Below are 72,089 nucleotides of genomic sequence, written 5' to 3'. Positions count from 1 at the left end.
AAATATGAAATTGGGGTGGGACTCACTTCTAAAGATCTTGAAATTATTTTTAATTACCCAGTCTATAGAAGTCACTTATAATACTCATATTTGGGATATGACAATCACATATGCTAACAGGGTTTATAATTAAAATATGAAAATAAAACATCATTTCTATGATGATATGTTTGTAAAAGTACACATATTTAACATAAGGCTGACTCAACTACTCAACAAGAATCTTTACATTTAAAAAAGAACCACAGGCTTAAAAATTAATGCAATATAATCAGAAGATTCTAAATTACAGAAACAAGTATCCTACAATGCAAACCCCTTGTTGTCTGTGTGGCGCACAGTCCCTGTGCTGAGAGGCTGTCAGAGCTCAGCATCCCCTCTGCAGAGGCTGAAAACCTCCCTGAGCCCCACTGCTCCTCCTCCCATGGTCTGCCTGAGACCCAGCCACCTTCTGATTCTGCACTTGGATGCAGAGCACTTACCCAGATGGATGTGGCAGGGGAGGACTCTGCCTGAGGAGATCTGCACAGGCTTGTGCTACTGGTGTCTTTAATGCCTCTGCAGCCTGCAATTCTGTCTGTATGTGATTAAGATCCCACTGGGACTCCAAGAAACGTGATCTCCCTGGTGGGAATTTTGTCTGCCTCTTGGTTTTATGATATTGCATCCTAGAAAATGCAAAACTAGGGTGGGGGTGAGGGCTGAACTCAAAGTTTTCTCATAAACCCCCATGACACATCTGCCAAAGGAATGAAAGTGTCACATCACACAGGCAATCCAAACTTTGGCTTCATATGTAGCTGGTCTCCACCTGTTTCAGACTTTTTAATTTCTCTGCATTAGGATGAGGGCCTTTGGATGCTCCCATGAGTTACTTGTGGCTCTGAGAGTGTTTTCCAGTGTTATGGATAAGAAATGCCCATACTTTCCCCTAAGCTCCTAGTGTTTGCCATTCCCTCTGACACTAAGTGTTGATGCTGTTTTGATGTGTAATTGTTGAGTCTCATTGTAGCTTTTATGCTATTCACCCAGTGACAAGAAGTAACACTAAACCTTTTCCTTGCATATTTCCTTATGTTTATTTGGGATTTTTAAAGTATTTTTGGTTTTGAAGCTGTTGTGTGCTGGCCTGGACTCCCTCCTGTAGCTCATGCTGACCTTGATCTCACTACCCTCCTGTTACAACCTCAGGGTTACAGACTTGCGCCACAGGCCCCCTCTGCTCCTGTGTTTTATACATATTACTGTTGTGTGGTTTCTTTATAGTCATCCACATTCTCGAAATTTTAAATGTTCTCTCATATCACCTTGTTAAACACCATTCAGTTTGTTAATGTGCTGCCTGTTTCAGGCTCTGTGACAGGACATGTAACAGATCTTGTCCAATCTTTCTCTTCCACCAACAAGTTTTCAGTTATTTCTTTAGACTATATTAAGTGTCAACAGTGAGATTACCTGACTCTGGGTGTTAATGGAGTTCCTGTTTGTGACATTACCTCACTTTGAGTGACAGAAAATGTATGAAGTGTGCCTCCGAGTGTGTGCTTGGCTGTGTGAATGTTTTACTGAGTGTGTGTTCACCTATGTGAAATGTGTACCTCTGAGTGTGTTTAGCTGTGTGAAATGTTTGGCTGAGTGTTCAGCTATGTGAAATGTGCCTTTTTGTGTGTTCAGCGGTATGAAGTGCATGGCTGTGTATGTGTTTCCCTGCATGAAGGTGTCTCTGAAGAAGTACTGGTTTCCTTCCAAATATGTAGGCATGCTAGAATCCAACAATTCCCATGATATTTATCTATGTGGTAGAATATTATTTTAAGGGGTGTGACTTTTGTTTATGCTGCATTTGTTTAACTCTATGAAGCTGTGATTCTTTGTCTAAAACACCTGGTGGTCTAATAAGAGCTGAACAGCCAATAGTGAGGCAGGAGCAAGGACAGGTGGGGCTAGCAGGCAGAGAGAATAAAGAGAAGGAGAACCAAGCAAGAGGATGAGCAGCAAGAGAACAAGGAGAGGATGACGTCAGGGCCTAGCTACCTAGCCACCCAGCCAGCCATGGAGTGAGAGTGAAAGTAAGATTTACAGAAGAAAAAGATAAAAGCCCAAAGGCAAAAGGTACATGGGATAATTTAAGCTAAGAGAAATTGGCAAGAAACAAGTCGAGCTAAGGCCAGGCATTCATAAGTAATAAGAAGACTCAGTGTGTGCAGGGGAGGGCCTAGGTCCTGCTCCAAATGATATGACAGACTTTGAAGATCCCCCATGGAAGGCCTCACCCTCCTTGGGGAGCAGAAGGGGGATGGGATAGGGGGTCGGTGGGGGGCATGGAAGGAGGGGAGGGAGAGGGAACTGGGATTGGCATGTAAAACAAGCTTGTTTCTAATTTAAATTTAAAAAAAGAATTAGTGTGTGATTTATTTGGGTGTTGGGTCCCCCAAAAGAGTCAAAAGAATAAGACATCGAAAAACATATCTATGTCTAGTTTACTGCTTAAATTTGCATGATTTCACCCCCATAAAAATCCCTTTGTCTTTGTCTCTATCAGTTGGACTCTTTGAAGCTCTGTCTTTGCTGTGTTTGTACTATGGACTCAGGTCTTTCACTACCATGGCAAGATGTTCAAGATGCTCGTCATGTGCCAAGACTGACTAGCATTCTTCAGCATGAGGAGGTCACACTCTGACCCCACACCCTGACACCTCTAGGCAGTGACTCTTCCTACCTTTGACTGTTTAAAATCCATCTATATGAGCATCATTGTGCAAATAACAGTCTGGTCCTCTGCATGTAGTTTTTTTTCTGCATCTGGATATATGTTTTCTGGATCATGTGACAATGTAGTCTCAAAACAATGTTTCCTTATATAGTTTTCCAAAATATAATCAACTGTAGCAATTGAATTATTGAAAATGTCATAAGCTCTCACACATTTAAAATAATGGACTGTGACAGAGAGATGGTCAGCAGTTAAGAATACTGCTCCCTAGAAGACTCAAGTTTGATTACCGTCACCCACACTTGGTGGCCCACAAGTGCCCATAACTCTATCTCCAGAGTATTTAATACATCTGACCTCCTTGGGCATCTGCACCCATGTAGATACATACACACACATACACACACACACACACACACACACATACACACACACACAGTTATATTAAAAAGAAATCCTTGTTAAAAACTCTAAAGCAAGCCAGGCATTGGGGGTGCACGCCTTTAATCCCAGCATTTGAGTGGCAGAGGCAGGCAGATCTCTGTGAGTTCAAGGCCAGCCTGGTCTAAAGATCGAGTTCAAGGACAGGCTCCAAAACAATACAGACAAACCCTGTCTCGAAAAAACAAAAACAAAAACTGATGGGGAAGTCCTGTGTATATGTCAATAAAGCACTGTTGGCCAATAGGGAAGCAAGATAGGTGGAACTAGGAGTCCAGGAGGACTCTGGGTAGGAGAAACACAAGGAGTCAAGATGTAACCGCCATAGGGGTAAGAAGCCCAGAAACTTTTCTCCGGTAAGAGAAATACTTAGATTAACAATTATGGGATAAATACTTAAGTCAGAGCTAGCCAGTAAGAAACAAGCAAGGCCAACAGCTTCATAATTAATACAGTGTCTTGTGTGTTATTTGGGGACTACAACTCGGCAGAGCCCAGGTGACTGGTGGGGGAAAAACCAAGCGGCTGGCAAAGAAAAGGCTTCACTCTACAAAAAACAAAATCAAAAACAAGACAAAGCAAAGCAAAACAAAACAAAACAAAAAACCTCTAAAGCAATGAGCTAACCCAGGTCAATTAAGAGTCATCCCACAGGTTTCCTTAGAAAACCTACTGAGAAATATAAACTTCATGTGATATCTGAGGGGCTTGCAGCTTAATTTTCTTTATATAACCTGTCATCCACACATATTAAACAGACTCAACAGAAAAGGGATGATTCCCTATTTCAGTTTAAGCCACAGAATGTTCCCACCATGGCATGATTCACAGTTCTTATGATAGCACATTGCCTATACTAAAGGATCATACCCATTGCTGAATAATCAAATATTTACTATCCTCCCACACATTGATCTCAAAAACTTAATTATATGTTTTTCAGCACGAATAAACACAAAAGAACTGACAGTGGCATAACTATGGGACACAAGAATCTGGATACAGTAGAATATTGCACCACCCTGAGTGGAAGATAACAAAATGTAGAAATCCATAAAAAAGCTCATGAGCATTGGGATGGTCTGGGTGGCCCTTTGCTCTGGAGATGCTTTCAGAGAAAGGCTGGTGCTGTGAAGATGCTGAGACTTCTTGTGCCTGCACAGGACAGTCAGCATGGACCCGCAGGAGAGGACCATGAGACTGATCAGGAAGGCTTCCCTGATAAACAGGAGCTACTGGGGCTGAGGGTGATGGCCCAAAGGACACTGAACAGGCAAGCAGCACAAAGAGAAAGACCCCTCAAAAATCTGTGCAATTAGATAAGAGATTGGCATGTGGTGGGATCCCATCTCCCCTGAGACTTAAACATGTCCACAGCTAGGAGGACCATAGTTTTAAGCATCATTACTTGTGTTAGGGACAAGAAATCAATGGGCTTAGGCTTGTGCCCACCAAAGAGCATGCAGAGTTGGGAGAGGAAAAGGATGCTGTTAGCTGAGATTCCAACACTCACTTTGGGGAACAAGATGAATTTTAGGATTGTGTTAGTGTGGCGTGTGTTAGCTTTATTCATTGTATGTGGATAGAAGGCAAACAGCAAAAATCTGAGGGGAAAAATGCTCAAATACTGCCTTGTTCATGAATGCAAAACAACATTGATCTGGCAACAAGATGTCAATTCATCCCAATTCTATGTCATCCAATTAGAACTCAACTCCAGTTCATACCCCCCCAAAGCATCCCCACTGCCCCCACTGTCCTAATGCATCCCAATCAAGGCTGGATTTATGTACCATTGTAGGTCTACCTCACAATACAAGCTTTCTTATCCATGAGTCATTTCTATAAATGATAAGAAACATTTCCTTTCGATGCTCTTTCAGCCTGGACTCTTAGGGGAGTGCCTGGACCCTACCCTGAGTGAAATGACAGACTCTAGATATCCCCTATGTGGAAGAAATTGGCAATAGGGTGGGAGGATAGGAGGGATAGGGGTGCAGGAGGAGGGGAGGGAGAGGGAACTGGGATTGACATGTAAAACAAGCTATTTAAAATTAAATTAATAAAAAAGTAGAAAAAAAAGAAACATTTCCTCTCCCAATTCATGTCTTTGGTTGTTTGTTCTGGGGACAAGGGCTACATATTGCTTGGTTTTCATCTGTATCATTGTGGTTATCAGACACACAATAACTCTCCCTGTTTGCTGAATTTGAATGGAGAAGATTGCACAAAACCTGGAAGATTACTTTACCATGGAATGTGTGCCCACGGGTTACACATGCACAGGGTTATTTTATTTCAATGTCCTCATTTTTTCCAGTACAAATCTTCTTAATAAATCTCAAGAACAAATGATTACCAGTTTAGGCTCTGAATCATGTCCACACACTATCTGCCATTTCCTTGGAGTGTGACTCTGAGCACTCTAAGACTGAGCTCTAGTCACTTCCTCTGGAACATATGAACAGTCATGTGCCTGTCTCAAGAAGACTCGGGTGTGAAAGAGGGTCTTAATTACACAACAAGCATGGGAGTGTTTCTGGTACATATTGACCTCTATAGACATGTCAGCTGCTGGATTTCTCATACAGTGCCTGAACATGTGGCCTGGGAGAGTAAATGCAGCTCTGTCAATAACTGATCAGCTCTGTCCCAGCCTGAAATAGAAAAAGACAAAAATAACCAAGACAGTAGAATGATGGAGTACAGTTCCCTTTCCAGAGAGTTTTGAGATCCAGGTCTTTCTCTGAATTCTAGGTGACTCTTCATCCAACCTATGACTTTAATCTGCTACCACAATGAGTGGCCTCTGTGAAAAGACGCCAAGAATCCAATATCAGTGTGAACATACTCTTACTTTTTTATCTTCTGGGATGTTAAATTGAGGTGGTAAATAAAACTACAATTATAATAGATTTGGGGCCATCATAGTCTAAGGTCATAGTTAAATGAGAAGTATCTACCCAGTCTCAAAGTTTTGGATCCACGAGAGTCTTATATTTCCACCTCTTTCAGGGAGCAGGGGACTTCTCCAGACTTCAGAGAAGCCAGCCCAAAATAAGTGAAAACACTCAGTAAGCACTTGATGTAGACTCATCAGTTCCTTTAGTGGACTATCATATATATATGAGACATGTGATATTGTAAAAAAATATCCCCAGATGTATAGTAAAATACTATCAACTGAAAATCAAGGGTATAGGATGAAACAATTTTATAGTTATTCATACCATATGGTACTGCCATGTAATATATTAACAAGAAGCAAAGATGTTTAAAATGTTATAAATATTTGTTCTTATGTCCACTGATAAGTGTAGTCCTCACCTCTCAGCAAGAAAACTTCTCTTTGCAACATACAGTCACTGTTACAGGAAACCTTGACTAATCAACATGTAGCTGTGGATCCCAGTCTCAGTGAATCCATCTACCAGAGAGCTCCTGTAGCCAAGGTTCAGAGGACATTGCAGAAGATTGGTGGAAAGATGAAGGACCCAGGGCCAGGGAGTGAAGGAGGTGGGAAGACTGAAGAGACAGGAGATCAGGGGGTGTGCTGTGATAGTGTGCCTCCTGGTAGTGTTAAGAAGCCACACCAATATAATCTTACCAACATGGCTGCCAAAGCCTGAGCTTAATAAGGACATAAACAATTAGACATGCCAAAAATACATGAAAGCCCACTCCACACTTCTACACAGAGAACTAAGGAAAGCTAAGAGCAGGAGAAATAGTCTTCTCCAGGGAAGAGTACACCAATTGGTTGTCCAAAACCAAATGACTATCCCTGAAAATATACATACAGTAACATTATACAGACTGATCAGGCTGCATCTATGCATTTAAGAATATGTATGAAAAAAGAAGCCATGAAAATAAAAGTCAGCAAGGAGGGCTATTTGGAAGGGTTTGGAGGGGGGAAAGAGAAGGGATAAAACCACATAATTATAACCTCAAAAAAATCAAAGAAATATTTTTAAAAGGGAAAATATTAAAATTCATAAACACTGGATATGATTTGAGAATTAATGGTAGAGATGGATAGCTGGTGAAAATATTTAATGATTTTAGTTTATTAAAATAAAATTATATAGTATCCATGGGTACAAAAAGCTAGTCCTTCAAAAGAGCAATGGTCATGAGTCCCAAAGAGTAAGAGTCTTTATTAAACTCTACTTAATTTTACTCCTGTGAATTGTGAATTTCCTTATAATACAAGGGCTGGTCCCTGACCTCAGTCTCAACAAAGAGAAGTCAGGGGTTGGGGAGAAGAAAGGACAAGGGAAAAAAAGAAGAGGGTGGTAGAAGTTTAGTTCCAGGAATAAGTTAGAATAACAGCTTACACCACACATCCAGCAAGTTTGAGTTTGTGCCATGATAGCTGCAGGATAATAAACAGTAATCATTGTAGCAGCATCTTGCCGGTGAACCTGTAACGGTGGTCACACCCCGTTAGGTGTAGCTTCAGGCCGACAGAAGCAAAAAGAGGGAAGCATGAAGCATGGTCTTGCTTTCACCGGCTCTTTCTCTTGGATCAGCCAATTCGATAGGAAGGGCAGAAAAGCGCTCCCGTGGTTCTTTATTAGTATCTGTGTAAGTGTTCCCCAGTAAACACCCATTTATCACTTATATTGAGTCTAATGAAATCATTACACCCTCGCCTTCAATTGGAACCCAATGTGCTTGGGTGGCTTCCCACAACTGGCCCACATGGCTGGCCATAAGGCCTCTGAGTTTGCTGCACTTCCCTGCGCACTCTGCTCGCCTCAGATTTACTGGCATCCACGTGGGAAGCAATCAAAGCTTCCTGGGATGCAACTTTTTTTGTTGTTGTTTTTTGGTGGTTTTTTTTTTCTTCTTCTTCTTTCTGCTCATATTTGCTCGACAGGCCACGTGTTTCCCTGAGCCAGTCACAACATCTGTGAGGACCTTCTAACCGCTAAACAGCTGCTCATCTCAACTAGAGGAACCACCAGTGGCTCACACAAGCTGAGTACCCTTTCTTCTCTCTAAAAAAAATTTCATTCGGTTTGGGTTTTTTGAGTAGTGTTTAGAAATTACATATTGTAATATATTAGCGGCAAGGAAGGCAGGAGCCTTTTGCCGCTGGAATCGTTTTCGTGGTATACCTGCAAGCCAACAGTCATCCAGAACTCAAATTCCTGGGAATCTCCTTAAGGTACAATTAACTACTCTACAGCAATGGCAAATAATATTACTATACAGGAAGTAAAAAACCTTTTCATTTTTTTATATGGATGGGATATTAGAAGGGGTTTATGACCTACCTGGAACATATTTATTATCCATGGTTGCTATTAACTTGATAATCCATGTAATATCCTTAAAGAAATGGTTTGATAATAGAACAAAGAATGAGGAACTCATAGAAATCATACAGACTTTACAGACTGGTAAAAAGAGCTTAGTAAAAAGGATTCAGACCATTGAAAATAGCAATGATGATTTGACAAACAATGCAAAAATGGCACATAATACTGAACTGCTAACACAAAAAAATTCCTTCATGTCTGAGATCAACGACAAGCTAGCAGATAGAACATTGTTTTTTGAAGGAAATCTACATGCTATCCAAATAATCTCTAAGGACAAGAGTATTAAATCTCTAGGATCATATATAAATGAAGAGAACAAAAAGCTGACTGATTTAATGAAATCCTTGGAAGTTTATACTATCCAGGACATTCAAACACTCCAAGAAACAATGGAGAATAGATTACAGACTATAGAAAACCTTAAAGCTGATGCACCAGGAGCTGAGGTACAAATGAAAGAGAATGGAATGGATTTAACATTACCAGTACCTTTCAGAGTCAGAGATAACTTACCATAGGTCATAACATCATCTCCTATAGTCTCTCCCATTACTGTTACTGAAAAGTCAGCAACTAAAAGTCATCCAGAGGGATTTATGGAATGTCATTGGGAGTCAACACATATGAAAGATTTGAAAAGTATTAAGGAAGCAGTAGCTTCTTATACCATGCATTAATCATATGTGAGGCAATTAGTAGAGTCATGGGCTACAAGACTTGGAATAACCCCAAATGACTGGAGCCAATTAGTCTCAGCTTTCCTTGAAATTGTTCCTCAAATTCAGTGGTGTGCTTTGTGGAGGGAAGAAGCTAAAGCCCTTAAACATCAATTGTCCCGCGCTACCGTCTCGCCAGCAAGAACGACGCGGCACACTTAGGATCCTTCTGCAGAACAGCTTTAATGCGTCTTGAGAGGGAGAGCATAAGCTTACAGAGCGGAGACCCCGGGGAGCGAAAAACCCAACCCTTATATAGCCCAGCAGTCCCCTCCTCGGACGTGTCATCTCCTGACTGGCTCCTGCTCATCAGCCCATATGATGCCACGGGAGAGGCAGAAAGTAAGGGATGGAAAAGTACCAGGCACGTGCGCACTCTACTTGTTTGCAGGGCATAACGGCCGGGTGTCGGCGCCATCTTGTAACAGAGAATGTGGGGGCGGCTCCCCAAAATCAATGACAAAAGAAAGGTTCTAAGACCTCCCAAGATAAAATTCTTAGTGAAGGTTTTTATGCTGATGCAGAGACTCAAGCTACATAAGATGAATACATCTTGTAGCTATGTTGTACAGCAGCCTTGAATGCTTAGAACAAGATTCAAGAACCAGGAAAACGAATTGAATCATATACTAAGGTATTACAAGGCCCCAAAGAATGTTTTAGTGAATTTTTGCAATTTTGACTAAAGAGGAACAAATAGGGGTTGCAGATCCAAGTGCTAGATGAATACGTATTGAATCTCTAGTTTTTGAGAATGCTAATTTAGAATGCAAGAAGGTGCTTGGGCCCTTAAGGTCAGATCAGCACCAATGCACCAATGGATGAACACATCCTGCACACAGTCAATATTGAGTCTTTTGATTATGATCTGAGGCTTGGGTAGGAGAAGCAATATCCATAGGTATGAAAAGACATCAGAATACCGAATGTTTTAATTGTGGTAGAATAGGACATCTGTAGGCAAACTATACCTAGAAATAACGCTTCTTCTAGGAATAACTCAAACAGAAGACCCCAATATTCTGGATTATGTAGAGGATGCAGCAAAGGCCAATACTGGACCAATGAATGTAGATCAACCAGAGACAAGCAAGGAAATCCTCTACCATTGGGAAACTCCTTGGGGGTCCTCTCAAAGGCCCACATGTCAAACGTGGTTCAATCATTCCCACACACTGTAGAGGACAATTCTCCCCAGAACAATTAGAAAATCCAGTGCCTATTGCAAAAAAACATACCACTCTGAATGGTAGACTAGCTTTGGAGGATGAAGCAAACATTCACAGAGGAAACAAAACATGTATATTTTGGAAGAATTTTATAAATGACCAAAGACCAAAATTAAGAGTACACATAAATAACATTATGCTTGAGGGCCTCCTTGACATGGGGGTGGGTGTTACATTATAATTCAAGAATCTTGGCATCCATGTTGCACTGTTCAGGAGGTAAATGTTCAGTTCTTAGGGATTGGAACCCTATCTCAGGCAAAGCAAAGCACAAGATGGGTTGAATGTATACAGCCAGAAGGACAAAGAGGAAGGCTGAGGCCATATGTGGCTAATATAGCAATAAACCTATGGGGTCATTATCTATTGCAGCAATGGAATACACAGATTGGCATCCCTCCAGTATCAGACATAAACCCTAAATAAACTCATGTTTGTGGAAAAAATATTGTAAGGCACTATATAAAACAGATACCAACTATTCAGGCTATACAAAAACAGAATATAAGTCCCAAACTAACACAGGAACCAAAAGTTCTATGCTTAAAGTGGCTAACTGTTTAACCTGTCTTGGGCGGGGGGGGGAGGTCAAAGGCCTATGACTTCGGAGAAGCTAGAGGTGCTAGAATATATTGAAGAATCTACCAGCTCTTGATATTCTCCTGTATTTGTTATTAAAAAGAAATCTGGAAAATGGAGAATGCTTATAGACCTGAGAGCCATCAATAAAGTAATTCATCCAGTGGGCTCTCTTCAGCCTGGAATGCCCTTTCCTTCTCTGATACCTAAAAAATGGCCTATTATAGCTATTGATTCAAAAGATTGTTTCTTCACTATACATTTACAAAAAAGAGATAAAGAAAAATTTGCCTTCACGGTGCCTACTTACAATAATTCTTAGCTGATCAAGAGATATCAATGGAAGGTCCTATCAGAGGAACTGTTTAATAGCCACATCCTGTGCCAATATTTTGTACCAAAACCATTGAAAATGATTCATAAATGGTTTCCACAATCTATAATTTACCATTATATTGATGATATATTGGTGGCTGATTCTAAGGCAGAGACATTAGAAAACAGATTTTGAGGAAGTAAACGCTAACCAGGCATTGGTGGCGCACGCCTTTAATCCCAGCACATGGGAGACAGAGGCAGGTGGATCTCTGTGAGTTTGAGGCCAGCCTGGTCTACAGAGAGAGTTCCACGACAGCCTCCAAAACAATACACAGAAACCCTGTCTCAAAAAAGAAAAAAAAGTAAGATAGAAAGTTTTACCTCGCTAGGGATTACAAATTGCCCCTGAAAAATACAAAGAGGAGATTCTATCAGTTATTTAGGATATAAAATAGGTCTACAGAAAACTATACCACAAAAGTACAGATCAGGAGGGATAGATATCAGACTCTTAATGATTTTCAAATATTACTAGAAGAGATTTCCCAGCTACAGACTATTATTGGAGTAGAAGAACATGATCTAAAATTTTTGAAAAAGACCCTAAAAGGGGGAAAGTACTTAAATAAACCAAGAATATTATCAGCTGAAGCTGAAAAATAATTAGAATGGGTAGAAAAATTAATACTAGAGGCAAATATGGACCATGTGGATCCAAATCACGACTGCATTCTGGGTATATTACCATCTAGTGAATACCCTTCAGGGATTTTGATGCAGAGGGAAGATACCATAATAGGATGGATATTTCTAACACATTAACAGAATAAAAATTTAAAAACATATATAGAAATGATCTTTGATTTGATTTTAAAAGGAAAATAAAGGCTTCATCAACTGACAGGAATGTACCCACAGAAATCATAGTACCTTTAACTACTGAGGAAATTTCCTCCTTATGGAAAGATAATGAATATTGGCAAAGAGCTTGCAGTAACTTTTTGGGAACAATTAGCAACAATTATCCCAAAAGTGAGAGAATAAAATTCATAACGAAAACTATTTGGATCCTTCCATGCATTGAAGGAAAAACATCAATCTCTAGAGTCCCTACATTCTACACTGATGCAAATAAATCAGGTAAGGCAGGATATAAATCAGGGAGTAAAAGTGGTTCAAAGCCCTATAACTGTACAAAGGGCAGAATTGTATGTCATTCTCGTGGTACTTATGGATTTTAAAGAACCTCTCAATATAGTTACTGACTCTCTATATGTAGAGAGAGTACACATAAAATGAAATTTGGCAAATGGATGTGTTTTACTTTGCAGAATTTGGAAAATTAAAATATGTGCACCATACAATAGACACATTTTCAGGATTTCAATGGGCAACTGCTCTGAGCTCTAAAAGGGCTTATTCTGTTATTATACACCTATTGGAGGTAATTGCTATTATGGGTATACCTGCATAAATAAAAACTGACAATGCTCCAGCATATGTCTCCAGTAAATTGAAACAATGATAACAGAATCAGCCTTTTTCAGAGATAAGAGCAGTAGCCCATTGGAACCCTGAAAATGTATCTATGGTATTGTACACATAATTTAAACTTGCAAATTCTGGAAAGTGAAGCACAAGCATTTGCCAAATTTTACTTCTGTGAATACCTTTGGGATTGCTGCCTGCTGGTAATGGAGTTTGATTATAGAATTAACAGGTGGGCAGTTTCTTATTATTTCTTTGGTTTGTTGCCAAGTGATAAAAAAACCTTCTTTAAGCCTTTGCTCTTAACATGGTGTTTTTTATGAAATTCTGACGTTCTAGCACACTTCCTATTAATAAACAATCAATCTCATCATTACCTTATGCTAGAGGACCTGGCAGACCCTTATGGGATCTGATGTGTGTAATATATATATATATATATATATATATATATATATATATATATGTATATATATATAATGAATTCTATTTCTGATGATTTCCTGTAATTGTATAAACATTGAGGTTAATTCCGTATCATCAGGAACCCCAAGAGAGAAAGTGACCCCTCCTTCCTTAACCTTTATCTCTGCCTTCTCCCCACCATGTACCTGTGACCACTCCCAAACAGGCATAATCAGTGCTGTGAGATCTCTACCATCAAACGAAGAAGAATCTGACTTATGGTACCAATATCTATTCTTAGTACAATCTTTCTATGCAAAAAACGGTATCTCCTTACTTTCCAGTACAGTCATAGTCTCAATTCACTTAAAAATCAATGCTGGCTTTGGAGTTGGATTTGACTTTTCTTCTCTAAATTCAAGCATGCTGTTAAAATAAAATCCCTATTTTCTGTCTCATATTAAAAAAAGCCAATTGGTGTAAGAAGAAAACAAAATATAGGGACTATTATTTGTCAAAACTCTGTTATCTCTCTAAAATCCTAATTTCCCTCATACTTATTTTCATCCTTATTGTTACCTTTCCCAGTATGCATACTGATAAAAGTTAAACTTTCTGTGTTGATATTAATGTTTAAGTCTTCCATAGTGAGAAAAAATGTTTTTCTAACAGCAACCATTGAAATCTCCGGAAAGAAGATGGGGCCCGTCTTCTTTCATCGATTCCACTTGATTCAACTTGATGTCTTTGAACAAGTAAACACCACTCTAGGACCAGTTTGGGATGAATACTGCTCTAGACAATTCCAGATTAGCTAGTTGAGATGGTGCACCTTCTTATAACACTCTGGCCAAAGCTTCAGATAAGAACTTCAGACAAGCATCACCTGCTACTTAGAGACTAGCTACAAATGTTACAGCTAGTCCTCTGGAGACTTTACCATTGCTTTATTTTTTTCCTGCAGGATCCCATAGATTCACCATTGCCCCATTTCAGCAGGAAGTAACTCTAAGAAAACAATGCCCCCTTTCCTTACTGTTGGTATTAAGGGTATTTTGGGGTTCTTTCCTCATTGATGAAAAAGGGATTATTATTACCTGCTTAGGATTGCTTTTAAGTTGTGTAGGCTGGGTATGGAAGGTAATGGTCAGACTTATCTCTTTTAGAAAAGTTTAAAGGTATGGATGGGAAGGGTATGGTTAGGATGGCATATAGGTAGAGTAACATTTTCTTATGAACTAAGTTTAGCAACTATTAGCTATAGATAACTTACATTGCTAGATTCTTGTATGTTGACTGAGTAGGGTCTTCTTTCTGTTTAGGATATTTTGTACACAAATATAAAACTATCTTTATGTATATATTTTGTATATTGATACAATTTAGGATATTTTCTCATGTTGCACTTTACAGTTCTACCTCTAGTCAAGACATTTCAGTTCTACCTCTGAGGTTGGTATATATATATATATATATATATATATATATATATATATATATATGTGTGTGTGTGTGTGTGTGTGTGTGTGTGTGTGTGTGTGTGTGTGTGTATGGTTACATTTTTGAAGTCATTGTCCTTGCTAAATTCTGTTTCTGAGAATTACAGATTATAGTTACCCATGCTTCTTATACCAATGAGGTTAGTCAGACATAGATATTTGATCTTTGAACACTTCTAAGTAACATAAGACCTGCAGAATACGGCATTTAAATGTTTTAATAGTTAGTACCCCATTGACATGAGACACAATTGCTCCTGACAGCACCAAGCTATTCCTGAGAGTATGCTGGGCACCGATGACACTCCATCTGGAGTTCGTTCTCTCCATGGCTACTGGCCTCTTGGCGAAAGAACTGCCCTCACCTCAACCACTGACCTTGGACATGTTGTCTTAACTGGGCTTGCAGGAGATAAACTTAAAGAAGACTGCTGAACCTTGTCAAGTCAGGGTAAAACAGTTTTTCAATTTCCCTACTTCTGAGACAGACCGTCTGATACATTAGAACCTAGCCAGAGTTGGTTGCCCCGACATTACTATGAGACCTTGGGTGAGTGTCCAGGTAGCCTGTTGTTTCTGTATTCACTTGCACCTTTAGGAAGTCACACGCTTGCACTTCCTGCCTACCCTAGCACTGTTATTTTCCTTCTAAAGTATTTAATGAGGCTGAATACTAGACAGTCATAGCAGTGTCCTCTCTTATATTAGATAGACAAGACTTAGACTTTCCAGATTAGGACTGACATGTAGTATGTATCTATTGCTCAATGTTGCTCTCGATAGTAGTGGGTTTCAATTTGTGTATGTTTACCTTTCCTTTCCTGGAATATACTTGGCATTTATTATCATTGTATATAGTCTTTTCATCAGGCTTAAAACCTTCTTCATTAGACTATAAGGGGAATTGTAGCGGTGTCTTGCCAGTGAACCTGTAACAGTGGACACACCCCTTTGGGTGTGGCTTCAGGTGGACAGCAGCAGAAAGAGGGAAGTGTGAGGTATGGTCTTGCTTGTGTGGGCTCTTTCTCTTGGGTCAGCTGATCTGATAGGAAGGGCAGAGAAGCACTCCCATGGTTCTTCATTATGATCTGTGTAAATGTTCCCCAATGAACACACATTTATCATTTATCTTGTGAAATCATTACATCCTTACCTTCAAATCAAGCTTCCTTCAAGATGTAAGGATAATGATGTTCACTGGCACTCACCCTGAATGTCAGTACACGAAATTCCCACTGTGGGTTATTCAAATGTGACATTTTAGAAACTCATGCTCTGTCTCCATGATCTGCTTCCCTGAATTCCGAGCAGCAGTGAAGGCAGAAGAGAAGGATTTCTCAGGGCATGGTGACTATGCAGGATCAGTTCAGCAATTCATCAAGCAAATGCCACATACACACAAAATAAAAATGAAAAAAAATTTAAGTCATTTTTAAAGTGAATTGGCTCAGAAGTCATTAAGTGCCTTTCTTTTAATGATCCATGTTATTTGCATAAGTGAGCCATTTTTGCCCATCCAGTTGTTTGTGTTGAATGACTAGTGGGATGTTTTCCTGCAGCCTCTCCTGGTGCTGTATTGAGGAAGGTGAATTGTTGCCTACAATGCCAATAGAGTGTGTCTGAACTTTACTCTGGAAAAAAGAGCTAGTATTTTCCATTGTTATCTCCATAAATTTAGCTTGAAGGAAAAGCTTTGTAGTAGTTTTGAAGCAATTATAAAATAAGTCAACAAATCATGATCATTGTGGTAAGTTCACAGCACCCATGCAGCCCTTTCCCTCAGTGTGTGTAAGGACAGTTAGCCACATCACACTGATAGCACCCAACACTTTGATTCACAGAAATTAAAGCTTGGTATTGTGTGAGGTTTATATTGCTTGGTCTGTAAATCTCATGTGTTTAAAATAAGGTAAAATGCAGAGAGCCCATTTTTCTCAGAAGTGATGTGAGTAGAGGCAATATTAGAATTGCTTTTAAACATTGGTTATATTATACAAACCCAAAGTTACTCTTAAGATATTATAAGTGGGTCAGGCAGTGGTGGTGCCCAAATATACTTAAAAAAAGATACACCACACACACACACACACACACACACACACACACACATATATATATATATATATATATATATCACAGAAACAGATGGGGCAGTGTCCTAGTTATCAACCATGACCCACTGAAGACTGGACACAGATGAGCCTCTGCGATTGACGTCTTTGCTGTGCTTTCCCATGGGAGCAAACCCACGTGCACTGAACCAGAGGCTGGAGAAGGCAATGTCCGAATGCCGGGGCTATCACTGTGGAAAGATAAACTTTTCTTTTTGGAGTTGCAAATTTTCACTTTCAGACAAATGCTGTCTGTTCTCAGTCAGTATGGAAGTGACAAAGCTTATTACACATAAGTAGTGAGAAGAATGGGGGTCAGTCAAGGCCAGAGGGAGAATGTGGGACAGGACAGAAGTTAGATACAGAACAGAAGGCACACTGGTGCAGGGCCATGATTTGTAGCACTGTGGCGTAACACAACAACAGCTTGTACTCTTCAAAGGAATCCGTAGGACTGAAGGTTTCAAACAGAGAAATGACAGTATTTGAGAAGATGAACATTATCCTGACTTAGTCAGACCAGAGTACAGAGATGTGTCCAACTATGATACCACTGTACTCCACATCTTAAGTATAAATCAATGTTAATTCAAATGGAAGGAAAATCCACATTTTAGGGTTTTCACCGAGTATCTACCGCACTTGTGAGACTTTAGAAGTGTAACATGTTCATGAACAATAAACACACTCACCTTCTCTGAGGAACTTACGGGCTTCTATGTGCAAGAACACATCATGAGCTGTGGGACAGCGGCCTTTCAAACCCTGACTGTTTATGAATTCCTTTCCTGCATGTGACTGGAAAATTAGAGCAGCATGTTCTTCCTGTATAAGAGGTCTGGATGAAAACCTTAAATTGTTTTTAATTTATTTATTGTAAGTGTACAGGTATTTTCCCTGCATGTACATCAGTGTACCATGTGTGTGCAGTGCTCACAGAGGGCAGAAGAGAGCATATAAGCATGTATTTTAAATTTTAAAAATTTATGTATGGTGAACCTGAATTTATGACTGTATACCTTATGCATCCAGTGCCCATAGAAGAGGGCCTTGGATCCCCTGGGGCTGGAGTTAAGGACAATTGTGAGGTTCTGTGTGTGTACAAGGGATCAAACCCAGTCATCTGCAAGAACAGCCAGGGCTCTTAGGCGCTGAGCCATCTCTCCAGCCCCAACATGCATTTTATAGGAAAGATTCCATCAAACATCTACATCAAGATTTCTAGTGTAAATTAAGATTCCCTTACTTTTTATTTTATATTATGTGTATGCATTATAGGCATATGAGTGTAGATGCCACAGAGGCCAGAAGAGGGCATTGGACTGCCTGGAGCTGCAGCTTCAGCTGGTTGTGAGCTATTTGATTTAGGGGCTGGGAACTGAACCCAACTGCCCTGCAAGAGCAGCAGGTGCTCCTAACCTCTAAGCCATCTCTCCAGCCCCATCTCCCTGCTCCTGACTGTAGATGTGACCTCACTTGCTGCTATGGGTTCCTGACTTCACTTCTCCTTAATGATGGACTGTAACTTGAAAGTGTAAGCCAAATAAACCCTTTCCTCCCCTATGCTGTTTTGAATAGGGTATTTAATCACAGCAACAGCAACTAAATGAGAATGCATTGCATTTGAAATAAAACATGGGAAGCTTTTACTATACCTGGTAAGATGACAAAAATAAAATCTATGTATTACAATGCCCCTGAAAACCTCAAAAATGAGGCGTTAGTACAGAAGCAATTCTGCAATCTGTGATCATTTTAATGCACAGGAACGACAGGTGTGGAGGGGAACAGTCAGTATGCACATAACCCAGCCATGACAAAATGATGAGGCACTGGGCTTCAGGGAGATTTGAGTTCTGAGGGGGGTACTGAGCTGGGTCCATCAGTTTTCCTGACAACAATAGGGTGGGTGCCAATGATATCATTATTGTTTGTGGTGGAGAATTTCTCTTGGTTTTCTCCTCAGACACTTACTCTATTTCTTTGTACCATACAATGAGAAGAATCAGCACATTTTATGAAATTGTTGACATACAAAACATATTTTTCTCTGAAGTAGGCATTGGGATTTCATCCAACAGCATCCTCCTCCTTTTCCATATTCTCGAGTTCCTTCTTGAACACAGGCCCTGGACCACTGACCTGCTCACCAGCCTCCTGGTCCTCATCCATTTTGGGATGCTAATGATCATGGGGGTCACAGCTGCTGACATTTTTGCATCTCAGAATACATGGGGTGACATCACGTGTCAATCCCTTGTCCACTTGCACAGGTTTTTGAGGTGCCTCTCTCTTTGTGCTACCTGCCTGATGAGTGTCCTCCAGGCTGTCACCCTCAGCCCCAGAAGCTCCTATTTGACAAAGTTCAAACATAAACCCCCACAGCACAGCCTGTGTTCCCTTCTTGTGCTGTGGGCCTTCTACATGTCCTGTGGAGCTCACTTCTCATTCTCCTCTGTTGCTGACTACAACGTCACCTCACACTGGCTCATATTTGTCACTGAATCCTGCATTATTTTACCCATGAGTTCTATCAGCAGGCGCTTATCTTCCATATTGAGGCTATTTTGGGATGTGCCCTCTGTAGGTCTCATGGTCCTCTCCAGCTGGTCCATGCTGACTCTCCTGTGCAGGCACAGAAGCAGTCCCAGCATCTTTACAGCACTTTCTCCAAAAGCATCTCCAGAGCAAAGGGCCGCCCAGACCATCCTGCTGCTCTTGAGTTTCTTTGTGGCGATGTACTGCTTGGATTGCATCATATCTTCCTCCAGACTTATGCATAACAGTGATCCAATCCGCCATGGTATCCAGATGATAGTGTCCAATAGCTATGCCACCATTAGCCCTTTGCTGCTAATTTGTACTGAAAAATGAATTACTAACTTTTTGAAATCCTTGGTGGGTGGTAGCAAATGCTTAACTACTGAGGGAGGGTGGGTTCACTTAAGGAGCCACCATGCTAGCTGCCCTGCATTGGACCTAGAGACAAGAGAAGGGACTAGTGAGCCCAAAGGAAGTGACTAGGGTCAAGAAAGAGTCAAAAGAGAAGTTAAAATCCATGAGAAAAGTGAAAATAAAAAACAAAATACCAAAACCTAGGAATATCAAAAAGTCAGCACTAATGAAGTTCATAAGTGTGTGTGTGTGTGTGTGTGAGACAGAGAGAGAGAGAGAGAGAGAGAGAGAGAGAGAGAGAGAGAGCGGGGGGGGGGAGAGACACAGGGAGGGAGGGAGGGAGGGAGGGAGGGAGGGAGGGAGGGAGGGAGGGAGGAAAGAAACACTATAAACAACCCAGCACTGCAACCGAGGGAATGGGAAAAGAAGGGAAAAACCATAATTAGCAGAACGGAAGAAAGGATCAATTAGACAAGACTCCAAGTTAAAATAAGCAAAACGGAGACCAAATGCATTACAAAACACAAATTAAAGAAAGGATTGTTTTCTTTCAAAAGATAAACGACTGGAGCTGGGAGATAACTCAGTTCCTAAGAACACTGGCTGCTCTTGCAGAAGACCTGGGTTGGATATCCAGCATCCATATGGCAGTGACAATGTCTGTGACTCCGGTTCCATAATGATCCAAAATTTTCTTCTAGCCTCTAAAGACACACCACACAGATGGTATATAGACATACATTCAGGTAAAGCACTCATACCCATAAGATTTAAAAATTAAAAATCACAAAAACCTGTCACCCATGGGAGGAGGTACCCTGCTCAGAGCCTCTTGGGGTCTGGGAAAGGTGCAAGGGGAGGGGGACACTATCCTGGTAGACCAGTCCATCCAGAGTTTGCCTACATTACTAGCTAGTCCCGCCTCCTCCCACAGTTGGATCGGAGTATTGGACCTGCTTGCACGAACCTTGGAGCCATACCCACCAGGAGAGGGAGAGACCCCACTGGCACCCACTGGAAGAAGGGATGGGAAGATGACAGTATAAGAAAACACTCAACAACAGAAACATCAATATGATGCCACCAGAGTCTAGGGACTCCACAGCAGCAAGACCTGAACATCCCAACACAGATGAAGCAGAAGAGAATGACCCTAAGAAGAGCTTTATGAAGATGATAGAGACTCTCAAGAGGAAATGAGAAAAGACATGGAAGAAAAACAAACAAAAAATTAACAGAAAAAATTGATAGAAATGGAGTTAAAGACAAACCAAAAATTCTAAGAAATAAATATCTTAAAGAAAACAAGGAAAGCCAAGAAAAAACAACCAAACAAACAAAGGAAACAATTCAAACAGTGCAAGGCTTGAATGTTGAAATAGAGACAATTAAAAAAAACAACAGAAGCTGAGGGAATACTGGAAATGAAAACCCGGGCAAACAATCAGGAACTACAGATGCAAGTATGACTAACAGAAAAAAAGAGATGGAAGAGAGAATCTCAGGTGTTGAAGATACACTAGCAGAAATAGATTCATCAAAGAAAATCTTAAGTTCAAAAAATCCCTAACACAAAATATCCAGGAAATATGGGACACCAGGAGAAGGCCAAATAATAATAGTTATAGAAGAAGGTGAAGAAACCCACCTCAAAGTTACAAAAAACATATTCAATAAAATCATAGAAGAAAAAAACTTTCCCAACCTAAAGAAAGACATGCCAATGAAAACACAAGAATCTTTCAGAGCACCAAATAGAGTGAACCACAAAAAAGTTCCCTCACCACATCATAATCAAAACACCAAACATACAAGAATATTAAGAGCAGCAAAGGAAAAAGGCCAAGTAACGTATAAAGGAAGACTTATCAGAATTATACCTGACTTCTCCATGGAAACTTTGAAAGTCAGAAGGTCCTGAATAGATATTCTACCAACTCTAAGAGACCATGGATACCAGTCCAGACTAATATACCCAGCAAAGCTTTCAATCATTATAGATGGAGAAACCAAGACAGTCCATGAAAAGCCAGATTTAAACAATACATATTCACTAATCCAGCCCTACAGAAAGTTCTGGAAGGAAAACTCCAACCCAAGGAAGTTAAGTACACTCACAAAAGCATAGGCAATAGATAATCCCACTTTACCAAAAGCCAACAGAAAAAAGGGGGAAAATACACACACAATACCATCACCAACAACAAATCCAAAACAAACAAGTGGTCATTAATATACCTCAATACTAATGGTCTTAACTTACCTATAAAAAGACACAGGCTAACAGAATGGATACAAAAACAGAATCCATCCTTCCGCTGCATACAAGAAACACATCTCAACTTCAAAAACGAACCATACCTCAGAGTTAAAGGTTGGGAAAAGATTTTCCAATCAAATGGACACAAGAAACAAGCTGGTATACCAATCCTAATATCTAACAAATTAGACTTCAAATTAAAATCAGTCAAAAGAGATAAAGAAGGTCATTTCATGTTTATCACAGGAGAAATCCATCAGGATGAAGCCTCAATTCTGAACATCTGTGCCCCAAATAGAAAGGTACCCACATTTGTGAAAGAAACATTACTAAAACTCAAATCACACATAAAACCTCACACACTTGTACGAGGAGACTTCAACACCCCACTCTCACCACTAGACAGGACCACCAGACAGAAACTTAACAAAGAACCAAAGGAGCTAATAGAAGTTATGACCCAATTGGGTTTAACAGACATTTATAGAACATTCCATTCAAATACAAAAGAATATACCTTCTTCTCAGTGCCACATGGAACCTTCTCTAAAATCAAACACATACTCTGACACATAGGGAACCTCAACAGATACAAAAAATTGGAATAAACCCCAGTGTCTTATCAGACCACCATGCTTTAAAGTTAGAATTCAACAACAACACAAATTGGAGAAAACCTACAAACTCATGGAAATTCAACAATGCACAATTGCATCATCTCTGGGTCAAAGAAGAAATTAAAGACTTACTAGAATTCAATGAGAATGAAGACATAACATACACAAACTTATGAGACACTTTTAAAGCAGTGATGAGAGGAAAGTTCATAGCACTAAGTGCCCACATAAAGAAACTGGAGAATACTCACACTAGAGAAAATAACAGCTCTACAACAAAAAGAAGTAAACTCACCCTGGAGGAGTAGGTGCCAGGTAATAATAAAATTGAGGGCTGAAATCAATAAAGTAAAAACAAAGAAAATGATACAAAGAATCAATGAAATAAAGTTGGTTGGTTCTTTGAGAAAACCAACAAGATAGACAAACCTTTATCCAAACTAACCAAAAGACAGAGAGAGAACATGCAAATTAACAAAATCAGAAATGAAAAGAGGGACATAACAACAGACACTGAGGAAATCCAGAGAATCATCAGGTCATACTTTGAAAACCTGTACTCCACAAAATTTGAAAATTTAAAGGAAATGGATTAACAAAATCAGAAATGAAAAGAGGGACATAACAACAGACACTGAGGAAATCCAGAGAATCATCAGGTCATACTTTGAAAACCTGTACTCCACAAAATTTGAAAATTTAAAGGAAATGGATGATTTTCTGGATAGATATCACTTACCAAAATTAAATCAAGAACAGGTAAGCAATTTAAACAGACCTATAGCCCCTAATGAAATAGAAATAGACATCAAAAGTCTCCCAAACAAAAAAGCCTAGGACCAGAAGGTTTCAGTGCAGAATTCTACTAGAAATTCGAAGAACAGCTAATACCAATTCTTCTCAAACTGTTCCACACAATAGAAGCATAAGGGTCATTGCCAAACTCTTTCTACAATGCTACAATTACCTTGGAATCCAAGCCACACAAAGACACAACTAAGAAAGAGAGCTGCAAACCAATATCCCCCATGAACACTGATGCAAAAATACTTCATAAAATACTAGTAAATAGAATCAAAGAGCACATCAGAAAAAACATCCACCATGATCAAGTAGGCGTCATCCTAGGGATGCAGAGATGGTTCAACATATGAAAATTCATCAATGTAATCCACCATATATACAAACTGAAAAATAAAAACCACACAATCATCTCACTAGATGCTTAATTAAAAAGCCTTTAACAAAATCCAACAACCCCTCATGAAAAAGGTTTTGAAGAGATAAGGGATACAAGAGACATACCTAAACATAGTAAAAGCAATACACAGCAAACCAACAGCCAACATCAAACTAAATGGAGAGAAAATCAACATGATTCCTCTAAAATCAGGAACAAGACAAGGCTGTCCACTCCTTCTATATCTCTTCAATATTGTACTTGAAGTTCTAGCTAGAACAATAAGACAACAAAAGGAAATCAAGGGAATACAAATTGGCAAAGAAGAAGTCAAACTTTCACTATTTGCAGATGATATAATAGTTTACATAAGTCGCCTGAAAAATTCTACCAGGGAACTCCTACAGCAAAGTGGCAGGATACAAGATTAACTAAAAACAAATCAGTAGCCTTATGATATACAGATGATAAATGGGCTGAGAAAGAAATCAGAGAAACATCCTTCACAATAGCCACAAACAACATAAAATATCTTGGGGGTAACACTAACCAAACAAATGAAAGACCTGTATAACAAGAACTTTGAGTCTTTAAAGAAAGAAATTAAAGAAGATACCAGAAAATGGAAAGATCTCCCATGCTCTTGATACGGTAGGATAAACATAGCAAAAATAGAAATCCTGCCAAAAGCAATCTAAAGATTCAATGCAATCCCCATGAAAATACCAGCACAATTCTTCACAGACCTTGAAAGAACAATACTCAATTTTATATGGAAAAACAAAAAACCCAGCATAGCCAAAACAACAATGTACAATAAAGGAACTTCTGGAGGCATCACCATCCCTGATAGAGCTATAGTCCTGAAAACAGCTTGGTATTGGCACAAAAAATAGACAGGTAGACTAATGGGATAGAATTGAAAGCGATGATATTAAACCACAAATCTATGAACACCTGATTTTTTTTACAAAGAAGCTAAAATTATACAATGGAAAAAATAACGCATCTTCAACAAATGGTGTTGGCATAATTGGATGCTGGTATGTAGAAGACTGCAGACAGATCCATATCTATCACCATGCACAAAACTTAAGTCCAAATGTATCAAAGACCTCAACATAAATCCAGCCACACTGAACCTCTTAGAAGAGAAAGTAAGAGGTACCCCTGAACGAATTGTTACAGGAGACTGCTTCCTGAACATAACACCAGTAGCACAGACATGAGATCATCAATTAATAAATGGGACCTCCTGTAACTAAGAAGCTTCTGTAAGGCAAAGGACACAGTCAACAAGACAAAAAGGCAGCCCACAGAATGGGGAAAGATATTCACCAACCTCACATTTGACAGAGGGCTAATTTCCAAAATATACAAAGAAGTCAAGAAGCTAGTCAAAACACCAAATAATCCAATCCCTAATGTACAAATGGACTTTGGAAGCCCATTCCCTATGGAAGGATACTATTGCAACCCAGATACACGAAAGAGGGCATAGGCCCTCCCCCAAATGATGTGACAGACTTTGATGAGTTCCTGGTAGAAGACCTCACTATCCTTGGGAAATGGGGGACCGGTGGGGGGCATGGAGGATAGGAGGGCAAGGGAATTGGGGGATTGATACATAAAATAAGATTGTTTCAAAAATAAAAGCAAAAAAAGTGCTCATCATCTTTAGCCATCAAGAAAATGCAAATCAAAACAACTCTTGCACCAGTCAAAATAGCTAAAATCAAGAACACCAAGGACAGTTTATGCTGGAGAGGATGTGGAGAAAAAGGAACACTCCTCCACTGCAGGTGGGAGTACAAACTCTTACAGCCACTTTGGAAACTCATATGGAGTTTCCTCAGGAAAATGGGAATCAGTCTACCTCAAGATCCAGCAATTCCACTCTTAGGCATATATCCAAAAGATGCACATGCATACAACAATGACATCTATTCAACTATGTTCATAGCAACATTATTTGTAATAGCCAGAGCCTGGGAGCAACCTAGATGCCCCTCACTGAAGAATGGATAGAGAAAATGTGTTACATCTATACAATGGAGTACTACTCAGCAGAAAAAAAAAACAATGGGATCTTGAAATTCGCATGCAAATGGATGGAACTAGAAGAAACCATCCTGAGTGAGGTAACCCAGTCACAAAAAGATAAATATGGTATGTACTCACTCATATATGGATATTAGACATAGAGCAAAGGAGTACCAGCCTACAATCCACACCTCCAGAGAAGCTAGGAAACAAGAAGTACCCTAAGAGAAACATACATGGTCCCCTGGAGAAGGGGAAAGGAACAAAATCTCCTGAATAAATTCGGGGCATGGGGGTAGAGGAGAGGGAGTTAGGAGAAAGAGAAAGGGAGAGGAGGAGGGGACAGGAGGAAATGAGGAAGCTGGTAAATTGAGGGGAAGAATAGAGGAGAGCAAGAAAAGAGATACCTTAATAGAGGAGGCCATTATAGGTTTAAAGAGAACTCTGGCACTAGGTAAATATCTGGAAATAGACAAGGATGACTCCAACTAAGAATCTAAGCAATAGTGGAGAGGCTACCTTAAATGCCCTTCCCCTATAATGAGATTGATGACTACCTTATATGCCATCCTAGAGCCTTCATCCAGCAGCTGATGGAAGTAGAAGCAGACACCCACAGCTAAGCACTGAGTCGAATTCCTGGAATTCAGTTGCAGAGAGGGAGGAATGATGAACAAAGGGGTCAAGACCACGCTGGAGAAACCCACAGAAGAGTTGACTTGAACAAGGGGGAGCTCTTGAATACCAGACTGTTACCTGGGAAACCAGTATAGGACTGACCCAGACCCCCTGAACGTGGATGTCAGTTAGGAGGCCTGGGCAGTCTATGGGGCCTCTGGTAGTGGAACAGTATTTATTCCTAGTGTACGAATGAAGTTTGGGAACCCATTCCACATAGAGAGATACACTCTCAGCCTAGACACACAGGGGAGGACCTAGGCCCTGTCCCAAATGATGTGACAGACTTTGAAGATTCCCCATGGAAGGCTTCACCCTCCCTGGGAAGCAGATAGGGGATGGGACGTGGGGGCTGGTGGGGGTAGGGGAGGAGGGGAGGAAGAGGGAACTGGGATTGACATGTAAAACAAGATTGTTTGTAATTTAAATTAAAAATATAGTTCAAAAAAAATTTTAAAATAACAAAAATCCACAATGGCATTGGGTCACCTGTATCTCAAAGTCAAAGAATTGTTTTTCAAACTCTGGCCTCAACATCACACACAGAATTAAATTGATCAACCACCAAATATAAGGTTTTGGGGGATATTCTTGCTTTTGTGCTTCTTTATTGGGAAACAAGCTATTAGGGGAAATTTTTATTTGTTTTTTTTTTAATGTTCAGATCTAAAAGTTCAGGGCATCTAGGATATCAAGTTCAGTGTAGAGTTACAGTCTGGTGCTAGCCAATACCAAAGTCTGGGAGGTGCATAAGGGACTCTCTGCCCTCCTTCCTGTCTCTGATCCTTCTGTCAAGTTCTCATTTTATTAGACACAACTTGCACATGACTGAGGACAGCAAGCATGCAACTGTCATACATATTCCAACAGAGAAAGCTACTTGGTGGGAGGAGTTGTAGGTGATGAGAACGAGTCCCAGGTCAGTCAAATGACTATCTTATCAGCTCTCAGTGCCCCTCTCCTCTCCTCTCCTCTCCCCCCCTCTGTTTCTCTCTCTCGTGTGTGCACCCACTGAGCAGACGATTGCCTGGGTCCTGAAGATGCAGCCACTTCTGGGGCTGTTCCAAAGTTTGTAGGACTTTATTATCACAAGCTCAGGTTCCAGCTCTGCCACTTACTGGTTTCATGACCCAAGGCAATTTCTCTGGGTGTATGTGTACATGAACTTGTTGGGCATGCTCTGCAGCTAGTAACACCCAGTAACTTCCTTCGAAGGCTGAGAGTTCTGAAGGGGAAACTGAGTCTGATCCACCCTAAAATCCAGAGCCACGAGATATGTGGTCAGCTGTTCTGGACCTGACTACAGACTTTCTTTTTGGCAGATTCATGATTCTATAGGGTCTCTCTCTCCATTTGCAGCTTCTTTTTGGGTCCAGAAAAAAGGCATCTGCTGTGACAAAGTGCCTGTTACATCTTCAGGCAAGTCAAGCATCGGACCAGGGCAGGAGCAAGCTTGGTTTTATGCTTTGTCGCCACCTTCTGGAAGCAGAAAGAAAGGCCGCCTCGGTCCCAAAGCAGCAATAGCAGGTGCTCAGCAGGCAGCAGGCTGACCACGCCCCTAAACCCCCACCTGCTTGGTCAACTCAGTTCCCGAGCCAACATTATCTCTGTAGTCTTGGCAAAGTGACGTGCCTCTCTTTTCCTGCTCATCTATAAACTGGGGTAACATGGTTCTCACCTCCTTAGGTTGCTGTGAGGGCTGAGATGCTGCCACGTGCTGCCCAAGGAGGCATCTGAAGAGTGAGATTAAGGGATCCACAGTGGCCTCGTGGTGAGATCACTCGTCTGGGAAATCGTGTTCAACGCGATATCTAGGTCCCCTGCGTAGGTTGTAGTTCACACGTCTATTTGGTCATGTGTGTGATTTTTAGAAAAACAAATTACAGGGAGAAAAAAACCTTGTGCTGGGTAAAGGAATGGATGAGGGAGGAACACCTCCTACCAAAGGCAGTGTCGGGAAATCACAGGAAGTGAGGAGAGTAACTACAGGCCTCCCTGATGAGGACATGAGCCGAGTCTAGAGATTGTAAAACTCCATGAAGATTCACTAAGTCTGTCCTGGAAGCAACACTCCCCACACCCCTTGCAGGCCCTACAAGGGTTCTTTCAGCGTCCTACAGATCATACGCTGCTATCTGGTGCCACCAGGTGGTATGATCGAAGAACAGCAGGAAGGGTGGACAGACTCAAGGTGTCCAGACTCCCTGAAAAAGGTCAAGGATGAAATGTTGATCATCAGAGGATGAGCAGCCCAGAAGTCCTAGGTCCTGAACTTCCCTGGGTTCTTCTTTGCTGGAGTGGTGTCTGGGTATGCAGGCTTGCCCTCACTTCTCTGGCATGTTCCTCCTAGCACAGAGGCAGGAGCTTCTGACCAGTGACACACAGTAGGGCTGCACTCTTCATAAGCATGAGCTTCTGACCAGTGACACACACCCTTCATGAGCATGTTGAACAGAACTCTATTCATCCTGCCTGTCACGACCACCTCGACCAGCAAGGAAGAGACCAGCAAGGAAGACGCGACTCAGGAATCCTTCTCACAAGCAGTCTATTCAGGACCTTGAACAAATCTTCTGACCCCAGGGAGTGCCCGCCCACAGCTTAAAAAGGCCCTTGGGCGGCCAACCCCGGTAAGCCATGTGGCGACAGCAGATAGGTCCACATACGAGGAAGCAAGCCTGATATCCAGCCTTGCCCAAATAAGGAGTTGTTTATCACAGAGAGCACTTGCTGTCGGCTAGCAAAAGGCAGAAGCCAGCACCATCTTAAGGGTGCAGCACTTCGCAGCTCTCTACACCTGCCCAGGTTTTAACTTTACATTCTTCTGACATGGCTGTGAATTTGGGGTTCTACCTAGATATCTGGGATAATTATTATCACTCCCTCCTACCATGTCCAAGGCTGCAGGAGGGGTATGATTACCACTTGGGGTATCTTTGAATTTTAAAAGTCTAGTCCTGGGCCTGTGGGTATGTTAAAGAGGAAACATCAAATCCAGCCAGTGTGTGGCTGGAAGATGGAGGGATTGGTTCCCTATGACAACTGTCCATCTTTAAAACACCAGGTTTGCCTGACACCCTACAAAATAAGTACCCTGAAATGGTGTGCTAGTCAATGTTCACCTTATGTGACATTCCCGAATGTGTGACTACTGTGGCCTACTTTTTCTTTTACCACTGAATTCACAAATTCCATGCCCCTTTACTGGGTAAGACAGCTTGGGTACCAAAAGGGTCATCAGGGGTGTCCTCTGGTTACTCTTTAGAAAGGACAGGGACCTCAGAGAAGTAAAGTGCCATTGACAGACAGCTGGCAAGCTACAGATCCAAGGCTCTGCTGTCCCACACAGAAAGTTGTAGTTTCTGTAAAGCAGGACACGTAATGTAGAGGGTTAGGAGAGGTCACCAGTTCTACTCCAGAGACAGGAACTCTGCTTAAGCTCCAAAAGTGAGTGTTTGAGAAGTCAAACTCAAAGGCAAACCTAACTCAAATGCATTCCAAAAAGTGAGGAGCCTTCTAGAAGAGACCCAGGCAAAGTGGCAGAAGGCATCAGGGCCACCAAGGGCAGGAGAGAGAGGACAGTCACACTATCCAGAGCCCTGAGTCAGGGTGGAGTGTTAAGCCAGCTTTCCCTCAGAGATAAGCAACTTGTGAGGGGGCTGTATTTTAGCGTTTATTTGGCTCAGAAGGTCCCTCAGCCCCTCCTCACTTGGCTCTACTGCCTCTGGATCCATGTGAGACACAACACCATGGCAAGGAGCTCGTGGCAGAACAGAGTGGCTTATACAATGGCAGACAGTGGAGAAGTGGACCAGAAGAGGAGGAGGAAGAGGGGAGATGGAAAAAGAGAGGAAAGGCAGGGACAAGATACACCCTTCAAAAGCCCCCCATGGCCTAGGCAGGGACAAGATACACCCTTCAACCCCCCATGGCCTACTTTCTCCACCCAGGCTCCATCTTCCTGGCTCAACCATCTCTCAACGATAACACCAAATTCTCAGTCTGTCTGTGGATTAATCATCTATCCACCAGGAACCCTCAGAATCCAAACCCACCAGATAACTGGATCTACCAGGACCTTAGTTTTAGAGGTGTGTGTGTTGTAATTTAATAAAAGCAGCACTCAAGAGAAGGATGTCATGAGACAGGGTTCAAGCAGAGGGTTTTTTATTAGGGAAAGAGATCATAAAAAAGGGGAAAGGGAGTGGGAGATTGGCCTCTGGGGATGGGAGCAGCAGGAGAGAGGAAGGGGGGAGAAAGAAATGAGGGAGAAAGGGGGAGAATGGGATGTGGACAGGACCCTTTTCAAAGGGAACATAGTGAATGTGCACAGGTGGTGGGTGTTCTTAGTGGCTGCAGCTGAGGGCGTATCCTGTCAGAACCCCAAGGACAGGCCAGTACAGATGCCATTCATTCTGACACAGAAAGACTCTGAAATGGTTGGAATAGGGCTGGGTGGCATCCTTCCAAGGCACCCTGGTCACCTGCAGTGGCCCAATGATGCCTCAGGCCATGTAGCTATCAGGATAGAGTATCAGAGGTAAGACTGAGAGAAAAAACCAATTCAGTAACCACCACAAGGCATGAAGAGCTCTGTCATCAGAAAGCAGGGCTCAGCTGACAGCCCAGAGGCCGCTAGGGTTTGCTCAGACCCTATGCCCTATCACACCCTCAAAACATGGAGGGCAGGAATTGACTCTAACCAGAGCCTCAGCGGCCACAGCCCTGCTATATCAGGATGGACTGAGCCACCCACAATGAAGCAGACAGGAGAACATGAGCACTGTCTTCTGCACACAGCCATACATTACACCTGCACATGGACTTAGGAAGTGTGCAAAGACACAAGAAAATGTAACTTGTGGAGAGCAAAATTCAATAAAAGCCAGACGAGGACAGCCCAGCTCTGGGAAATAGATAGAGACCTTTAAATTATAAACACACCAGATGGCCTAAGAGAAAGGGTGGATGCTATAAGAGAATAGATGGGAAATTTGAACAGAAAGATAAAAATATAAAAAGAAGCATGGCAGTTTCACCAGCGAGAACCCAAACCCACAGATCCAACACAACACCACAGAAATCTATGCTAGGAGTTTAGCAGCAGGTGAGATACACCAAGGGAAAGAGACAGGGTTCCTTGGGGCAAGTCAATGTGGAAACAAAAGGAAACGGACATATGTGAAACAATAAGTTCAATGCATCCATGACTGGAACTCTATAAGTAGAAAACATATGAAGAAATACTTGAGGAAGAAATGGCTGGGAATTTTCCCATACTAGATTAAGACATCGACTCACTGATCCAAGAAGCCCAGCAAAGTCCAGAAAAGATAAGAAGGAAGAAACATCAACAATGATTCCCCACGCGAAGGTGCCCAGGTTTCAGTTACTCACCAACTGCAGCGTGAAAATATTAAACAGAAGACCAGTGATACACAGTTCATTGGTTCAAACTATGTTCCACTCTCAACAGACTTTCCCACCTCCCCGCTCCCCCCACCTGTGATGTGGCTTCCCCCATCTCACAGTGTACCCGCAGTGGATTCCACCTTCCCACTCATCAGATCAGCTGCTGAGGCATCGCCATGTCTGTTCTCCGCTGACCCTGTTTCACTATTGTTCCAGAAGCAGTGACCCTGGAGATTCACACTTGCCTTGGAGCAGCTTTTCCGGGGGAGATGATAGAATTTATCAATAAGGAAAGAGGCAGGCACCCTTGTCTTTAATCCCAGCACTCGGGAGGCAGAGGCAGGTGGATCTCGTGAATTTGAGGCCACCCTGGTCTACAAGAGCTAGTTCCAGGACAGCTAGGGCTATATGGAAAAAAAAGAATGAGAGAGAGAGAGAGAGAGAGAGAGAGAGAGAGAGAGAGAGAGAGAGAGACAGAAAGACAGAGAGAGAGACAGAGAGACAGAGAGACAGAGACAGAGCCAGGATTGCTGTGGTGACCTGTAAGAATCCTCCACCCACAGAGCTGTGGAGTAGGAGAAGAACAGAAGTCCAGTGAAGCTTGCTAGCACACCAATTCCAGAACAGCTGCGGTAAAGTGAGAAGCTTGCAGAAGATGGAAAGGGCCTCTGTGTGCACATAATGAGATCTGGCCTCATCTGTGGATCCAGGCTGGCAAGGGGGGCCCTGGGACAAGGCCTTCTCTTCCAGGCAAGGGGGTTCCCAGCTGCTGAATATCAAACTGTCTTAAAAGCAGCAAGAAGCAATGGGGACAGACACAAACAGGAAATCAACAAGGTGGCATGATGTAGCCACAATTGTGAAGGACAAGATGACCACAACTTTATCCTTACAGTGCTCATGGGAAACCTAAGTCAAGCTGGAGTCCCCTATCCGGCAAATTTCCTTCAGAAATGAAGGTCAGACCTACACAGTGAAGAAAACCAAGGAATAGGTTCACCCAGAGAACTTGGTGGAGTTCGGAATGGGACTCACACCAGATAAACTGGTTGGTTGTTCTCACTTACTCTACAAGTTTAATTTCCTAGAAGTCAAACAGGAAAGCATGGGCCCCAGAAGTTGTGTGAAGAGGTGCACGGCCTTTGTCTAGTGGCAGGAAGGGCAGGGGTCAGCCAGAGTGACAGAGGCTCCTGGGAGAGACTGGCTGGGTGGCCACTGGATGGCCACACCTCCATAGAGGGTAATTCTTCTCATCGCCCGAGCATGAACCAGATCCTGTTTGTTACAGCATACTGCCCAGTTGCCTTGACACACTGGAACAGTTGGGAGTCCACTAGGGAATCAGGCTCTGCACATGGCTCTCCATGGGGACAGTTCTTCTGGGAATAAGCCCTTTAGGTTTATCGTTGGAGAGTTCTGTGCCCATCCCCTTCTCGGGACCTGACAAAAACTATTCGTGTAACTGTGTGCTCACCTTGCCTGGCATTCCTACTCTGATGCAAACTCAGAGGGCACAATGTACAAGGCCCTACACAGGCTAGTTACCACCACCACATGCCCAAGCCAAGGCGATACACAGGAGACTAAGTGACACTGCAACATTTAACAAAGGCTACTGTTGCCAATGGTTCTGAGGTCATCCACCGCTGCTAGTTTAATTAGTCCCACAAACACCCCTTTTCAAGTCACCAGAGACTTTAGCTGCCTTTGCTACTGAAGGGATGAGCCAAGTTCAACTGCAAAGAAGTCTTTCTACATGGAGGATAGGCCATCTCCTGAAAGCGTTGATTTGGTCATTCCTGGTCACTAGCCACTCAAAGAAGACATGCCAAGGGAACATTTATCCTTTAAGAAGACAGTCTGAGACACAGAAAAATGACTCAGTGGCTAAGAGCAGAGTTCTGTTGGCAGCACCCCCATGGTGGCCCGATCATCTGTAACTCCTGCCACAGGGGATCCAGTGCCCTCCTCTGGCCTTTGCAGGCACCAGGCATACACACAGTGCACAGACATGTGAAACAAAATACCCATACACATGAAGTAAGTGAAAAAGACCACTGTCTGGGCACTAGTCAGTGTGTGTTGCCTCCAGGTACTCTCCACACCTCTGGCTGCATGGCCTCCCTGACACCTGGCAGTGACTGTGTGGAAATGTATGTCAGCTAGCAGGCAGCTGCAGAGGCGCCATTATATGTTCCCACATTAGCTCTCTTCCTGAGGAAGCAGAAATAAAGTTACCACCACCCACATTTGGCAAGCATTCTAAACTCACTGCCCCCAAAGTGCAGCAACTATGTTTGAATTGGGGAAAGTGATAACAGGTGAGGGACCCTGGCAGCCTTGGGTACAAATGACCCAGCACAACCCACAGGAGCCAACAGCATGTGCTTCAAATAAGAGAGAGAACAGCCAACAGTCTCAGAAGCTAATTCCTTCATCGAACATTCTAGATGCAAGATGAAGACACATGAGAGCAGTCTATACATGACACGGGGACGCACAAGTCACAAGTCAGGAGGGTCAGGCCCCTCAGTACAGACCCGAGCAACAAACCCTGCCCCTCCTCCCACAGGCCTGCCCCTCTCTCCTCCCTCATCTGGCCTGTACCCAGCCACACCAACTGGAAACAGACACCCCTCCTTCTACCTACACACATTTTCTCACCTGGTCGGGCCTGTTGTTTAGTCGACGGGTTAGCCCAGTACTTGGAACATTGGTTAAAAATCAGTTTTGAAATATGAGTGACTTACAACAGAATGTCCTGTTAGTCAGCTCATGTTGAACTTGTGAAGAGAAAAGGCTGCCTCTCTGGTGGGCCATGCCTGCAATCCCAGCATTTGGGAGGCTGGACAGAAGGATTTTCAGTTCCCAAACCCTACCTCAAAAATAAGCCAAAATAGACATTTTAAAAAATGTGTATTTTCAAGACAGGGTTTCACTATGTAACAGCCCTAGCTGTCCTGGAACTATTTCTTTAGAGCAGGCTGGCCTCAAACTCACAGAGATCCTCCTGCCTCTGCTTCCCATACACCACCACCACCCGGCTAACATTTTTAAATTTTTAGTGAAGTATTTTTAATGGATCATGATTTCTATAGAAAAGGAAGCTCTGTCTACCCCAACATGATAAGGTTGTACTGCCTTGTAGCTTAGAAATTCTTCTCTTCATCTACCCAAATATCACTTTCCCTTAAACTTCGTTCTGTTCCCCGCCCGCACCATGTCCAGCGAGAGATACACTATCTCCACCTCACCCAGTGCTGTCGCCACCTCACTCACAGAGAGGCCACCTCCCCAACGTTCTCCTTCCTCACTCTGGTAGTTTTCTGTCTCCAATAAAGCAACTCACTGGGGCGGGCATTGGTGGCGCACACCTTTAATCAGGAGGCAGAGGCAGGTGGATCTCTGTGAGTTTGAGACCAGCCTGGTTTACAAGAGCTAGTTCCAGGATAGCCTCCAAAGCCACAGAGAAACCCTGTCTCGAGAAACAACAACAACAACAAAAGCAACTCAGTAAGGAATCCTGTGTTAGTTTCCTGGGCTCTCATCCTCACTCCACCTCTGATGTGCAATTGTAACCTCAACCAGCAGGCTAAGGAAGGACGATCAAAAGTTCAAGGGCAGCCTGGACACACAGCAAGACCTTGTCTCAAAACTTAAACAAAACAAAACCCTTATACCTAGAAATTCTGGCCACAGAACCATGCAAGCCTGTGGCACTCTGCTCAAATGGTAGTGACACTCAAGAGAGTGGGTGGCTTCGAATAGCCCAGTATCAGGTCACTGTGATCCTCTGAAGTCTTCCAGAAAGACCTGAGAGATGCCCACCCTCTCCAAAGGCCTGCTCGATGCCGTCGTGTTTAAGTTTGAGTGAAACCCTTGGGGTTACCCGTTCATTAACTACCCTATTCATTACACACACCATGGCAAAATCATGTGTAACAGGCTGAAATGAGACCACACAGACTGCAGTAAAATCTTTTTAATAGTACCCTTAAGATTAACATGGAGAAACTATTCAACAACTATTCTCTTACGTGTGATGCTCGGCTAGTTCAGAGACTAGGGGGGAGACTGGCTTCAGGGTTCTCATCCTCAGATGTGCAAGGGATGAGGTACAAGTCAGGTTTCTGACAGGAGGTTAAGTGTACCTTTTAAAGGCTAGGCAGTGAGTGCATGGGCCTCCGGATAATTCAGCAATCCTGTGCAGCCAGCTGCTCTAACCTGGCTCTCTAGACGCCATGAATCCTTAAGAGTTGCACTCTAGACCCACAAGCCTCTTAACAGACAAGACCACACTGAAAAATATAATATCTTCATGGAAACAAAGCAAAAGTCAAAGAACTGGCAACTGGGAAAGGGAGTGAGCTCGCTGTGCCATCCAAGGCTGGGGGTGCGCGGGCGGGTGGTGGGGAGCGGTAGTCAAGTCTGATGTCCAGGAGTCAGCCTTGGTTCACCTCCAGGGGTTACGAGCCAAGGCGTCACAGATGCAGCCTGACTGCTGCATGCCATCAGTGGAGACTACAGATGCTGCTGCTGCTGGGCCTCTGCCACCTTCTCATCTCTGTGCCAGGAGAAAGCCCAGAACTGGTCCTCCAGTTCCCAAGCAGATGTCATGGGCAGGGAGAGAGTATGGCAGGGGAACCCAACAACAGCAGGGCTAGCCTCAGCAGCCTTTCTGAGTAACGTCCAGCCCTGAGGACTTCGTGATTTCCAACGTTGTAAATACCTGTTTACAAGGAAGAAGACAGCATACAGCAATGTCACTGCTGCTTTATGAGGACGTGCTCCAGCTGCACTGATAGAACACATTAAATTAAGTTGCTAATATAAAATGTATTAGAAGTTAAAAACTATTGACAGTGTGTTTCATAACTGTGAAGCCCATTCAAAGAACCTCACTGGGGTTTGGGGAGACTCTTGATGGGTAAAGAGCTACCCACGCAAGCAGAGGGCCCAAATCCAGGCCCCAAAACCCAGGCGGAGTGTGCCGGCACATGCTTGTAAAGTCTCTGTGCCATGGAGGCAGAGGTAAGTGCACGCCAGGTCTTGCTGGGCAGCCAGCCTAACCTATTGGCAAGCTTCAGGCCAGAGTGACACCCTGTTTCCAAAAGAGGTGAACAGTACCTAAGGAATGACATTCAAGGCTGTCCACACACGCACACACTCATGCACGAATGCATACATGCACACACACACACACACACACACACGCACACACACACACACACACACACACACACACACACACCCTCCTGTTCCTTACCTCACCACATGTGGGATGGATTCCAATGGTGTCATTTAGTAGCTTCTTTGTGAGCCCACATTTCATAGCAGCTGCAAATCCCTGTGTGATTTCACCAGCATTTGGCCCCAGAAGGTGAAATCCCACCACACGCTCCTTTAATGCAGGGACAGAACAGAGAATTTCCATAAACCTAGGGTCAGAACAGAAATCCACTCCCTGCTGTTCACAGCTAAGATATATGGGGTCTCCCACAGGAGAGGAACTGAGCAGAGAACAGCCTCCCAAAGGAGCCGATAAAGTGTGGTCAGAACTAACTCACACCCTAATTTACTACTGCAGTCAATCTACCCCCCGACCCCACCGCCATGATGGAGCCTGTGGGTGGGACGTGACTTCCGGATCATGCTGAGACATGCCACACAAACACTGCACATATGAACCAAGGGCCTGCGCTGGAGTACCCAAGGCGTTGGGTCTTCCTAGAGGAGGGTTTGTCGACCTAGTGAACAGCGGCCTGCTCCTGACACTAGGCAGAGCTCAAGAATGGCTAATAGAGGCTGTCAGCAGGGCAGGTCATGGTGGGTGTCCAGGGTAGCACTGAGCACAGGCTGTCTACTGACGAGCCTTCTCATCAGAGTCTGGCCTCCATTCTGATGAAGGACAGACGAAGGGAGTGTGCACGCAGATGACAGAGCAAGGCACATCTCAGCCCTGTCACCCCTGAGAGCGCCTCTCCTCAGCACTCCACACATGCCATACCACCAGTGACACATACACACACATGCACCATACACAGTGCCGGATGGTGGCCAGTGTTAACCTTCACAGCTCTAAACCATCAGGGTTAAACTGTTGGCTCTGGGTAGCTAACTTCTCACTGCCTGACAGTCCCAGCCGAGCTGGGAATCTGCTCCTGCCTCAGCCTCTGCAATCAGCTGAGAGCTCAGCTCGCTCATGCCCCAATTCTATCTTTAAAGATGTCATATAAACCCAACTAGCCGCATTCTATATATTCACATAAATCCAAGCTGCATTCTAAAACCACAGTGGATGAGGCTGGGGGGGACATCCCGGGGTAGAGGGTATGAGGTTTGGGAGGCAGCTTGGATAAAGGGTGTGAGGCTTGGGGAACAGTCTGGGTTAGAGGGTGTGCATTACACAAATGAAGCCCTGGGCCCAATCCCCAGAGAAAATGGAGTAGAATAAAGTAGAACAGAAACAACAGCATCCAGGTATCTACATACATTGTCAAATTTGTTGCAGATTATCTTTGCATAACAGGTATTGTTGTCTCTGCCAGCGACCGTCCACTCCAGAGGCCAGAACAAGGTGTGATATACCTGGACCAGAAGGGAGAGGCCGACATTAACACTGCATGTAACCCACTCCTTGATACACTCTTTAGTCCCCCAACACACACACACACACACACACACACACACACACACACACACACACACGGTGACAGACTACAGCAGCTTGCAGCACTGGAAGCCCGAGGCCCCACATGGGGTACACTGGTAGTTGCATTGGAGCCAGGTTCCCAAAACACCAGCAACTTGTCACTTTTGCTTTGTGCAGCCATTAGTCAGAGAAAGAAACAGTCTCCAGTTAGCAAAACTCCACTTTCAAGCACTTAGAGTGTTGTTGGCCCACAGTGCCACACTAGTTTCTGTGTGGGCTGAGAAGGTGACAACTGAGAACCCACCTAGTGGCTCGCCCACCCTAAACCCAGATCTGAAGACACGGAACTGTTCTGCCTTCCAAGATGAAGTGCCTGTGCCACTGACCCCAGCAGAGCCCAGAGCACCCCACACACTTGGACAGCCAAGTCTCTGGGGTGGATCCTCCGAGTCACTGCACATGGGACAAGGGCCTTCCATACTGTATCTCTAATGTCCCAAGTCACACACCCTACTGCCCTCTCACCAAAGCTGTGTTATTTGTACCACTTTGCAAGTGAGACAAATTCACTTCAAATTCTCCCAAAGAGAAGGATGATTTCTCTAACATTAGCACAAAAGAGACTTGCAAAGTTACAACATAAAAAGTGGCTTCAAGGAAGGATGGTTGATTCTGAAGGAGATGTGGTCCTTACTTCCAGATTCTCTTTTTTATGCACTTCGATGGCTTTCTCTTCAGACAGCCCACAGCAGCCATATTCCAGAGGTGTGAACACCGTTGTTGGGACATTAACATAATCACACTGGAAGAGAAACACACAATACTCCTATGATCTGCTTCCCAGCAGGTTTCTACAACACGGATTCATAAAAGGCAGTGTAAGATTAAAAGGGACTTGGTGGATACAAGAGCCAACTGATGGAAGGCTGGAGAAGTCTAAATGTGCTGGTGAGCATGTAAATGAGTGTGCCCAAAATATACTTACTATTTCCTTTGATGGATGTGGGTGTTATCCTCAAAATATGTGTGTACACCACATGTATGTCTGACGCCTACAAAGGCCAGATGAGGGTGTTGAATCCCCTGGAACTGGAGTTGCAGACAGTTGTGAGCTACCATGCAGTGCTAGGAATTAAACCTGGGTCCTCTCCAAGAGCTATAGATGCTCTTGACTACTGAGCCAACTCTCCAGCCCTTGTGTGTGAATGTGTTTCGTGAGTATAGATAGGTATGTGCATGTGTGTGCTAGCATGCACATGTATGTGTGTGCACGCAAATGCACATGTAGAGGCCTGAGGTCGATGCTAGGAATCATGCTCCATCATTCTTCCACCTTATCAATTGAAGCAGGGTCTCTTAGTCAAACCCAGAGCTAGCTGTACAGTTAGTCACATTGGCCATTTTGCTCAAGGGATCCCATTTCCATTTTCCAAGGCTGGAATTACAGATGCACTACCACACATAGGTTTTGAGGGGTCCCAACTGTGGTCCTTACACTTTGTGGCAAGTATTTAACCACTGTCCCACCTCCCCATTTTGCTGGACTTTGGTTGAGTTTCCGGACAGCATCTAAACTGAAGTCGAAAAGGTAGATATCATTGTATTTAAGCAACCAAAGCACCAGCAGCTAGAGACAAATTAGACCGATTTGTCTTCAAAACACTCAGAGAAGAGGAAAGTGTATTTACTAGAGTTATTTCAAAGATAATAATGGGCTGAGTAGCGCAACTCGAGAGACCGAGCATCCAGGTGAGATGTTCATGCAGTACCTTTGCTGTCTGGTGTCCTAAATGAAGCTGAGGGACATATGGCCTTCTGCCTCCTCCACGGCACACCCCAAATACACTGAGGATAAGTGTGAGCTCACAAAAGCAGAGTCACGACGTGTCATCTGCTAGCCCTGGCACAGGTCCCCAGTACTACGGACAGCAGAATTTTCCTCCCAAGGATGAGGCCCCATGAGGACACTATTATTCCCACAAACCTTGAGCTTTAATCTGATGATACACCTACTAGAAAAGTCCATTGCTTTCTGTTACAAAAGATGTAAGTGAAATTGCTAGTGAATGGGGTTTATCAAGTAGGCAGTGTAAGAGGCAGTGTAAGTGTCCTGCTCAGGAGGGGACATTCTCTATTGTCAGCTGCAGCAGGCCACTTATGAAGTCTGTTTCTAGCCTGTCAGATAATTCAGGCATCTTTTCCTGCCCTGGAGCAACCAACTCACAGCACTCTGGCACATAACACATCTGTGGATTGTCATCTGTGGACTCAGCCTGGTGGACTCAGCCTCCACCCATCTGGTGAGTCTTGGGGCTGGACCCACAGTAATCTTCTACTATCATAGTGATGTAAAAAACACAGCTTTGGTTGGTAGTAACTTAACTGCAAATTATCCCTAAGAACCTTTACTTACTAATTTTGAAATCCTAATTTTGATCAAGATACTATCTCAGGACAGGGATGAAGCTTGGTGGTAGAGGACTTCGCATTCATGAGACCAGACTTCAGCTACAAACACACACGCAGATATACACACATACACATATACATTCACACACCAAGACATACACACAGTTCGACGCACATATACACTTATACTTACACAAAAGATATATACACATTCACAGAGGGGGGAAGTAAGGGAGAGGGAGAGAGATACACATAAACACATGCATATGCATATATACACATACACAGGGACATGGGCACAGACACACAAAGAACAGACATAAAGAAACACAGAGACATGCACACAGACACATAGAGAGACAGACAGGCACACATAGATACAAACACACAGGGCAATAACAGGAAAAAACTTACCTTTTCCAAAGAGCCCCCAAACAGTCTTCGAGCTAGCAGCTTGCCTGCCTGTATAGCAACAGGTGTGAGCTCTGGTTTGCCCTCCAATATGTCCCCAATAGCATAGACATGAGGCACATTGGTCTGTTCCACGTCATTTACTGGTATTTTGCCATTCCTGGTAGAGTGAGAAAGAAAGCACACACTGAATGCCGTACTGCTGACTGGCACCATGCAGATCAACAACATGGAAGCTTCCACAGCCCGGGCACTGAGGTGTCCAGTGACCTAGGAGGCAACAGCTTAGACCATGCTTCCTGCCGGTCTGAAGCCTTCACATTCCCCAATCACCTCCGGGGCTTCAGAATTTTTCACTTTGATTGATCAAAGACATCAAAATTCTCCCTAAATCACATACAGTGGGAGAACATATTTCTATGAATATGTTTTGGATTGCTATTGAATACATGAGCCCTTTAAGGCTAAGCATCCCTAATTGGTTGATCCAGAAATTAACACTTATGGTGAGAAATTTTAGGCATCAGAATGCTCTGTCTTAGCAATTTAAAAAGATTTTATGGGGTAATGTGCAGTAACAGTGCCACCACCCTACACTTACTTCTCATTGATTTTGACCCCGATCTTCTCCAGCCCTATTTTCCTTGTACAGGATTCACGACCAATTGCTAACAAAACCTGCATTTAGAAAAGAAACCAGAAGCATAAGTTATCCCCATGAGAATGACAAGGACTACACCACTACAGATGCTGGAGGCATTAAATGGATAGCAATGAAATATTATAAGCAGCCTGTACCAGTGGATTTTACGGACATGGCTGGCTTAGCAACTGTCTTAGTTTCTCCTCTGTAGCTGTGGTAAAATAGTCCAACAAAAGCATCTTAAAGGAGAAAGGGTTTATTGTGGCCATAGTTCATGATGGGGAAGTCAATCAGGAAGCAGAGAGTGATAGATGCATAGGCTGCTCAGCTCTTTCTTGATTTCTATAAGGCAAAGTGCCAGCCAGGGATTGGCATAGCCCAGAGTGGGCAAGTCTTTCCATCTCAGTTAAAACAATCAAGATAATCCCCCAAGCATACCCAGAGGTCAATCTCCTAGGTAATTCTGGAGTCTGTCCAACATTAACCCAACATAACACACACACACACACACACACACACACACACACACACACACACAAAACCTACATAAGCTCATGAGTTGTATCCCTTCCAAACTCACATGTTTCTGTACTAGCCCAACCTGTGACAGAATTTGGAGAGAGGGAGGGATTTGGTGATAATTAAAGTAAAATGAGGTCACACAAGTGTGTCCTTACTATGGTTTGTATAAATGTCTTCCAGAGGCTCTGTGTTAAAGAGTTGGCCCCAGCCTGTGGTGCCCCGGGGAGCTGAGGAACCTTTGAGAGGTGAGGTCTGTGGAGAGGAAGTGAGGTCACTAGGAGCAAGCCCTCAAAGGGGATTGTGGGACCTCAGCCCTTTCTTGTGCTCTTATCACTCACTGCTTCTACTAACTACTCCAGCCATGCTGTGCTGAATTGTCATAAACCCAAACCACACACAGGGAAATGTACCAACAGCCTTGCAATGTCTACCCCATCCTGCCCCCAGTTACAGATGCACACAACCTAGAAATGCAACCTAGACACAACACGCTAGGCACTGAGGGGCAAATGCCACAATGATATGCAGTCTGTGGTGACAGAACCAGGCAGGGTCACTGGAAACTGGAAGGGACATAGAGCTTTCTGGACTCACAGGCATGTTCCACCACAAGCATTTGCCAAAAATGATCAACTGCACAATAGGTCTAATCATCTAACTGCAAGTTATATATGAGCAACTACAAACCAATGTGTTGGAAACCTTAGTTGAAATGGACTAATTCCAAAAAGACGAAATAATAAAGCAACCCCAGCACTTAGGAGACCAAGGCTGGAGGATCACTGTTAGTTTGAGGCCAACCTCAGCAACATAGGAAGTTTAAAGCCAGCCTTGTCTGTTTAGTGAGAGACTGATTTACTCACCCAAATACATACACATACAAATACACACATGTATACACACTCATACACCACACATGTGCACTTACACATGCATATACACACCAATATGACTCATAACTATAGATATTTAAATTCTAAACAATCAAATTGAAGCCACTGAACTGGGTTGATTCTAAGAATCCAAGGCTGACTGATGATTAGAAGGTCACTCAACACCTTGACAGGTTTAAAGGAAACCAATGCTTCCCAGTAGCTGTAGAAAAAGTTACAACTGAATATCTGTGCTTAATTTTAAAATAAAGAAAAAGTGAGCAAAACAAAAAACAAAAACACTTAGCAAACAAAAATTAGAATGTCTCGACTGCCTACCAGGACACATGGAGAGCTTCACTCTTTCATAAGAAACCACTGAAACCTGCCTTTTGTTATATCAAACACAATATCAAACATGTTGCCACTGCTTCACATAAATCTTGCACTGGGGTCCTGGCTAGTGTCCTAGGTGGCTTTCTGTGGCTTCCACAAACACTGACCAACCAGCTTGGAAGGAAAGGGTTTATTTCATTTCAACTCACACTTCTGGTCATAGTCCATCACTCAGGGAAGTCAGGGAGGGAGCTCAAGAAGGAGCAGAGGCAGGAACCAAAGAAGAAGCTGCTCCCTGCTTGCCTATACAGCCCCAAGCACTTGCCTGGGGCAGCCCAGTGGATGAGCCTGCCACATCAATCAAGAAAATATCTGAAACATCTGAGGACATGCCCACACACCAGCCTGATAGAGAGGATTCCTCCATTCCTCGGTTGACATTCTTTCTTCCTGGATGTCTCTGGTCTGAGTCAAGTTGACCAAGCTAACCAGCACTTACAGCTGAGAAGAGACAAAACCACTCTTGCTGCCAAAGAATATGAAGGTGTGTACAGAAAACCCGAAGCAATGTAAGGAAAGGGATTCAGGTAGGAGTTACACAAATAATTTTAAAACACCACAAAAAATAGCATTTTTATGCAACAGAAGCACAGTAAAAGACACAAAGAAACCATCTGTAGCTCACAACTTTGGCTGCTTTACAGGAGGCTAGGCTGGTTGTAGGGACCCCAAGTAAGACATTGCCCACCACCCACTAACACCCCGTTAAAGCCTGCCCAACAAAGGAAAAAAATTCACCAAGAGGACATTGCAATTCTTAACATGTATGCAAAGGTCATACTTCAAAAATATGCATTCCACATAGCTGGAAAGAAATGGACAATTTACTCGATAGATACCAAAGTGAAATCAATTTTGTTACATGAAAAATAAAAATGCAGAGACAGATATTGGGGTTCAAGCTTTAAACTGAAGATCAGAAAATCAAAGAAGCTGGCCACTAACTCTTACCTCTACCTCAGACTGAAAGGGTTGACCCTGTCTCCATGAGCTCTCCTCAAAGCATCAGACTGTTGCCTCTCCTCAACATGACTAGAGAATGAATCTCAGAATGTAGCCTGAGACACTGGGTTCCTGTCTTTTATATACCTCTGTAGGGCTGGGATTAAAAGCATAAGCTCTAATTCTCCTTTAGACTGGTTCAATCTTGTGTAGATCTGGATAACTTTGGCCTCGTAGAGATTTATCTACCTCTGTCACCTAAGTCCTGGGATTAAAGGTGTGTGCCACCACTATTGAGCTTCTACGGCTCACTAATGTGGCTACTGAGATTAAAGGCATATATCACCATTGCCTGACCTCTATAGCTTGTGGCTGGCTTTGTTTTCTGAATCCTTAGGCAGGCTTTAATAAATCATAAATAATATATCAGCACATAATTTAAATAGATCTATAACTCCAAAAGAAATAGAAGCAGTCATCAAAAGTCTCCTAACCAAAAAAAAAAAAAAAAAGGCCCAGGGACAGATGGTTTTAGTGCAGAATTCTACCATACTTTCAAAGAAGAGCTAATACCAATATGCTTCAAATTATTCCATAAAACAGAAACAGAAGGAGCATTGCCAAATTCATTTTACGAAGCCACAGTTACCCTAATACACAAACCACACAAAGATTCAACAAAGAAAGAGAATTATAGACCAATTTCCCTCATGAACACTGATGCAAAAATAATAAAATACTCGAAAGTTGAATCAAAGAACATATCAAAGAGACCATCCACCATGATCAAATAGGCTTCATCTCAGACATGCAGAGATGCTTCAACATAGAAAAGCTGTCAATGTAATCCACCTTACAAATAAAAAGAAAGAAAAAACACATGATCATCTCATTCGATACTGAAAAAGCCTTTGACAAAATGCAACACCCTTTCATGATAAAAGTATTGGAGGGATCAGGAATACAAGAGACATACCTAAACATAATAAAGACAATATACAGCAAGACAATAGCCAACATCAAATTAAATAGAGAGAAATGTAAAGCAATTCCACTAAAATCAGGAACAAGACAAGACTGTCCATTCTCTCCATATCTATTCAATATTGTACTTGAAGTCCTTGTGAGAGCAATAAGACAACTAAAGGAGATCAAGGGGATACAAATTGGAAAAGAAGAAGTCAAGAGTCACTATTTTCAAATGATATGATGGTATACATAAATAACCCCAAAAATTCTACCAGGGAACTCCTACAGCTGGATACAAAGTGGCTGGATATAAAATAAAGTCAAAAAATCAGTAGCCCTTCTGTATACAAACAACAAATGGGATCAGAAGGAAATTAAGGAAACAACACCCTTTCCAATAGCCACAAATAATATAAAATAACTTGGTATAATCTAACCAAACAAGTGAAAGACCTGTATGACAAGAACTTCAAGTCTTTGAAGAAAAATAACTGAAGATATCAGAAGACAGAAAGATCTATCATTCTCATGGATTGGCATGATCAACATAGTAAAAATGGCCATCCTACCAAAAGCAATCTACAGATTCAATGCAATCTCCATCAAAATCCCAGCACAATTCTTCATAGACCTTGAAGGAACAATACTCAACTTCATATGGAAAAACAATCCTGCACAATAAAAGAACTTCCATTGGTATCACCATCCCAGATTTCAAGCTCTATTACTATACAGAGCTATAGTAATTAAAAAAACTACATGGTATTGGCATAAAAACAGACAAGTTGATCAATGTAACTGGATCAAAGACCCAGACTTAAATTCACATACCTATGGATCCCTGATTTTTTGATAAAGAAGCAAGAGATACACAATGGAAAAAGAAAGTATCTTCAACAAACAGTGCTGGTTTAACTGGGTGTCAGACTGAACAAAACTCAAGTTCAAGTGGATTAAAGACCTCAATGCAAAACCAGATACACTGAATTTGTTAGGAAAGAAAGTGCAAAATAGCCTTGAATGCACTGGCATAGGAGACAACTTCCTGAGCAAAAGACCAATAGTACAGGCACTAAGACCAACAATTAATAAATGGGACCTCATGAAACTGAAAAGCTTCTGTAAGGCAAAGGACACTATCAATATGACAAAATGACAACCCACAGAATGGGAAAAGATTTTCACTAACCCCACATCTGACAGAGGGCTGATTTCCAAAAGAACTCAAGAAACTAGGCATCAAAAACAAAATCCAATTTTAAAATGGGGTACAGATCTAAATAGAATTCTCAACAGATGAATCTCAAATGGCAAAGAAACATAAATGTTCAGCATCCTTAGCCATCAGGGAAATGCAAGTCACAATGACTCTGAGATTCCATCTTATATCTTTCAGAATGACTAAGATCAAAAACACAAATGACAGTTCATGCTGGCAATGATGTTGAGCATGGGGAACACTCCTCCATTGCTGGAGAAAACTTACATAGCCACTTGGGAAATCAATGTGTTAGTTTCTTAGAAAATTGAGAATCAACCTACCTCAAGATTCAGCTATACTACTCCTGGGCATACACCCAAAGGACACTCTACCACACCACAAGGACACTTGCTCAACTATGTTCATAGCAGTTTTATTTGTAATAGCCAGAAACTGGAAACAACCTAGATGTCCACCAACTGAAGAATGGAAAAAGAAAATGTGATTCATATCACAATGGTGTATTACTCTACTATGACATCATGAAATTTGCCAGCAAATGGATGGAACTAGAAAAGATTATTCTGAGTGAGTTTACCTAGACCCAGAAAGACAAAGATGGTATGCACTTGCCTATAGGTGGATATTAGCCATAAAGTAAAGAATAGTCATGCTATAATCCACAGACCCAAAGAAGCTAAGTAACAAGGAAGGCTCAAGGGGGAACACATGAAACTCACTATGAAGGGGAAGAAGACATCACAGTTGGATTGAGGAGGGGTCTCAATGGGTAAGCATGGGAACAGGAAGTATCAGGTTGGGGGGAGGATGGAGGGAGACAGTATTGGGAAAGACAACTGGAATCAGCGGCATCTCTGGGATGAGCTAGAAACCTAGTGCAATGGAAACTCCCAGGAACCTATGAGGGTGACCTTAGCTAAGACTCCTATCAATGGGAGATACAAAGTCTTAACTGGCCTTCTGTAACCAGGCAAGTCTTCCAGCAGAAGAACTGGGACCCCCAATCTAGCCATATCACTTTTAACCAAAATTTTCTTGACCTATAAGATATGCTGGAGTAAAAGTGGCACAGAAATTGTGGGAGTGACAAGCCAATGACTGATCCAGCTTGAGACCCATACCAGGAGAGTAAGCCCACCCCTGACACTGCCTGGAGGCCCAGAACCTGGACAGTCCAGAGACCTAGGATAGAACCAAATGTAACTGGCAACAACAAAAAAAAGTCAATGAAATTATTCCTAATGATACTCTGCTATACTCATAGATGGTTGCATAGTTCAATTGTCATCAGAGAGCTTTCACCCAGCAACTGACGGAAACAGATGCAGAGACCCACAGCCAAACATTAGGCGGACCTTGGGGAGCCCTGTGGAAGAGGGGAAGGAAGAATTATGAGAGCAAGAAGGGCCAAGGACACCACAAGAAAACTCACAGAATCAACTAACTTGGACTCATAGGGGCTCCCAGAGATTGAACCACCAACCAAAGAGCTTACATGGAACTGACCTAGGCCCTCTGCACGTTAGGTTGTGTAGCTTGGTCTTCTTGTGAGACTCCTAACAGTGGGAACAGGGGCTGTCTCTGACTCTGTTACCTGCTTTTGGGACCCTTTCCTCCTACTGGTTGCCTCATCCAGTCTCAATAGCTGAGGAGGTGCCTAGTCTTATTGCAACTTGATATAGCATGGATGGTTGATATCCATAGGAGGCCTGCCCTTTTCTGAAGACAAAGGAGGAGGAGTGCAGAGAGGGTGGGAAAGGGAAGTTGGGGTCAGGGACTGGGAGGAGAGGAGGGAGGGAGTAGAAAATGTGATCAGGTTGGGAAAATATTATGATTAATGAACTGGAAATAACATATACAATGACAATTTAAAACACATACACAACAAGAGACCACCTGTGACCATGTAACACACAAGCACCCAGGAACAAATCTACTTCCTAGAGGCCTGGGTGACCTCTGCTGGAGACACTAAGATTTCAGTGCCTGGACTGATTCATCATGCTCCTGGACCACTAAACACAGCAGACAGCCACCATCTGTACACACCATGTGAACCTAATCAAAGCCTCAAGAGTTGGAGGTTGGTCTTCTGGCTTGGCTATGCACTTTTAATTTGCCTGTTCCTCCCTAAACTTATGTTAAGCTATTAGATATTTATATACTGCCCACAGATAAAGAACACATAGCAAGCATACAGTTTCTGTTAAAACTGTAACTGAGACACCCTTTGGCACCTCAGCCTCTTGGGTCATTCATACTGGTTTAAGATTTGGGAATTGTTTGTCTTTGAAAAGGAAAACTTGATTTATTGATTTATTTGTTTAAAATACACTTAATATTTACCAGAAAAATTTCCAAGTAAACCTATATATGAAATATCTGATTCTCCAGAACAAGAGACCAATGGGGTTTGGATGTCGACTTCCAGAGCTTTCTGTGGACAGGATGCCACATGAGTACACTTCATCATGGAATTCACCAAAAATGAGAGTGGTGGCAGCCCCCTGCTCATAGTTGTCATCTTCTCTTACAAAGAACTAGGAATGTTAAACTTATTGTCATTTCCAACACCTTGCCTCTGCTCATTTACAAGACCACTTACCACACACACTCACCGTGTTGTACACCCCTTCAACTGTTTCCGGTCCTTCAGTGGATTTAGCCACGACTTTCAATATTCCAGGTGAGCCTTTCTCCATCTGCTGAATCTAGTAAGAACACATGAGGTATTGGCTCTAACATGGCAGAGAACAAACTAACCGAAGGATACTTGTGTATGGGTATACTTGCAGGGTGATGGTCACATGCGTGTTTGAGCACACTAGAGATTCCTGAACTAAGCAGAGAAAGAAAACATCCATGATCTACATTTTGCAGCTAGAACTAAATCAAAGATTCACCGAAACTGGAGGCAGTGTAAAAAAGGAACACAGGGGGTTTCCAGGTGTTGGCTTATTAAGCGGTTCCACTTACTGGGTGGGTCAGAAAGATTAGCAGGGGTCTAAGTGGGAAATACAGTACTTAAATGTTATCTTGTTACATTTGAAGTGTTCACGAGGACTCAAGCAGTGCTGTCTCTGGGTTTTTCTGAGTGAGCATGGGGTTCAGGAGAGACACCTTAACAGAAGCTGTTAATATGAGTGCCCTGAGCCCTCACACAAAACTCACAGCTGCTGGCCACAGACCGCTCATAAAACATACAGGGTGGTGAAGAGAGATGCAGAAAAAACAAATGGGCACCAGCAACTGCTGGCTGAGCAGACTGGATGGGAAGGCACAGGCTGGGGCTGCACCAGCCAGAACAGTGAATTCTTGGCAGACAAGACATGTCACTACATGCAGCAGAGAGGCCTATAATGTATGGACAGATGTGGCCATTGGGCTTCCTGAAAAGCAGCTTCAAAGGAGTAAAAAAATTGGGTGTGAAACAGGCAACAGATTAGAGGCAGTGTGCAGAGGATGTCTTTAGAGGGAAAGGAGTGATGGAGAGCCAGTCGGAAGGCATGCAGGACCGCTTTGCCTGAGGAGGAAAGCTGGTGACAAGACAGGAGGCTTAAGACATCACAGTCTTGAGATGGTCACAAGGAAAGAAGGGAGCCTCAGGTGGGTATGTTTGTAGACCTGGGGTAGATATGTCGCCTTAAGCACTGTGCATGCATGCAGACCTGGGGTAGATATGTCGCCTTCAGAACTGTGCATGCATGCAGACCTGGGGTAGATATGTCACCTTCAGCACTGTGCATGCATGCAGACCTGGGGTAGATTTGTCGCCTTCAGCACTGTGCATGCATGCAGACCTGGGGTATATATATTACCTTCAGCACTGTGTGAGTGCATGCAGACCTGGGGTAGATATGTCACCTTCAGCACTGTGCATGCATGCAGACCTGGGGTAGATATGTCACCTTCAGCACTGTGCATGCATGCAGACCTGGGGTAGATATGTCACCTTCAGCACTGTGCATGCATGCAGACCTGGGGTAGATTTGTCACCTTCAGCACTGTGCAGTGCATGCAGACCTGGGGTAGATATGTCACCTTCAGCACTGTGCATGCATGCAGACCTGGGGTAGATTTGTCACCTTCAGCACTGTGCATGCATGCAGACCTGGGGTAGATATGTCACCTTCAGCACTGTGCATGCATGCAGACCTGGGGTAGATATGTACCTTCAGCACTGTGCATGCATGCAGACCTGGGGTAGATTTGTCACCTTCAGCACTGTGCATGCATGCAGATCTGGGGTAGATATGTCACCTTCAATGCTGTATGAGTATGTTCAGACTCATTTACTTGATGAAATAAAAGAGGGCAAAATTTTAAAAAGGAAAAAAAAAAAAGACAGCAAAAGGGTCCAAGCTGCCAGACTTACCGAAACAGGGGTGAATTTCCTTTGGAACTTGATGCCTTGTTGTTCCAGGTAGGATCCCACTTTCTCTGCCATTTCTTGATCAAATCCACGGAGAAGGACAGAGCGTACTATAACTGTCACGTCTAATCCCAAGCCAGCCAGAAATCCTGCACACTCTAGACCAACATATGAGGCCCCTACAACTAACGTGCGACCAGGGCAGTACGGTAGAGAGAAAAGGTCATCACTGAAAGAGATAAGAGAAACAGAGTGCAGGTGGAAATTACGAAACGGGTTTCAGTATGTGCTGATCTGTTGTTGGAAAGGCAATTCAGTGCTTGAGTAGAGGCACCGAAAGAACACAATGGCTTCTAGAAGCTTCTAGTCGGGGCTACATGAAAGGACATGGAGAAGACATCGGTCAGTATGTTTAAAATCAAGCAAGATCACAAGCAAATTACTTAAAAATAAAACAGAGGGCCTGGAGAGATGGCTCAGTGGTTAAGTGCACTGGTTATTCTTGCAAAGGACCCGGGGTCAGTTCACAGAACCCATAGGGTGGCTCACAAGCAACTGTAACTTCAGTTCCCGAGGATCTGATCCCCTCTACGGTTCTTGTGGGTAATACATGCATGTGGCAGCCAGAAATACATGCAGGCAAAACACCCACACATAAAATAAAAATTAATTAATAAAAAATGATAGAGCCAGGTGAGGTGGTGCACACCTTTAATTCCAGCACTTAGGAGGTAGAGGCAGGTGGATCTCTGTGAGTTAAAGTACAGCCTGGTCTACAAAGCAAGGTCCAAGACAGCTAAGGCTGTTACACAGAGAAACCCTATCTCAAAACCTAAAATAAATAAATAATAATAATAAATAAAATAGAAAGGAAACTATTTTGTTTTGCAGGAATATTATGGGTTATGTAGATGTGTATGGTATGGTATATGAGGTAAATGTAGTGTGGTATGTGTGTGTGTCTGTGTGTGAACATGTATGGTATATGAGAAATACATAGTGTGTGCTATGTGGTGTGTGTGGATGTGTACAGTGTATGAGATATGTGTAATATGGGGTATGTGCCTTTTGTAGTATCCATTGATATGTTCAGTGTATGAGATACATGTATTGTGGTGTGTGGTATGCATGGATGTTAAGGTGTATGAGATAATGTATAGTGTGTGTTACGTGTTGTGTATACTATGTATAAGATATGTATAGTAAGTATGGTATATGTGGTATGTGCAGATGTGTATAGTGCATGAAATATGTGTGATATGTGTGGTTTGGTGTGTGCAATCGTATGGATGCATACAGTTTTTTTGAGGTACGCATAGTGTGTATGGTTATGTGCAGTATGTGTAGACGTGTGTCTAACCAAACAGTGTGATGAAAACGTATTTCCTCAACACATATCTACTCCACAGTCTGAAGTCCCTGCAGTGCCATGGTCTCTAGTTGACACTGGGGAACACTGGAGTGGATTTGCAGCGTGGGCCATGCAATCTCACAGCTAGTCAGGTTACCTAGAAACAGCATGGCTTCCATGTGGGTTCCAACAGTGACCTTGATTCCTGCCTGGCCTTACATCTCTTTGCTTTACTATGTTAACTGGAGCTTCTTGTGCTGTGTATACTTTTGTCATGAATTCAAATCCTTCGTGACAAGGAGCATGTAAAATGGGAACATTAACAAACACACGATGCAGAAAAGTTGAAATAAATGGTCTATTTACTCTACCTGGTAATACAGTATTCCTTATCTCCTTGGATTCCCAAGTACTGTGGCCTTTCACCTGTTGCTATGACAAACTTCGAACCAGTGTAAAAAGTTTCCTGTCCTTTCTTATTGGTTGCCTTGAAAAGAAGAGAAATAAAGTTTAGTAGTCTCATTAACACATTCGCAGCCTCTCATTTGGCAGGAATGACGGGTATGCAGAAGCCAGCAGTGCCGAGTGACTGGCACCACATAGACAGCTCGAGTCAACACAGCGCAGTGGTCATACTCCCACTCTGGGGCTAGGGTGGCTGAGTCTTACAAAGCCAGTTTAGGATGACTTCATAGAAGGCCTAGAAACAAGAAGAGAACCAAGGAATTGCCTCTATCAGATTGGGAAAGTCTACACTGCTTTCTCTTGTCTGATGACTGATATGGAAAGGCAGAACCACCCTGGGCAGGCTGTCTAAGAATGCTAGTGAACATGAGCCAGAAATCAAGTCAGTAAGCAGCTTTCCTCCAGGGTTCCCACCTCTGCTCTGGCTCACACTCCTGCCCTGACTGACCTGGAAGTGTAAGCCTGCAAGGCAGGCTGGAGCTAAAATGAAGGCCCTCATACCATGCCAAAGATCTTCTGCTAAGCAGTGCCAGCAAGAGTTACTGGTTATTTGTGACTGCATGAATAATTCAAAAGACATTTGCAGGTAAGAAATTCCGACGCCAACTGTGGCGTTTAAACAAGTGGATGACACGGCCAGCTGGAAGGTAACCCCCGGAGTCAGGGGCTCCTCGGGACGGCTGTGAAGCAGACAAGTGAGAGCAGCGTGGGAGGGTCTGAGTTTGAGCGGTGGGGTTGATGACAGCCACACAGGAAGCTGGGTGGGGAGGGTCACTCGGCCATCTGCCGAGCCTTAGACAGCTGAGAAACTAACTACCTTGTGTTGCTACAGAGTTTGGGAGGTTTGAAGGGGCAACTTCTAGCAACTGACTACAAAAGAACCTAAAATCTTGTCAAGATCATCTCATGCTGTGTTTGCAAAGAAAAGTATAAAACTATCCAGATGTCTAGGGTGACGCTAATCACACAGGGATCCACGGAGGGCAACAGTTAATGTCTTTCCTAACTCCAATTCAAAGAGGCCTCGCTTCCTTACAGAGATTTGATGGCACATACACATCACATGCTTAACCATGTAAAGTGGCCCCTATTGAACACTGCACACCGAAGGTCACATTTTCATGTTCCAAAAACTCCCCACTGCTGAGGTGCTTAATTTTAGTCTGCTGCACTTCAAGCTGTTTAACTATTTTGAATAACAATGAAATAAAAGGCAAACAATACCTTTAAATTAAGAGTTCTTTAAAATGCACATACTACAATTTATCTTGACATGTAATCAACAAGCAGTGGTGTGAAAAACACATACATGAGGCCACTCATTGGGTGTGTGACAGGCCAGGGGCAGTCCTTAATGTGCAACATGGAATTTTAATTTCAGCGCAAGGCCAAGTAGACAGAAATGGAACACAATGAAGCAGGCAATTCCAGGGAGTACCTTTATCTTATGTGGCTCCACAAACTCCCCATAGGCATTGACGTAGGTCACACCTTTCTCCCGAAGTGTCAGCCTGTAGCTCCAGTTCAAGGAGCCGATGTGGTTCTGGATCGCTTCTGTCATGGCCTCCCAGTTATGTTTCACTGGAAAACAACAAGGGCGAAAGTACACAGTGAAGGTTTTGTTGCTGGTGTTTCTTTTGTTTTTGAAACAGGATGTTTCTCTGCAGCCCAGTCTGGCCTTGAACTCCTGGTGCTTCTGCCTCCTGGGATTATGTGTGCACTATCACACACAGGTAGGTTATGTGTGACCACACATGAGCCCCATCAGTGGTTTAAAGACCTGTGCCTGCTATGTTTTCTTCCCCTTTACATTACAACACGTGGGAGAAGAGACAGGAGTTCTGAGAAGAAAAAGGCAGAAAGCCACACAGAGGTGCACACCCCACATGGCAACGCCCACCATGCAAAGGAGGCCCCTCTGTCAGGAAGCACCTCCCAGAAACCCTTCTTACACCATGGGGCCTGCTTCCCTCATCCCACTGAGTTGGACGAAGTCCTTGGGTTGAGACAGACATGGTCGGGTGTGGAGCATTGCATAACATTAAAATCACAGTGTAAAAAGTTCACAATTCAAGCCCTGCTTCTGATGTCCATTTTCCTGTAGAGGTAAGTGATCTATTCCCTCCTTGGCAGACATTAAGATGCTCCCTTGTGCCCTGATTGCCTTAAACAAGAGGAAAAACAGCCAGTGGGACTACTCTTATGCTGCCACCTGACATTCAGAAAGCTCTACAGAAACCCTGAAGAAACTGAATAGCGATCACAGCTGCTTGCTCCAGCTCCTGAAGGCGCAGCCATCCGGGGCTGACTCAAACAGTTTGCACTGGATTTTCTCTTGTCAAGAGCCTTGGTAAACACTTGCCCAGGCCAAAGTGGGAGCTCTTCCTCTGGTGACCCAGCAGAGAGACTACTGTGCTTGGTGCTAAAAGGGACACTAAGGTGACTATGACCTATGCAAACAGAAACCTTCCTTCCCATGAAAGGGTCATTGTGGTGGCAGTGCCCCTTCTGGACATAAAGACTGCTCCCTGTGATGGTATGAAAGAAAATGGCCCCCAAAGTGATTGGTGCTATTAGGAGCTGTGACTTTGTTAGAGTTGGTGTGGTCTTGGAGGAAACATGTCACTGTGGAGGTGGGCTTTGAGATCTCGTATATGCTCAAGTCATGCCTAGTTTCTCAGTTCACTCGCTGTTGCCTTCAGGTCAAGATATAAGAACTCTCAGCTCCTTCTCCAGCACCCATGTCTGCCTGCATGCTGCCTTGCTTCCTGCCACGATAGTGGACTGAACCTCTAAACTACATGCAAGCCACCGTAATTATTTCCTTTATAAGAGTTGCCAAGGTCATATGATGTCTCTTCAATCAATAGAAACTCTAAGACATCCTCTCATACAGACATCATCTGCAAAAAAACAAACAAACAAAATTGCTGCAGCCCCTAGGGTTGCAATATTAGGCCAAGTAAAACACTTATCCCGAGGTGTCGTCCTTGCTTATTTTTAGTAAAACGGGCTGAGCTGAAAACAGCATCAGGGACAACAGACTGTGGAGCAGCCACTGCCATAACAGCTGCAGCAGAGGTGGAGCTATGGAGAGCAGCCAGCAGGCCAGGCAGCAGAAAAAGGAAGAGCCACTTTCCTAGCAAGGCCTTGGCAGCAAAGGAGTAGGGGCTACTCTGCATGGAACAGACAACTAGAAGCCAAGATTAGGGCTGTGGAAACCACCAGAGCTCTTGACAAGGGGCAGGGGTGGCAATGACTCCTGAAGAGTCAGAGGTGCCTGTGGAGCTGTGAGCTGCAGCAGCCATAGTAAGCTGCAACATCCATCCTGCCTAGGGCTGAGGGACCCCCATTTCCTAAGCCACCAAGATACTTATCCTCCCTGCTCCTGACACCGCCCAAGAACTGTAACGCTAGAGGGCACCATCTGCTGCTGCCCTGTCCTTTCTGAATCCACACCCTGCTGAACACCAGGACCTCTATCTAGGTAGAGCCAGAGGAATCCAGCCAGCGGACAGTGACAGTTAGTGACCAAAGTCCACTCAGTTGGCTGGTCTTGCCCACTTCCACTCCCATTTGGTTCCCTGTGAGGCGCTTTCATGTAAGTATCTCTGTTGTTTTCTCAGTGTTGGGGCCTCGTGCACACTAGGCAAGTGCTCTGCCAGGTCCTTACATTTCTTTACAATAAAGGAAACTTGAACTCAAGAGTTGCCTTTTATCTCACGCTATTGACTAGTTATTTCTGGCATGAGGCTAGGATTTAACTGCAGGGCCTTTCTCCACCCCGCCTCTTCTAGCTGGGATTATATCTTGTCTATAGGTGCCAGATCTGGAGGCTCACAACCACCTCTGTGTAGCTCCACAGTCATAAGACACAGGGGCCTATCTGTGCAAACTGGTCATAATTGGACAAGAGTTCAGAAAACAAGCCAGTAACTTAGGGGTGGGGTTCCATCTCCCTCTCTCTGTTAGAAAGGCCCTTCTCAGCCTCCAGCACAGTCAGTGTGGACAACAGGCCTTCCCATGGTACCAGAGTAAGGAGAACTCTATGGTTTTGCAGCCTGGAAAGGTCACTTTCATTACTGTATACCCTCATGATGCAATGTTCTCCACAGTGGCACATTTTTGCCAACTCCAGGCCTAGAAGACCTTTCATTCCAACCCTCTGGGGAACTCTGACTGCAGGCGACCCTGTCTATTTTCTTCACAAGCCAAATGACCATTACTATAAAATGTAAGAGTTCCAAACCTGGCTGTGCATCAGCCTGCATATCCTGCAAATCACCAGATCCCCTGAGCTTCCCCGGGAGACTGCCAAATGTAGAGTCTGGCTGTGTTCCACGCTGTGGCTATTCCTTCACTGTTAAATCAGATGAGAAAAGTCGCCCTCCATTCAGAGAAAGCTCACTTAGTCTCACAGGTTTATTTTTCAATATAAACTTTAAAATGATCACTTTTGAGCTTTGAAGGGGGAAAATAAAAGTCTCGAGTGGTGCTGGGTCTACATAGTCATGAGCTAATCTTGAGATACAGCCTCCTCACAATATTGAGACAACCCCTCTAATTCACAGTACTCTTTGGTGTGCACTAACAGTCTTCCCATGAACACCGTTAGCTTTGCTCCAAGGCATCTCATCATTTTTGTCATTTTTCACTATATTTTTAGCTTGTTATGGCTGGCAAGTAGGAAATGTGATTTTCACACTAACTGAACTAATTAATTCTAATATTGCTAAGTTCAATCTTTTATATGTTACAGATATGTCATAAAGTTACTTTCCCCCATTAACCCTTTTCAATCATATGTCCTTTCTTTCCTGTCCCTCTTCCCTGTGCAGTGGCCAGGTGCACAGCCATGCACGGAGTGGCCCTGGGACACTGTGGCCATGCACTAGGTGACTCTGGGACACTGTAGTCATGCACTAGGTGACTCTGGGGCACTGTGTCCATGCACTAGGTGACTCTGGGGCACTGTGGCCATGCACTAGGTGACTCTGGGGCACTGTGGCCATGCACTAGGTGACTCTGGGACACTGTAGTCATGCACTAGGTGACTCTGGGACACTGTAGTCATGCACTAGGTGACTCTGGGACACTGTAGTCATGCACTAGGTGACGTTGGGGCACTACGGCCATGCGCTGGGCAGCTCCAACTCATATTTAACACAGAATCAAGCTCTTCAGTAAATCTTTGCTTTCCCCTCTTCTTCTCCCTGAAAAGAAGTTTCTTGTGTTAGCTTTACTGACAGAGTTTCTAAAGCATGGTAGGTGTGATATTTTCACAAATGCCTTAAGGTCACCTTCCCTGACCAGGATCCCTCGTTACCTACTGTGAGCCCTGAAGAGCTACATACATATTCCTTTAAGACACTCATGCTTGTCACTGGATCACCTCTTTTTTATTTTAGATTCACTAAGTATTACAGTTACTTCAGTCTCAACTTTTCTTGAGTCTTAAGCTACCCCAGCCTCCCGTTTCCTAGTCTTGTCAATCTGTGTACATCCCCAGCCCCCACTTTATCACCAGATGCTGTCACTCTGCCTCACAGCTCTTGCTCCCCAGAGAGCTAACCTTCTAGGATGTTCTGCAGATGCTCTGTGTGGAATGTGAAACAACATAAGGATTCATGGAGGAGTACTCTTAAATACAGAAATCAACGGCAAATAGAGAGACTTGCTTCCATCTACAACCAGCAGGTCCTACACTAATACCCTCCAGAGAGCCGCCTGGTGAAATGGATCTAGTCTCAGCTAACACACCCAGCTACTAACTCAACTACTACTCAACTGAACCCAGCTACTAAGTAGGCCTGCCTGTGTTGTCCATCTCAGCGAGCCACAGCCCATACCCATTGTGCAACCTAATGGCTGTCTCCCTCCTCCACTTTAGGGAATCTGCTGGGTCTATGATTGTCAGTCACCTCTAATACTCTAGACAGGCATGACTATCATCAGCATCAAGGTCTCTGGAGAGCTTGGTTTTTAAAACCTCTACAAGATCTTCTGACACAGCCACTATGAAGACCCCCACCTTTGTGTTGAGCTGGCAACCACAGTCAGTCAGATCTCCATCGCCAGCATCCCTAAATCCACATCCCATTCTCAGTCCAGCATCTTTGCTCAGGCCCATAGCATTTCTTGCCTCGTCTCTCTCACCTCTTCCCCTTTGTAAGTTCCTTCGTGCTTCAGGAGGGATCTGGACTCCAAGCTGCAGCCTCTCTCCTTCCTGAGCTCAACCCCCCCACCTATGGGGTAAAGCCTAATTGCTTAGCTCTCTATGGTTACCTCTTCCACCATCTTCACCCTGCGCCCCCAGACCCTATTTCTCACATCTGCAGTTCTAGTCAGCCTGATTCTGGCCCCAGCATCCTCTTTCTCTGTGACTTTCAAGATGCAGATTGAACTGAGTACGGTAGTCCATGCCTGTCATCCCAGCTACTCAGGAGGTAGAGGTAAGAGGATGACCTGAGGCCAGGAGTTCAGATCCCACCTGGCAAACATGGTGAGCAAAACTTTGTCTCAAAAGAAAAGGGGGAAGGCGTAGCTAATATAACAAAGCTTTTCTTGGTGCTCCTCTGATGCTGTAGGGTGCATCAGGTACCCCTCACATGCTCTGCAGAGCTGCTGATGCTTCTGGGCAGGAACGGGACTCAGCCAAGAAGCTTAGCACAGATTCACCACCACCACCACAACAACAAACTTTCATTCTATTTTCTTCACACTGACAAAAATGAAAATGGCCATCACCCCCTTTCACCTTCTGCTGGACTTGCTCAAGTTTTATCTCTGGACCTAAGTCCCAGGGCAGCAGCTGGCATTGTGGCCTCTGTAGCTGGTAAGCAGCATGGTCATGCTTACTGCGTGAATGTCAGAAGCACCTGCAGTCATGGACTCAGCCTGTCAGGGTTTTCCAGCCCCCACTCACCCTGCTGGCTATACTCCCAGCCGAATTTCCTCGAGTCCTGCAAGGCCTGGCCCAGGAGGGCTGCTTGGTGCATCAGCTTCTTAGGAATACAGCCCACATTTACACAGGTGCCACCAAGTCCTAAAAAGAAAGCAATGTGTCAACATTCCCCTAGTGCTTGTATGAGGTTTCTCACATCAGTGTGGGGCTATTAAAACATGCAAGAAAAGTAAGCTTTGGTGGTGGCAGGGACAACTTTCATCCTCCAAATGAGGCACAAATGATAAACTATCTAACTTGCAACTGGTGAAGACCCAAGAGGGGGTGAAAATACCGGTCTATATGAAGAGCTCTGGATCATCTGTGTCTGATACTCAAAGGACAAGAGCCACCTAAGCTAATGAGATAAGCACTGCACCCTTGGAACGACGGCTTCTAGCCTCTCCCTAACTCTCATTCCTCTGAGCCAACTGTCAGTCCTCAAAAGCTGTCTGGGAGCATCTACTCTGAATTTGGCCTACACGAAAAGGGCCAGGCCTGTGTGCCCCATGTGACCTACACAAAACAGGCCAAGCCTGTGTGCCCCATGTGACCTACACAAAGCAGGTCAGAACTGTGTACCCATGTGACCTACACAAAATGGGCCAGGCCTGTGCACCCCTTGGCAGGACCCAAGTAAGGAATTCTCTTCAGCTGCAATTTCTTCTAATCCACGGACTAGTGGGATCTTTTTGGACAGGGAGAAAAGAAAAACAGGGAAGAAGCAAGAGGGAAAAGGTTAAGGGTACACACCCAGACCAGTCAAAGAACAAGCAAGGTGCATTGTTGTACCCTAGGAGTTCTAGGCGAAGGCCTTTGAATTAGCTTGAATTTCAAACAATGTTTTTGCTTTTTGTGTGTGTGAGTAAATTGTTGTTGTTGTTGCTTTTTCCCCCATACTTTACCTATCCTGGTTCTGGGAGGAACAAGAAAGCACAGTCAGGCAGAATAGAGTCCATAGAGCTATGACAACACATTTGGAACAAAAGAGCAAGAAAAGTCAGAGTAGTACCCAAAGCTAGCAATAGCAGTTACCATGAGAAGATGGCAAGGGGCCAAAGCGAGTGCCAGGACCCAGAGACAGTGGCATCAACCATGTGTGACCTTCCAGATGATGAGCCCTAACACGTCAGGGTCCTAGCTTCCATTCCCTGTCCCCTGCTCCAGAGTGACAAAACCCAACCTGAAACCAGAAAACCAGAGACAACCAGTTGTCAGGCTTCTAGGTCAGAGCAGACCAGAGACATGGCAAGGTGAGCACTCTGCCCTGCAGCACACAGCAGAGATTTATGGCCGGGAACCACGTGTGCTTCTCATGCAACCAAAGGGAAATGATGGTGGACAATGACAATAGCAGCCATTGTACAGTCATCAAGTCCAGCTTGAGACTGAGACAGAAACAGAAAGTGGGCAGGACACAGCATATGCAATGTGCCTACAACAATGTGAAAGCGCTGGTGTGTGCATGCATGCAAAATCTACGACAGGAATATGGGTGCTGGGCCCCAGAACTGCCTTTCTTTTCATAAAGCTGAACTGTTTGCATTCGTTTGCAGAGTCTACACCTTTGTATGGCCACCCTCCTGAGACCAGGCAGGGATACATGAGATTACAGGAAAGAAGCTGCCTGTAGAAACACAGGACAAGGGCTGGAGAGATGGCTCAACAGTTAAGAGCACTGGTTGTTCTTCCAAAGGACCCATGTTCAATTCCCAGCACCTACATGACAGCTCACAACAGTTTGTAACTCCAGTTCCAGGGGATCCGACACCTTCACACAGGCATGCATGCAGGCAGAACACCAATGCACAGAAAATAAATACATTAATTAATTAAAGAGGACAAGCAAGAACTACAGCTTACCCCAGGATGAGCCCTGAGGCGACGGGACCACAAAGTCTAGCACCATGACCTTCTTTCCCAAGTTGGCAGCTTCCTATAAAAATAACCACATAGAAAGGTGTCATGTCACCTTCTCACCCCCATTTTTCTCTCCCTTAAGTGAACAGTCTGAATTTGCCAGATACTCCTCCACCCCCAATAAAACCAGTCATTATAAAAGCCTAGATTGCAAGTTTGCAGTTAACTTGGGAAAGTCATTGATGGTTCACACCTTTGCACAAGAGAGTCCACCAGAGCCTCCACCAATGACGATGAGATCATAATCATGAGCCGAGTCTTCATTAAGGAGCTTCTGCAGTAAACCGCTCCGATGTGCCTACAGATTACCAAAGGAGACAGAATAGCACACGGCTCCATTTCCAACCAGCATGAATTCTTTGACTAAACAAATCTGGAGCTGGAGAGATGGTTCATCAGTCAAGAGCACATGCTGTTCTAGCAGAGAACCTGAGTTCAGTTCCTAGGAACCATGATGGGTGGCAAGCAACTGCTGGAACCCGAAGTCCCAGGGGATCTGACATCTCTGCCCTCTGCAGACATCTGTGCACATGCTCACACACAAGCATACCTTCCACACACACACACACACACACACACACACACTTAAAATAAAAAATAATTTTTAAAAGATACCCAATGCTGGAGACTTAGCTTAGTAATGGAGCACAAGGCCACACATTTGGTTCCTGGCACCAAAAATAAAGAAAAGCAAAAAAAGACCTCAGGAATTATGGGTCAAAAATCTGTGTTGGGGCTGTAAATCTACCTAGATCTAAATAGAGTACAACTTATGCCAACAGTTACATATTTATGTTCACTGTGACCTAGACATTCTGATAGTTATCAGTGTCAAACGAGGCCACTTTCCACAGAAAAAATGATCAAGAGTCACTGTTCAAGTCCTTGTTCCTCTGGGCTAGTTTTCAGTTGAAACTTGGCTTTTATGTACCAGCAGCTGTCTTCGTGATCTCTCACAAACTGACCCTTCATTCCACAGCTGTGCTGGGTGGCTTCCTTTATCACTTCCATCTCTGTTTCTTTCCCAATGGCCACAAGACAGGCTCTGGAGTCTCTTGCTCCTTTTGACTCCCTTGGTGAGAAGCTGCTCATGGTTGAGGTCAGGTAAGTGACTCAGCAACACTGACTTCATGCAAAGCTTGTTGCCTTGGAAGCAGCAGACTAGAGCCAGCCCTGCTCAAGTGCTCTATACATCACCATCAGGATTCAAAGGTGCTCTGTGACCGCTGGAGAATGGTGTCGGCTATACGACCACTAGGGAGTGGTGTGGGCTATACGGCCACTGGGGAACAATGCCAGAGATGGTTTTTAAAACATCCTAGAAAAAGCTACCCTGGCCTCTTTATTTAATGTGACTCAGAAAACTCCACCTCCTTGGATTCCAGCTCATTCTCTTTCATCATCGTCAAGGTTAGGATGGATGGTGTTAGATAGAGTGCTGAGCAGCACTTACCACCTCCACAGTGGCAGAACAATAGGGGTAATACTGCATAATCGTGTGGATCAGAGATTAACATTCAATGTGACAATCCTCCCAGCCAAAACTTACTCTTAATTAAAGTTTCAGATACGTACTTAATCATTGGTTACTAGTGCTTACATACCTACATACAGGATTAAAACAGAACTGTATTGTGATAAAAATAACTACAGAATAAGGGCCTTATTTATTAAACATCAAAGGGAGACCAAGCCCAGGACTTCTCACATGCAAGGCACTTTACTCCTGAGCCACATTTCATATACACACACACAGTTTTAATCTGTTACTGTCTACCACAATGGCTCCTATGTATGACCTGTATTCTGAGAATCAGGAAGTTAAAAGCCCTATGATTTGTATCCAGTATTGGCAGCCCTGGCAGGAGTTCTAATTCCCTGGACAACAGTGTTTGTGTCGACCAACTCTTGTTGGGGAACAGTCTATTTCAACCCCTAACAGGAGGAAGAGACTAGTCCTGGCCCCAGCAACCCACTTGTTGCTCTTCCTGGGGGACATGTGAACAAATCTCTCTTTACCTCAGATAGGGCACAACGAAGGCATGATTCTAAGTGTAGCTTAGGGAACTCATGAGTTTAACTGGGCTGCTTATGGGAGTGTGAACTTGCTCTCGGCCACACTACTGAAGAAGGGTCTGTCTTCATGGAAATTAACATCTTATCCATCTCTAGGAAGGGGCGGCTCATGAGCTGCTCTGGAGCCACTGTGAACCTCTCATGGGCATCATGATGCTCCCTCCTCACACACACACGAGAGTGGTGATGGGCCCAGTCCTGTGATGGTCACAGCCACTCTGACTTCAGGCTACGCACAGCCCTCCTGTGCTTGGGTCAGCACTGTGTAAGTTCTAGGGTTTAGTTGGTAGGAAAATTCATTTCCTTTGCAGTCTCAGGGTTACCTGGTAACCAGCCTTTGTGCTATTCTGGTACTCCCCTTTGACACTGATTAAATTACAATGTGAACAGTGTCAAGGACCGGGAGTGATGACGATCATTACCTGGAAAGTTCGGTCACATCCGCCCACGTGCACTTTATTCACAAAAATATTGGGCACCGTTTTCTGGTTACTGATTTCTGTCAGCACTTCTTGAACACTGGCCCCATCATCTAAAGAATAAAACAGCATATAAAGACACTATAAAGGTCCCCTTGCAGAGCTCAAGTCTTACAAGTTCATGTCTGTGACAGGTCAGTGTGCTCCATGACTTTATGGAATAATGACTCAAGATTCAAAAGCAGCTACACCTTCAGAGAACACCCTAAACCCAAAGCCCGACCTATGGGTTCCTTTTAGGACAAAGCATCTGGGTTAGCTTTTGCATACGCAATAGCTCAGCCACAATCAAGGGACAAGTATCCTTTAAGAGACAAAACCCAATGGCACCTGTTATAACTAGCAAGAAAATGCTTCCTGTGATTGAGTTTAAAGTTTTGTTTTGTTGTTGTTGTTTGTTTTGTTTTTTGTGGCAGGACAGTGGTGGCACACGCCTCTGATCCCAGCACTCAGGAGGCAGAGGCAGAAGGATCTCTGTGAGTTTGAGGCTATTCTGCTCTACCGAGCAAGTTCCGGGACAGGCTCCAAAGTTACACAGAGAAGCCTTGTTTTGAAAAAACAAACAAACAAAAAGATTTTCTAAGTGTGGTCTGCAATCTTGGAAGATACAACTGGGCCATGACATGTAGGACTTGACACTTATTGGTAAGAGTATCTTGTTTCTTAAGGCAACCTGATGAAAAGCCAGTGCCATGAAGGCAAAATTGAGGGGTTTTTTTGTTTGTTTGGTTTGGGTTTTTATTTTTTTGCTGGTCATTATCACATCCCAAATTCCTGCAAAGAACAGCAGATGTGAAGTATTCAGCGACAGCCATGGCCATATATGACAAAGATTCAAAACTAAGCTGAAAACTAGCATGTTCTTCCCCATGGGTAACGCAACCAGGAAATGGAGTGGATTCCTTTCTATAAGTGACAGTTTAATCTATTTTGTAGAATGCTGACAGGAGAGTATCCAATGCCTCAAGCACTTTAAAGTTAGAAGCCCACAGTGCTCCATGTCCTGTCCTCAAATATGGAAAAATCTTTATCAAACTGTTTGTCATATGAAGGTTCATCTCCTGTGTGGCTAAATAGAAACAAATAGAGCTCATTTGACAGAAAGACATGAAAGTAAACTGAACTGAACAAAGTAAGTGGAACAGCCATGCTGGCATTTACTGCAAATAGCAGCATTACTGACAGCTACTCACCAACTTGATCAAGTTCTAGGATGTTATAGTCCACTCCTAAGGATGAAAAGAGTTCCTTAACCTGTAAGAGAAACCCTTGTGAGCTTCGTGCTCTCAAAAGGTTTAGCAGCTATGAAAGGTACCCATGTGACAATAAGAGATGTCCAGCACAGGTAATCTTTAGGGACATGAGTTTGGCCCATGGTATTCTCATTTTCCTCTATATACTTCCCCAGAGTAACCCAGCCTGCCACCTCCATTCTTTCTGTCTCCTTCTGACTCCTAATGAACTTTTCTGCCCAAATCTCCTTTCTGGTTCAGGGCAGGCTCCTGGCACTCTTCCAAGAGTGCCATGCCTCAATGCAAATCTTCAGCCATATTGTTTCATTTTTCCATGCTTCCTCTCAACAGCTATTAAGTTCCTCCAACTAAATCAACCATCAAGCATCTATGATCAGTCAACCATGATCTCAAGTCCATAAGATGCAACGATGAATCAGACACACTCTCTGCCTTCTAGGGCAGAAATCGAGGGCATGATAACAGTTTAACTATGGCCCATTTATCAGCTGCCCATCAAAAGTCTGACTAAGAGACCACAATGTGGGTATTGCCCAGAGCTGATAGGCATACAGCATTGAATCTGAACTGTAACTGCTGTGCAAAGCTCTAGCTAGGCTTTACCTCAACATCTGCCTTCCAGACATCTTCCAGGTCACACCAACCTCCCCACCACCCATCCAGTGACAGCAATCACCAAGTCTCAGCTCTCTGTGTTGAACTGCTCCACTCTCTAGTTCCCAACAGTCACTCTATCTCAAGTTCTCCTGCTGACACCAGCTTGTCTCCTCCAGCTCACCCAATGGCAGCCACTGGTCTTTTCATAGCCATTTTGTGACACCATCCTTCAACACCCTCCACCCTTGAGATAAAACCAGGAGGCCCCCAAGCCCTAAGCAGATCTGGTGATGCATCTGTAATCATGGTAATTATCTAAGAGTAACCCTTTCACATCTTGAAACTCTCCTAAGAACATTTAGCAAATGAACATTTATTCCAGAATTTTTTTTCCTAAGGAAAAGCAGAGTCTATGGCTCTGTAGTTTGGCCCTGCCCCTTTCTCCTTTCCTGGCAGGAACTCTATTTCCAAAATAGTATCTCCTTAAATGGCAGGTCGCCAGCATCTCTCAGCTCTGAGTCACAGAAGCTTCAAGACGGGGGCTCCCTTCCTCCACTCAACCCTATCTGAGGTCAAACCCTCTACATAGGTGGCTTGGGGAAAATCCTAGGGTCCCAGATCATGTTCCCTGTGTAAGGTCAAGTCCTAGGAAGAGAAGAGCAAGCCAGGAAGAGTAGATGCTGCAGGCCCACTAGGAACCTTACTCATGAAGCCAGGGTGTCACTCATTGAAAATTAGGTCACTGTCCCCACCTTCAGCTCAGGAACATCATGAGGGACTTTTGCAAGGAGAGGAGGCAGGCCATAAGAACAGAGAGCTCCTGGGTGACTTCTTTTGAAACAGACTGTGGGGAAGCTCCAGTTCAAAGGCCATGGAGATGGACTACCAGGCAAGAAATAAGAGGAGGTGACAGCCACTCGAGGGACAAGCTAATCTGCTGATGAATGAGGGCCACCACAGAAAAGGACAACAATTCCTCAGAAAAATACAACTAAAGAGATTTGTAACATGGGTGTGTTCACTCATGTTCACTGCAGCATCACCACAACAGCCAAGAGCAAGGCAAGTATCAACAGGTGTCTGAATTGATAGGAAAGGTACGCGTACACACAATGACTTATTATTTGCCCTTAATAACAAGGAAAATTCCAGCTCACTCTACAAGATGGGCTAACCTTGAGGACATTACACTAAGCAAAACAAGCCAGATGCAAAGGCCAAACAATGAACGATGTCACTTATATGTAGCACCTGGAGTGATCAAACTCACTTTTTGATAAGATGGCGAGAACTGGGAGAGTGGAAACATTAGTTACTGTGTTGATGGGTTATTGCATACAGTTGAACCAAGGAGTCAGGGACTCTGGTAGACGGGTGAACCAAGGAAGCAAGTGTAACTGACATTAGTAGGAACAGTCTCTGTAGGGGAGCAGCATTCAAGGCTGTAAGTACCCAGGGAAGTAGTAAACAGAAGCTATGATGGACATTTTATGGACACACTACTTATTTTAGCACTCAGACCAGGAGCAAAGACTTGTCATTTCTCTGAGCATAGCCTGAGAAAGGTTTTGCCATTTTTCTCATAGGTTCGAAACTTTGGAGTCCATGTCAACAGCAAATATTCACTCAGGACTTCACCCACTCAGGGCTTCCTCCACTCTCCACACCCAATGTCACTGGCCCCTACTCTATTGATGTGACAAATGTGTTTTGTTTTTTAAATCCAGGTATTTTGCCTTGGTTTAGCCTGGGTTATCTTGCCTGTGAGTACAACTGTCTCCATTGCTGGGGTTTGTATGATAGCCAGGTCACTCCTTTCTGCTCTGGGCTAACATTTCTTCACCATAATCTTAAATCCACACTTATCAGTAAAACATCTGGAGACACTTAAACCTTCAAAATAAATCCCAGCCATTTTCAGGGAGCCCCCACCCCAGTTTCCTTTCTTACTCCTTATATTCAACACACTTCCTTCCTTCTGTCCTCTCCTTGACATAAATTCCTATGTCAAGTGCCTTCCCTTACAGGCAGACCCCCTCTTTACCCCGGAGGACAAGCCTACCTGTCCTTTCCTTAGTCTGTCCAGATCATTTGAAGTAGCTACTATCTGTCTGTCTCATTGCCACAGTCCTACTTTGTCACAAGCTCTTTTTTCTGTGCTTGAAAACTGGCTAGCTGACCGCTCAGCTATTCTGAGTTCCTGGGGAGTGGGACCAGAACCATGTTCATATCTCTGCAATGCTAAGTACCCAATAACTAATGCTTGTTAAACGGCATTACCACTTCAATAAAAGAACAAATCGTTCTTCTTGGTTGCTGTAGAGACCATATGTGAAAACTACAATGGATTGTGAGTCACACATTTAATAAGCCCATGAACAAACCACCACAAAATCAGTCAGTGAATGGTCACCAAAAGATAGGCATCTGGGATGTATATGCCCTAGAAAAAACACCCAGGAACTCACTGGAAGACCTACCATCCAAACAGAAGCAGGAAAGACTGGACAGTTAGGGGTCAGTTTGAACTGTTAAGAGACCCTGCACCAAGAAGTGTCACCAAGAAAGAGGCCAGCCCAAATGAAGCTCAGGTTGATGGAAAGGATGAACTCCTTCCTCAGTGTGGAAAACAGAAGCAGCTGAGATCATAAACAAACAGAACAAAAGTGAATTTCACCAACACTAACTCCCAGTGCTATAACGAGAACAAGCGTGGAAATCATACTACAAAACTTGCATGAGCCAAACAGGAGAATGTGTTTATAAGTCCTAAATAAGACTTAAAAACCACACACCATGAAAGGGAAGCGAAATGGGACAGGTCTCATTGTGTAAAACTCATAAACCTCAATTACCAAAAGACTCAATAGAGTCAGGGAGATTTCCAACACATAACCAAAGGATTAGTATTTATATTATATAAAGAAAACCTACAAATTAGCACAACAAAAGAAAGACAAGAATCAAATAGTCTTAATAGTTCACAGGAGTAAACTAAAGGGAGCCATAAACATATGGATTTCATTAGGTAAATGAAAAATTCAAGCCACAAAGAAAGGGCATTACCTACAGGAACTACAAAAGTGAAAACCAGCAGCTGTCAGCAAGGCTGTAGAGCAAGAGCTGTGACACACTCACTAGCACACACCAAATTGTGTGAGCACTTGAAAACGCCTGACACTGTGATTGCTTCTACGAATCAATCAGACACCCATTCTAGGCTTTTCAGCTAAGATCAAGGGCAGCTCAAAAGCAGCTACCCAGGTAAGTCGGTCAGGGGTGTGCTTCCAGAGGTACCCCAGGATAGGCATCTAGCCATATTGTTTTTAAGATCAAACTATTGAGCCAGTTGGGGTGGTTCATGTTTGCAATTCCAACATTTGAGAGGCGGAGGCAGGAGGATTACCACAAGTTCCATCCTAGCCAAGGGGACATCATAGCGGTGGGAAGCAAAGAGGCAGAGCTACGGGTACTAACACGTATGAGTCTCTAAGCAAAACTGCTGAGGTAACGACTATAGGACAATATGTGATTCTACTGACATAAGGGCCCGCGTAGGCCAAAAGGAACTGAGTACTGTTAGTGATGTGTACGCATCCGGTGAGTCAGAGACGCATAAGGAATGTGGTTACCCTGTGGGGAGGGAGGGAATATCCAGGAGTCTCCATGCTGCTAGTGTCATTTTATTGGTTTTTTAAAATGAATGCATCTTTATATGTGTGTGCTTGCAGTTGTGAGGGCCAGAGGACAACCTCAGGTGTCATTCCCTGGAAGATAGTCTGTCTGTCCACTTTCTTTGCAATGAAGTCTCTTATTGGCCTTAAACATACAAGCTAGGTAGTCTGGACTTACTGTCTCTGACATCCAAGCACTGGGATAAAGTGCATTCCACTATACACTTCATTTTTATGAGTTCTGGGGATGGAATCTGGGTCCTAGAGCTGGCAATATTTGTTGTTTCTTGTGATAGGGACTTTTATAGCAGCCCAGGCTGGCCCAGAATGCATGATCCTCCTGCATCAACATCTTTTTTCCCCTTTTAAACAGTGCTAGAAATGGAACCCAGGCCTTCCTTGCTCCCACTAAGTCACATACCAGGCCCTTAACTTTCAGATAATGTTAAGTAAACATCAAAATATTGAACATTTCCATTTTTCATCTTCTTTCCAAAGGTTTGTTTCTAAGACAATGTGTTTTTAACTAATAATATGATAACAATGCTGAATGTCCACCTAGTCCCAAATTAGGAGTGTGCAACAGAGCTTGAAAACCCCTCTGCCTTCTTTAGAAGTGGAAGTCAAGGCCCTACCCGTTCTGAAACCTGGTCTAGGAGCCAAACACGCGAATTAACAGGCGTGATCTGGATCCAACTTCGACATCCCTTGTTCTTCCCTTTTAGTAAAACAATTTCAAACGTTGGGTGTTGTTTTTTTTAATTTTTTGATAAACTTAAGCCCATATCAGGCTGGAAGACAAGCGTTTCACTAGGTGTCTGCCGTCTGGGACCTGGTGGCCTGTTGGAACAGGTAAGCAGCTATGCTCAGAAACTAGCTTTCAACCAAGCTCCCTGCGTAACACGCCTAGGAGAAGCCACAGAAGGTCTACTCCGCCCACCCTCCGCCCTCCGCCCCTGTCAGCTCGGGACCACCCGCCCACTAAGCTCCACCCAGACCCCCCCATCCACTAGGTCCCGCCCACTGAGCGCCACTCAGACCCTCCCCATTAGCCCCGCCCACCAAGTCTATTAGGGTTCCGCCCATCAGGCGCCCCGCCCACTAAGCGTGCTCAGACCCGCCCGCCCACCAGGCGCCAACTGGAGAACTCGACCTTCGTCCCGCCCACTGAGCTCGTGCGGTGACCCTCCAGGCCCCCGACTCACTGAACTCGCCCAGCCTCTTCACCACGCTCCTCCCACCAGGTCCAATCGTCTACATCCACTTCGCTCCTCCCACCAGGAACTGCTTAGACCCTGCTCATCAAGCCCCGCCCCCTAGCTCCGCTCCGGCCGGCCCCGCCTACCCTCGTGCTGTGTGGACAGTAGCTCTTGCTGAAGATCATCACCCGGTTGCCCTCGATGAGGTCCTTCAGGCGGCGCCGTAGTTCCTCGCGGGCATCGGGGGGCTGGTGGCTTGTCCCAGGGGACGACAGACGGGCGCGGCGGCCGGGTGGCGACGACATTAGTCCGCCACGGACCGTACCCAGGCGGCGGTTGGGAACCACTGCCGCCTTCCCCTTCCCCTTCCCGGGCGAGGTGTGCGCCCGAGGAGGCGGCGGCGACGGTGACTGCTCCAGGGTTTCGTTGTCGCTCCCGGACGGGCCGGGCCTGCTCAGGAACCGGGACACGGGCGGCCGCCTAGAGGACGATGCAGACAACGCCACTGAGAACTTGAGAACGCTGCGCACCAGCCACCGGCGTACTGGACAGCAGCGGGGCCACGCTCCGGCCCTCGCGACCCACCTACAGAGAGTGCCCGCCTATTGACCGGCCACGCCCCCGGGGCAGTTTCGCCCCACCTCCAAAGCCTTCCCAAGGCTAAGCCACGCCCCCTAGCACAGCCGTGTGTGCAGGTGAACTAGGCCATCTACTGCTCAGGAGAGTAGCAGTCACTTGCCATTTTTCAGTGGTGCAGTATCAAGCTTGTATGCTCTGCTATCCTTGAAATTATTGTTTTCATTGT

General features: G+C 43.9%; 2 protein-coding genes and 1 pseudogene across 2 annotated transcripts; 1 reads left to right on the top strand and 2 right to left on the bottom strand.

Annotated features, from left to right (window-relative positions):
• Nucleotides 1-4,038: 4,038 nt before the first annotated feature.
• LOC101838577 lies at nt 4,039-4,727 on the bottom strand (annotated as a pseudogene).
• Nucleotides 4,728-18,827: 14,100 nt separating this feature from the next.
• On the top strand, nt 18,828-19,706 carry LOC101838048 (vomeronasal type-1 receptor 90-like). The gene has a single exon (XM_013114172.1). It carries the CDS (start codon nt 18,828-18,830, stop codon nt 19,704-19,706), a length of 879 nt encoding a protein of 292 aa, XP_012969626.1.
• A 16,178-nt stretch (nt 19,707-35,884) lies between these two features.
• Nucleotides 35,885-71,863, bottom strand: Txnrd3 (thioredoxin reductase 3). Its single transcript, XM_005071152.4, has 16 exons — nt 71,431-71,863; nt 65,755-65,815; nt 64,505-64,614; nt 62,200-62,304; nt 61,950-62,022; nt 60,069-60,188; nt 54,582-54,724; nt 53,050-53,165; nt 51,331-51,556; nt 49,574-49,666; nt 41,991-42,067; nt 41,393-41,549; nt 39,264-39,371; nt 38,410-38,505; nt 37,184-37,318; nt 35,885-36,646 (listed from the first exon to the last, which is right to left on the bottom strand). Exons 1-16 carry the CDS (start codon nt 71,587-71,589, stop codon nt 36,584-36,586), a joined length of 1,842 nt encoding a protein of 613 aa, XP_005071209.1. The 5' UTR covers nt 71,590-71,863; the 3' UTR covers nt 35,885-36,583.
• Between the last annotated feature and the right edge of the window lie 226 nt (nt 71,864-72,089).

Source organism: Mesocricetus auratus, unplaced genomic scaffold (assembly GCF_017639785.1).
Source record: "Mesocricetus auratus isolate SY011 unplaced genomic scaffold, BCM_Maur_2.0 Super-Scaffold_100676, whole genome shotgun sequence".
Taxonomy (NCBI): domain Eukaryota; kingdom Metazoa; phylum Chordata; class Mammalia; order Rodentia; family Cricetidae; genus Mesocricetus; species Mesocricetus auratus.
Note: the sequence above shows the minus strand (reverse complement) of the source record. Positions and strands in the feature narration are given on the sequence as shown.

Bases quoted from the DNA above. Each gene is read 5' to 3' on its own strand.
- LOC101838048 (XM_013114172.1), top strand. From the start codon at position 18,828: ATGAGAAGAATCAGCACATTTTATGAAATTGTTGACATACAAAACATA.
- Txnrd3 (XM_005071152.4), bottom strand. From the start codon at position 71,589: ATGTCGTCGCCACCCGGCCGCCGCGCCCGTCTGTCGTCCCCTGGGACA. The intron at 42,068-49,573 runs GTGAGTGTGTGT...TTCTAAATGCAG, and splicing joins TTGAAGGGGTGTACAACACG to GTTTTGTTAGCAATTGGTCG. The intron at 37,319-38,409 runs GTATGTAGATAC...CCTGCATTAAAG, and splicing joins TCTGCAACAAATTTGACAAT to GAGCGTGTGGTGGGATTTCA.